The sequence below is a fragment of the Sinohyriopsis cumingii genome, unplaced genomic scaffold, assembly GCF_028554795.1.
Source record: "Sinohyriopsis cumingii isolate HCF-2022 unplaced genomic scaffold, ASM2855479v2 utg002277l, whole genome shotgun sequence".
Taxonomy (NCBI): Eukaryota; Metazoa; Mollusca; class Bivalvia; order Unionida; family Unionidae; genus Sinohyriopsis; species Sinohyriopsis cumingii.
Genome location: NW_028316176.1, coordinates 477,949 through 550,037, shown reverse-complemented (window position 1 = coordinate 550,037; position 72,089 = coordinate 477,949). Strand labels below are relative to the sequence as shown.

The window sequence follows — 72,089 nt, the reverse complement described above, 5'->3', positions numbered from 1 at the left end:
CACGTCTTTGTTCGAGATGAGACTCCAAGCTTCGTCCAGATACTCGTCCAATTTTTCTTCTTGACTTAACATCAGGCATTTATCGTGTTGAATTTGACTGGGATGATCGTTTTGACATCCATAGCAATTTTTCTTGATCAATTCCGTCATTTTGTCGACCAAGTGTTTGGCAAAACAGGAGACTAAATGGGCTTCTTGTTCTGGCCATCTCGACTTCATCATGACAATTTCTTCGTCTTGGGATTCTCCTTCCACGGTCTCCTCACATTCCATGTCCAAAGTTTCTTCACTTTGTAAAGAGGGATAACAGTCTTCCATGGCTTTCTAATAGTCTAGAATGACTTCTCTCAAACTGTTGATTTCTATGGTATTGTCAAATTCTGCATACAGGATGACGTTCACTGTGTGATCTGGAGGTGGATGTGCAAACTGAATTTCCACACGAATCTGGCCTGATTTTATAGGGTGGAAATGTCCCTCGTCGCTGCCTTGGTCTGGAGTGAAATCAAAAGCCCATAAAGCGTAGCCTCCTGCATAATCTTCGTACGTAATGCCGTGACTGGTGTTGGTTCCTAACTGTCCGGTAGCTTCGTACAGGGACAAGTACGACCTCAAATAATTCCCGTCACCAAACTTAGGTTCTAAAGGCCGGGTACACAAGGTCTTGCCGTCGCGACTGACTTCAATCTTGGTCACATTGTAATGTTGAAACTCAAAAGGATTTTGGTCGTAGGCTCCGTTGAAGGCTGAATTCTTCACTAAACCAACAATCAAACGTTTGGGTAACTGTCCTTGGAACAGATGATCTTGGATCATGGATCGATGTCCAGCAGGAATGGTGAACGTTTTCACTTCCACGCGTCGGATCGGATACTTGGCCGTCGTTCTGCTCAACGTCTGACTGATGTCGTTACCTACTTTAGGCAGCACTTCCACACGTCGCACGTAGAGTCTGGCATCTTCGATTTTGGTTTTGTAAGTGGCATCACGAGCAGCCATCAAATGGAAAGCGGCACTGCTGCGATTCAGTCTCAGGCGGACATCCACCCCGTTCAGCAAATACTTTTCTTGCAACCACATGTCCAAATGCAAGCGATCCATCAGTTCTAAACTACGACTTGTAGTAATTTTCGCTCGTCGGTCTACAAATCCCTTTGAATGTGCAGCATCCACAGCAAGTACAATAGCGTTGAACTTATTTACTGGGTCAGGTTTCCATACCACGCAAGCATCTAGATGAGTATTCTTGGCGTTTATTCCATACGTCAAGAGATTTTCCAGGTACGCTCGATAAGGGTAAGTATCCATGCTGCTGCTGACCAGTTTGTTATTCAAGTACAAGTCCACTTCGCTGAACAAGGAATGCATGAAATTGTTGACGGGAGCTACTGCATCAGCATTGTCTATGGCATCGTTGTTCGCTTCGGTTACTTTGACTTTCAAGTACAGGTAACTGCTATTCAGATCGATGTAATCTTCGGGTTGTCCTTTGATTTCAAACTCGATGGGAGCGGAATCGGTCAAAGAGGAGATAGGAAGAAATTCCACCCACTGGGATTCTTGCATCGTCATCATGGTGGGGGGCATGGCAAACAGATCCAGTTCCGTCTTGGAACAAGCGCAAGACTCTCGGTGCATCATTTTGTTTTGTGTTTCAATAATCGAAAACGTCTAAGTCTCGAACGGTTCTTCTTTTCTTGGCCTTTCTAGCTTGAAGTCTGGTGAAAGGGTGTTTTCTTCTTCGTCGTCTCTTTCTGCCTTGTCCTTGCTGAATGCCTGACTCGGTAGCGTGCAGGGCATTTATAGGTGTGTCTCGTCGGCCTAAAATGTCTTTGCCTGTTTGCAGCAAGACATTTTTGCCTGCCCTCATGAAGGCTTCTTTAGGGTTTTGTTTGTCGATGATGACATTTTGGAGAAATTCTTTGCCTTGCGTCAGTGCCGCATCTTTCAGGGCGTGCAATCCTCGTGTCACCATCGGTTTCAAGACTGGAGCCACCGAACGAAAGGCCGATTTTAACATGTCTCCTAAACCGTGTCCTCGCTGTCGAGCCACCCCTCGGTACACTGGATACATGACTGACTTACTTACGAGTCGTGAGAGAACCGTTTTCGAAAATGGAGTTTCACCGTGACTTTTCCTTTGGTGAATGGAATATCTTGTCCCAAATCTCCTTTTATAGTAATGTTGACCGTGTCCAAATACGACTTGCTGACGGGCAAATAGTGAGGATGGACAAATTCGCGGTGGACGTGGTAAGTGTTTCCACCTTCCTCGTCAGCGATTGTGGCAGAATCCACTTTGAAAGGAATGACACGCAGTAACGGCACGGAGGTGTGTCCCACCACGTTGTATTCCACCACATCGGAATACACAAAGATCAAATTCAGTCCTTGGTTCAGTTCTACCGGGGTACGAAAATACTTGACAAAAGTATCGTTGTCGTAAATGACAGTTTTTTGTTTTAGTGTTAGTTCTATTTTCTTCCTCATCTTTATGTCACCACCCAACATGTCAAACAATTCATCATTAAAATAGAAACCTATGATTTTTTCTCCCTCAGGAAATTTCATCAGGAAGCGACGAGCTGTTTTGTGGTATTCCAGGGTGACAGCTTTGGACTTGAAAGTCTTAAAAGCTTCCCCAAACACGCCATTAAACTTGGAGACTATGGCGCTGACCAAATGTTGACCACTAAAATAATAGCCTGAGGGAATGAACAACTCATAGTCCATCCACTTTGGATTGACTTTGTTTTGTTTTTTATGGGGATATTTGTTATTGTCATTCATCCACTTTTGCAATGGTTCGTCATAAACTTCCACCGTAAATTTACTTTGATCGTCAATGACATTGAGGACTTGGGTCGGGTGAATCATTTCTACCAAAGCCACTTCCCAATGGGCTTCGTGATCTAAGGGGATGGCCTGAGGTAATTTGGCCGTGTAACAGCACAACGTGTTGTTGGGAAACACCTCCATGGAACTGTCACTGGGTAAGGTTAAGTAAAATTGGTTTTGGTGACTCATAATTCCAGAGTTCTGTGGCTGTCCGAGGGAATATTAGTGGATGTCAGAGGTGTGTCTCCGCCCAAAATGGGGTTCTGGTTGTGGTTGTTGGAGTGGTGACTGGCACTGGCACTGGACACAACGTTCCCGTTCGAGGAGAATTTCAGGGAGGGGTTGGGAAGCAGGTAACCGATGCAACTGCTCAATAAAATGGTCCACAATTGTTTGTCTCCTTGTTGCAAACTCAAATTGGCGATGGCTGCCCCGATGACACAATACACCACGAAGATTTGGCAGAAAAAGACGATTTGCGTTTTAGGCACACGTTCTCCACACCACACCCACAAGGGTTGTTTTTGTAAATCTTGCACAGAAGAACTAGGGGAAGAAGGAGTGGTCGACGTAGCTGCGTCTGCTGCTGTGTGAAAGGGCATGATGGTCACTTCTTCTTTTTATAGTCGATGACTTGCGAAGCGTCGATCCAAGAATCGAAACTGGGTGGATATCCTTTCCAACGTACTTTGACTTCTTTGACACGTCGTTTGCCCACTTTACGGGTTCTGCGTTCGAGAATGCTTTCGATGTCGTACACGTCGTCTTCTTTTTTGGTGACACGTTGTAACTCGGGTAAATAAAACGTTCCTTTGAGTACTTCTCCGTTCATGTCTTCCAATTTATAGACGGCAGGATGACGGCCATGCACTCGTCCAGTGACGCGAAACAATTCGGTCGTCCAGTTAGGTAAGTAACCTTTGTCGAAAGTGCGTTTGGTTTTGCCAATGCGCACCCAATCTCCTACGGTCAACTCTCCACTTTTCTTGGGGACAGCCCTCGTCGGGGACGTACCGAACAGGCGCTCGAACACCAGCACTTCGTTGTCGGGAGTCACGTCTTGCGGGGCACGTCCGATGCTTCGATGGTAAGATTGGTTGTACGCTTGTACCAGGTGCGGTAAGATGTCGATGTACTTCAGAGTGTGGTGATGCGTAAAATATTTCCACATGCGTTCTTTCAAAGTGCGTTGAAAACGTTCCACGATGCTGGCTTTGGTTTCGGGATTCTCGGTGGTAAAAAAATGAATGTCACGTTTCTTTAATTCTTTTTGGAAAGCTTGGTTCAGAAATTCGGTGCCTTTGTCCGTTTGCCATCGAAGAGGGCGACGACCGCTTTGTTTCAACACCCGTTGCAGGGCTCGCACTAACTCGCTGCTGGATTTGGAAGTCAAGGGCACGACCCAGGCAAATTTGGAAAAGACGTCGATGACACAAAACAAATATTTGTAACCACGATTGTAGCTGGCCAAATGAGAGACATCGGCTAAATCGGCTTGCCATTGATGATCGATGCCTTCCACTCGGGTGCGACTTCTGGCAAACTTGCGTCGAATGGGTTTGTGTAAAGTGTAGGTAGCTTGTTCTTGTAACCATCGTTGCACTTGAGGTAAACGGAGACTTTTCAGTCGCGTTTTGGCAGCACGATACAATTTTTGAACTCCTGCGTAACCTGCAGGATGCGAGGGATCGTAGTAAATGCTGGCTAAGACTTTTTCCATTTTTTATTTTGTGTTGGTGTGTTAATAAGTCACCCACTCTTCGGTGATGCTACTTTGGGTGGGTCGAAAGGGTGGTTTGGAAACGGATTTACGTGTCCGATGGGCTACGGGAGTAGAAGTCGAAGGTAGTGGTGGTGGTGGAGGTGGCAATGGAATGGCTTTGGTTTTCTTTTCTTTTTTCGCTTCTGGTTTCCCTTCTTTCTTTTTCACTTCTGTCGAAGAAGGCGTGGACATCATCTTTTTAACCCAAGCTTTCATTTCTTCTCGTTGGGGTGTGGGGGACGGGGTCAACAAGGATCCTGCAATCTTACTCGAAATGGGAGCTGCTGACGGTGTTTGAAACACTTCGCGCGTCTCTTCTTCCTCAGGTCTTTGTGGGGTAGCATCTCTGGTGACGGTTGGGGATGACAGTAGTGGTGGTGGTGGTGGTAATGATGGTGCTGGACTTTTCATCAAGGTCTTAAAATCTTTTAGAGTGGGTAGAGCTGTTTCGTCTAAAGCTTTCTGGTGAAAGAGTTGCAGTCTTTGCAAGAGTTGACCATACTTTTGCGATTTTTCTGTTTCGGACAAATCTTGACGATCCATCAAGGACTGCAATTCGTGTTGTAACTGGGACATTTCGCTCAAATTGGGATTGGGAGGTAAATGCGGGGTGCGTTGTTCTTGCCACCGATGGTATTCCATCCATCGTTTGTAAGGCACTAAAGCTAGTTTTCGTCCTTCCATGGGGTTGTCAGGGGTGAATTCTGAGATCTTGGGACTTCCGAAGGCCTTTTTATCTTGCTCCCATCAGTCCTCCCAACATGGTTCCCAAGACTCCTTTTAGTATGGGGCCTAACAAGAGAGGTAAAATGCCTCCACGTTGGACCAACATCTTCTTTTTTTGACGAATGGGAATTTTCTTTTGAACCATTTTCCGAAGAACGTGACGATGTTTGCCTAAGCATTGTTTCTGGTGTTTGGACAAAGGGATCGTGCCTTTCAAAACGTTCAAACAACATTCGCACACGGTATCGATGACCTCTTTGGAGGCTGTTTGAATGAGTTTTTTTCGTAGGGGTGGAGAAGCTTTGGACAGGACAGATAACATGTCCCCATGTTTGGCTAAACGTGGTGGCAGTCCTTTCCTTTTTTTTCCTTGGGGTTTTCTGGAGGGTGACATTTTTTTGCTTGTGGGTTCCGGGACATTCACCGAACAGACACTAACGTCGATGACTTAACGCACACCCTTTTATCTTTTTTTTTGGGACTATCGCTTTGTCATAAAGGTGACAATGTTTTTCCGAAAATCGCCAAGGAATCCTCCCCTTTGTTGGCGCCTCTTTTTCTTGGAACGACTGTGTCTTTTTTTAGGGTAACGTCGATGCTTGGCTAAGCGCTTTGTCGGATGACGCGTCTGCCTTTGTCTCTTTCTTTTGTGGCTTTTTGGAGGTGACATCTTTTACAAGTTCACTGATACCCCGACTTGGTCACAGGTCTTTTTATACTGGAACGCGTCGCCACTGATTGTCTTTACGTTTTATCAGTTTGAGGACAGGCATGACACGTCGTGCAGGGGTACGTAACGGACTAAATCGAGCCAGTTCTTGTTTGGACAAATCCAGTAAACTTTGTAACATGCCCGATCTTTCTTGGACTTTGATTTTGGGAGAAGGTACTTTGTGAGCAGCAGCCACTGCCGCTAAATTGGAAGGTCCTGCCACTGGGGAAGTTCTTTTGGGAGTCATCAACGGAGAAGTTCTTGGTGTAATCAACGTCTCCAAGTACTCTTCAGTTCCTGGTGACATCAACGGAGAAGTGGACAAACGTGAGGCTGCCGGAGACGCTGTGGCAGGTCGTGGCTTGCGAGTGTAAGGTTGCGTCCTGGCCGAAGTGCCTCTCTTGCGACTAGTTTTCTTCTTCTTCTGTGGACTTTTCTTTTTCTGGGGACTTTTTCTCTGTTTCTTTTTCTGGGGGCTTCTTTTCTTTTTCCGGGGTGATGGTGGTGGTGTCTGGTAAGAGGAGGGTCCTGCCACTGGAGAAGTTCTTCTTGGGGACTTGGTCTTTTTCTTTTTCTTCTTGGGGCTTCGTTGAACTTTTGTCTTAGGGATAACTTTGGGGGCATTAGGATCCCATCTTAAGAGTGAGCGAATGATGACCCCTCCTAGAGTACCGCTCCCTCCAGGTTTCAAAATGATTTGTTTTTTGGTTTGAGTGTCGATGCGGGGATCGGCCAGTTGGACCAAAGCGACTTTGTTTCTATCGAAAAAGCGTTGGGTTTGATGAGGAATCTGAATGATTCCTTGGAGTAATTGACGTGCCGTCACCGTGAACCATCGTAAGACTTCTTTGAGACTAGCTTCTAAGACACGAGCTCGTGTTTGTGGATCTTTTTCTCGGCTGATGCCATACAAGGCACGAATCAATTTGACGGGAAGATGCGACTGAAGGGACGTCATGTTCACACTGTGTGAGACAGACGAAAAAGGGTCTGAGGTTTTTATAGATTTTTTTCATGGGAGGAGTGAAATGAAGTCGAGGACGGAGACGTGTACAGGACAGGCCCTCCGTCTTGGCACCAGTGGTGAAACAAGTGGGTACGAAATCGCAAATCCTCGGGGGTCGTAGGTTTCAAATCGACGAGTAAATAGGCGTGTGGAGTTTGAGTGGCATCGTCGTACGCCTGAGTCAGCCAAGGCGTTCCTAACTGTTTGGCTAAGACTTGCACTTGCGATTTATCTCGAGGGCTTTTAAACAAGACCACGTAATGCGCATTGAGACTGATGGTGCGATGGGCTTTACTTTGTTGAAACAAATTTTGGGTGATGTAAACGACACTGGCATTACGGTGATGCCCTTTGCGCGTGAACCACAATTTAATTTCTTCTTCGTCTTCTCCTAACATGTCGTCGAAAATGACCAAATGGGTTAGACGGGAGTCAGAGACGATGCCATCGTCTTCTTTAGGAATGCCTTCCACAAACACGATGGAATCGCCTTGACTTTCTCGCAAGAGGTTGTACGCCGATTGCCACTCTTTGTAACACCACACGATCCGTTGAGGGGGCCGATCGATCAAATGATGTTTATGTTCGATCAAACGTTTGACGAATTCGGTTTTGCCAGAACCGCTAGGTCCAGCAATGAGCATGTTAAAGGGATGGCGAAGATACAAAGCCTCCCAACTGGCACGATCTAAGTGTTCGTCGATGACTTTGACAGTAGAGGAAGAGGGAGCAGAGACAGCAGAGGTAGCCATGGTGTGAGAAATGTCACTTGTGACACGAAAAACAAACAAGACAAGAGTTTATATACTTTTTCAGAACACGTTTATTGAATGTTTCAAATATGAACACGAAAGACAAAAATACATACAACCCAAATAGTGATGTACAGGAATATAAAACACAGCAAAGCGATCAAAGTGAAATATAAACAAGTGTCTGTACAACATGTTTTGGGTAACCAAGATGTCCTAGGGACAGTGTGTAATGTTCTTACAGTCTCTACATGAGGTATTGTCACACAAGTGTCCTCCCGGAATGACCTTTCAGGCATGTCCATGACAGTCCTGTCCTGAAGCGAGTGGTTGTTCTCGGTGACGGGTTCTTCTGGCACCGTCACTAACACGGGTTGAAAAGTAACTTTTTTCCTTGAACAACTCTTGTGCATACTGGGCCACTTCTTGGGTCCAAGCCTCAAAACCCCCCTTTTTCCAATCACGAACATCTGTCCAATGAGGGTGTAAGTCACAAGCTACACACACATCGTCATACACGTCTTGGGTCGCTAAAAGTTGACGAATCTTTTTTTCCTGTTGAGGTCGAGAAGTATCCAGATGAAAACGCAAGGCTTTGAACAAAAGGAGTTTTTCGTGACCATTTAAGGCCATGGAGGTGGTAAGTACTGATCGTAAAGAGTCCACAAAGAATCGGCTGGTAAACGAAATCCCAGAAAACAAGTCACTAAGACACACACCACTTGTCGTCCAAAATTGAATGGATACAGTTCTTGTAATAATTGATGGTAATGATCCACGGTTTGAATATGGTCATTGAGTTCCTTCCACGGAATCTGTTGGATGACATGTGACATAAACCGTGGCATGACAACCTCTTTTTATATTCTCTTTTTTTCGGATGCAATACACGTACTTTCTAGCCAGAGATCTTCGTTCTCCAGTAGGGAATCTAAATCTTGCATACTGTAACCGAAACGTCAGAGTTCGTTTCGGTGTTTCCTCTTCCTCTAAGTAGATTCCACGTAAAATATGTTGGTAATCCTTTAACTTGTCTTCCTCAATGTATTGCTGTAGGTGAATCTCGAAGTAACCATAATCATGAACATGTCGATCATTAGCGACCTCAAAGTTTTGAACAATGTCTGACCATTGAAAGAATTTCTGACGAATCAGTTCTTTTATACCATTCAAGTACCAGTGGTTAAAGATCTGGTGACGTATCGGATGCAATTGTTCTTTACGTTTCACTTGTATTTTGACCAGCTCTCGGTAAATGCGTTCTCTCAACTCCACAGGCAAAGCACGAATGTTCTCTTGTAAAGTATCCATGAATAGGTCATACTAAATCCTCTTTGGTCTGACACAAGAAATGTACTCTTTGCACAAACATGGTTTCACTTCAGTGTCGAATTTAAATCGTTGAGTCACTAATCTACACATTACAATTCGTTCAGAAGTTTCCTCTTTCACCAAGTTGACATTGTGTGAAAGATGTTGGTAATTCGTTAACTCTTCCTCTGGAATTCGATGCAATACGTTTACAATGTAGTAGATAGAATCGTCCATACCAAACCATTCCTTTTTATAACCAGGAGGTCGTTGATCAATGTCTGTCCAATGGAACACTTTCAATTGAATCAGTCCTTGTATAGCCTTCAGGTACCAGTGGTTCAAACACCGGTGACGTATCGGATGCAATTGTTCTTTACGTTTCACTTGTATTTTGACCAGCTCTCGGTAAATGCGTTCTCTCAACTCCACAGGCAAAGCACAAATGTTCTCTTGTAAAGTATCCATGAACAGATGATTATGGTAAGAAGTTACTTCAATGTCTCGGTCCCACTAAGGGTAAGTAATGACAATTCGGTGACCATCGAGCATGTTCAACGAAGGCCGAATCTTGCGGTTCCCAGTGGTGAAGTGACACACCGCAACTGAAGCACTTGACTTTATCTCCTTCGCCCAAGTAGAAAAATCCGGCTCTGGCTAATTCTTCGGGGGTCGGTCCTCCCAGATACTTTGGCCATTTTCCTTTGAACGATTGAAGACGATTTTCAAAGTCGCAGTATTCCGACGAACGCACAGGAAACGAATATTCGTTTTTCACAGGTTCGTTTCGATGAGGGTTGAGTGAAATGGGTAGGAGTTTGCTCAGGGCTGGATGACATCCGTAGGGAGGTAAACGTGAAGGTCGACATTCCCCTTTAAAACGAAACCCAGTAAAATGTCCAAGAGGACGAGCAGCATCGCTTTCGCATCCCACAGGTTTGACACGCACAGCATCACTTTCCATGACAGGGGTAGGGGCACTAAAGTTCCCATGATGCTTTACGGCATCGCTCAGGTCACAAGGTACAGCATCGGTCCCATCGCAAGGCTCACAATCGCACTCGTCTGCAAACTCCGTTACGCAATTACAATGGTAACCACATGGACAATCGCAGTTTCCTTCCGGACATTTTCCGTCGCAATGCATGGGTCTTATCCATCCAATATTAGTCACACTAGAGGAAGATACAACTTTTTTACAATCCCCAAACTGGAACGATGTCTTTTTCAAAGTATTCATCTTGTTTGCTCGGTCTTGGTAGTCACAATGAACTATCGATCTTGCCTAGGGTTCCTTTTTTATATACAGACCAATACCGACGTGACCGTACGGTAAGGTGAAATGATTGGGAAGTCGAACTCGCTTCTGGTACACGATTTGATAGACTTTTTCCAAGGGCCGACTGACGATGTGATGAGTGGGTAAACGTACAATCTTGTTCGGTTGGTGAGTGGTCACTTTAAAGTTTCCATCCTCTCCCGATTGCAAGGCTTCTTTCATTACCCCAAAGTTGACCACTCGACTGGTACGATAATTCAGAGTCAGTCCTTTCACTTTGCACGTCGTGTGCACTTCTCCTTGTTTGTCCCGGTATTGGTAGCCGTAATTTTTGGGACCGCCACTGACAAAACTTAGAATCTTGTCGTCGGGATGCTCGTCTGTCCAGGCTCCTAAACGGTCTCCTTCGATGCTAGGGTGATGTTGAATCGGGTGATGGATGTAGATGCAACTGTCCGTGTCAAAGTACAGGACGCGTTCTTCTAACAGTTCTAAAGCTTCGTACAATTTTAAGCGAGCATGGGCTGTCACGTAAGCCGCAATGATGACATTTCCAAAAGGGTCGTCTTGTACAAAGTCCAGATCTTCTTCGTAATTGACCAAGATCAAATTCTCTCGAACGACGTCCACGTGTTTCATGTATTTGGTTTTGTCGTGAATCATCTGGAAGTAGCGGGAAGGTTCTGTCAAATATTCCGTCTTGGGTAAACACGGTCGTTGTGCCATTTTACCCCAAAAGCAATTTAACATCACTTTGGCAAACGATCGCCTGCCTTCGTTTTTCTCGATGTGGTCTAAAGTGATACCTTCTTGTTCGTAATATTTCTCTTTGAATTGTATTTGGTCTTCGGGAGTGTGACACCAGGAAGGATAGCCGCTAGCTTCTTGCTTCAGTTTCAAAAAGGCATCCACGTAGTCTGCGAAAATGCCTTTCTGCGTGGGGTCACCCTTGCGATACTGTTGTGTCTTGGGAAAGTGGCAAATTTCGTACACTTCTAACAGTTGGTATCCCATGTCCAGAGCTTTGAACAATTCCACGCTGACCCAGGTTCCCGTCAAGGCCCGTTCTTCCTGGCTGTGCTGACAAGGCTGGTCTTGGTTGCACGTTTCGGCACAAGTACGGCACAAGGGAAACATCAGTTTGCCTTGACAATGGTGAGGTAAGACGGGATGGTATAGGTTCGTGGGAGGCAAAACTTTGCACTTGATCAAGCCTTCGTATTGTCGAATGTTGACCAGGTCGATGTGTTCCGTCAACAATTGCGGGTGCCCTACAGGAAAGCGACAATATTTGCACACGTAGGGATACAGCGAACACACGTCCAAGTATTTGATTTCTTCTCCTTTCTCTTCGTCGGCTTGGTACAGCAAACAGGTGGCATTGGTCCTTCCTCCGTACAAACTATCCCTCGGGTTCAGCGGGTCCATCAGCTTGTAACTTTCCACGAGACGTTTAAACTCGGGATCGGTTTTCATACGGTGATCGTACTCGTGTTCCCACATTTCCACCACTTGGTATCCTTCCTGTTCCAACTTTAGGCGTCGCTGACAAGTGTCCTGGTACAAGTCTTCCATGGTTCGTTGCAAAAACTGATTTTTAGTACCACGGTCAGGGTAACAGACGGGACATCCGTGAAATAAGCAACCGTTAAACTCGTACACGATCTTGGGCTTTTCTAAGTCCCAGCCATCGACCGAATACGTTCCGATGGTCTTTTCGCCCCCTCCGTTGCGGGCATGCTGAATCCACTTGTCTTCCTTGTCGCACAAGTAATGTAACCAACGTAGGGCTTTGACCGAGTATTGACGTTTGACAAAGTGGGTCGTTTGAGGACTGATGACAGCCACGGTGTTTTCAGGCATGAATCGTTGTCGATACACTAAGGAACACGCTTTGGCAATGGTGCAAGCTTCTTTCAAAGGATCGACCCCTCCGTGTTCCATGAACAGTTCTCGAAATTTTCCACAGCAACGCCGTAAAATGTCCACGTCGGAACGACAATACTTTAGCATTTCTTCCTGAAAGTCGAAAGGGTCCGAGGCGTGAGCCTGGTACCAAGCGTAGAAAGCTTCTCGTTGTTCGGTACGCATGTTGTCGGGGTCGTAATAGTGAGCCTCAGGTAAATGGGGTAGAACGGCATGTTGATTGGCTTCCGTATTGAAAAAGTGTGGAAAGTACCCTTTAGCCATTTCTGTCATTCCAAACGTTTTAGGCATTCGACTCAAAGGCATGGCCAAATAGCTCATCGAATCTTTAAACTGCACTTGTCCCACTTGCATGAAAATGATTTTGGCCCCGTTCAAAGTCACTTTAGGACGTTCGGTGCCTTGTTCCGTATAGTACCTCAAAAGAAACTGTCCATCGTATCCGGAAAAATTGTGAGCCATCACCGTGGCATGACGATGACAATCTCCGTAACGTTCGATGTCCTCTTGGCTCCACGTCTTGTCGACGGGGTCTAAGACCCATTGGGCAAAATCGGCTAACGTATTTGGTCCCCGAAAGATTTTTTCACGCCCTCCAGGAATCTTGCTGCAGTGAGGGCAATGACTGAAGATAGGTTCTTGAATGCACTTCTCGCACGCTCGATGAGCCACGCAGAAATTAGGGATGTGAATGCCAGTCTCTTGCATGCATTCGAAATCGAAAAAGATGAAATTGCCTTTCTTCTTGTGACCGTCCTCTTTCTCTGGTGGGGGTTGGTATTTTTGCACGTAACATTGGTGTTCCAAGTCCACGATGTGGTGACAAATGTGACATTTTTTCTTTCCTGAACATACGTGTGCCTTGGTATTATTGGTACGTATGACTTGTTCACACGTAGAGCACAATCTCAGCAGTTGACAAGCACATTTCTTCTGTGAACCTTGCGTCTTCAAATGTTGTTGGTAACATTTAGGGCTGACAAACGTGCGCAGACAAGTGGAACAAGGCACTGGTTCTTCGCTCAGACAGGGTGGAGAGGCCAAACATCCTGAGCATTTCCATCCACAATGTTTGTGTTGCTCTCGATTATTATAACCATAGTCACATTTCTCACAATAATAAACATATCTCAGGAATCCAGTGATACTGGTAATGGTATCGAAATGGTCATCGTGATGATAAAGGTGAATGTATTTTCCGTCCTTAAAGTCTTGGCCTCGAAACAACAGAGGTCCGCGCACTTCTTGAGGGTGCACTTTCAAGGTGTATCGTGGAGCTAGGGCATCTTGCAATTTTTGCATCTCTGGAATGCCACAGGGTGTGTCTTTGGGCAATCCGGCTTGTTGTAACAGGAGTTCTGCTTCATTTCGTTGTTTGGCTCGGTCGGAACGTTGAATAGTGTCCCAGGTTCTTTTCCATTCTACCGTGTCGTTCTTGTCGGCATAGGTTCGTCCCACCACGATGGCACGGGCTAAACACATCTGGTCATGAGGGTTGTTAATTCGGACGAGACTCGTTTTGGTGTTGCGAAGGTCGTCCACCAATAACATCTTTTTGCGTCCTGTCCCTTGAGGAGGAGAGACGTGGGTCATGTCCAGTGTGGCTTTACCATCGGTGATGTCAAACTGATCATTAGATTGTTGTAAGTGTTGAATCTTGTCCATGACTTTGGAAGCAGTCAATTCTGCAGGGGTGCTAAACTCGATCCAAACAGGGGATTTCAAACCGTCGTGTTGTATGGAAAGTCTCAAGCGATCGTCTTCTTTGGGTTGACATTGCTGCTTGAGTGAAGTGAGCAAAGAATCCCACACCTCGGTGATGAACACTTCTGCTTTCTCTAACGGCACTTCAGCCTTGAAATCTTTAAACTTCACCGTGTATTTGTAAGCCGTGGTTCTAAATTTTCTAGAGGAGCGCTTTTCCGTCTCTCGAATGGAATAGTATTTTTCAGGGTTGACAAAGGGTGGTGAATTTGGTTTAGAGGTTTCAAATTCTGGTTCACTCATGTCCTCTTCAAAATCACTGGCATGAATTTGTGCCAAGATTTCAGCCCTGGTACGAGGCGATAGATCACGTTTCTGCCTCTTACTTTCTTCTTCTTTCTTCTCGAATGAATGGGATCGTTTCATCTTGAAAGCAAAAAGTCAAATGACTCAAGTTCAAACACCATAAACTACTTTATAGTCATAGCAGACCAGCGTATATAAAAGGGTGTGTGTCTTGTCCTTTCACTATTCATTTCACTCTCAAGCCGAGCACAACGATGGAAGAGACTGACCAGATGGAACGTTTCGTCAGAGCTTTGCGAGGGGTCATTAGAAAATTCTCTTCAGACCAGCCTACGGACTACTCTCCTTCCTTTAGAGATAAAAGTCAAGATACTTGCTATATCTGTCAGAACAAAGGGCATTGGTCTTCAGAGTGTCCAGACCGTCAAAAAAGAAAAAAAACAGGGGATAAAAAAGACAAAAGTCAAGATACCTGTTATTATTGTAAAGAAAAAGGACATTGGTCTCCAGATTGCCCAAAAAAGAAACAAGAGGAGTCAGAAGAAAAGAGGAATTCTTCAGAAGAAGAGAGGGATTGTTCAGAGGAAGAGAGGGATTCTTCTGACGAAGAAAGAAGACAGGTGAAGAAAAAGAAACAGGAGAAAAAAAGAAGAAGGGAAGAAAGTGAGGAGGAAGAAGAGGAAAAGAGTGTGACGGTGAAGAAATTCAAAAAACAGAGAGACTAAACAAGGAGAAAAGAAGAAATCAATGAACTTTTAATTAAAGTGTTGTGTTGTGAATTGTGAATTGGATTGTAAAAAATGGAGAAAAGAATAAATGAATGATATAAGGTAAGTGTCTTTGAGTTGTGATTTTAAAATAAGAAGCTACACTCACGCACTCATAGACAGACACGTACAATAAGGGTAAAATGGGTGGGGTTTATTTTTTTTTTTGAGTTATTGGCAAATTGAAATTGTATTTCTTTTCGAGAAATGTGGGTGGCCCTGAAAAGGGCCTTTTTCTTCATGGTGAAAGGGTGAGTTTAAGCAATCAACTTTAACTGCCTTATGCCTTTGCCACGGCCAAGGCCTACTTCTGGACTGCGTAATGTTGATGATGATGATAATGATTGGGTTGAAATCACTAAGGGTGGTACGGTAGGCTTAGTCACAGGGTTGACGTGTTTAGCTCGGGAAGGTCGTATTCTCTTCGGTCGTGATAAAGAAGTCTGATACATTTGTTTCAGACTTCTTAACTCCGCTAAAATGTCCAACAGTACCGTGACCGTTTGATTTTCACCCTCTTGTTTCTTTGCTGCTACTTCTTCTTGCTGTTGTTTTTTTCTTACCTCTTCTTCTTGTTGCTGTTGCTGTAGGAGAAAAGCCTGTTCCGCTTCCTTTTGTCGTTGTATAAATTTCTCCAATTCTTCTTTCTGTCTCTGTCTAAAATTCTCCACTTGCGGTAATGAAGAAGGTAACGAAGGTTCCGGAACAAATTCTTGCGAGGAGAGAAAATCCACAAAATCCCAATTCACCTCTTCTGAAAGTAAGTCCGAGTTCCCTTGGGCAGTCTCCCCTGCTGGTGCACCCCAATGGATCGTTTTCTGAGTTTCCGTCATGTTGAATCACTGTCGCATAGATTGACTGCACACAAGCGCTAGCGAATCTAAATAGACTACGTGACGTCACAGACTGCTCTCTTCGGATTGGATGCGAGCTGACTGAATTCTGTAACGCGTGTTCGGATTGGTAAATGAACTCAATCCGTTTCAATCCTTCCTCCGCCTATAAATAAGCGCCGTTCAATGCATTGATTCACCTGTTCTCGTCGCTTCAAGATGTGGACTACAGTTGAGTCATCCACCCTTGTGTCTTCCATGATGTTTCGGACAGACTTGCTCATGTATGTCCGATCGAAGTGGACCGTTGTCCACAGGACCAACACCAGCCTGTGGATACGTAGGATCTACGTCGAAAGACAAGGATGCCTGAAAAGAGTGCTGATGTACGGACCAACAGTAAGACGCAGCCTAAGGACAAGAAGAAGACCAATGCGGTGCCATTTATGTTAATGAATACATTAACATAAAAATCAAAGGCCCTTTTCAGGGCCAGCCATATTTCTCGAAAAGAGATAGTCTTTGAATTGCCTACCCCTTTTTTAAAAAAAATTTTTAAAAAAAAAAATCCCATGTTAAATTCCCCTTGTCCGTAGAGTGACCCACGATTTATTGCCATGTTAAATTCCCCTTGTCCGTAGAGTGACCCACGATTTTCTCCATGTTAATTCCCCTTGTCCGTAGAGTGACCCACGATTTTTCTCCATGTTAAATTTCCCTTGTCCGTAGAGTGACCCAGGGGTCCCTGTAATGCTAATTCCCATTGTCCGTAGGGTGACCCCTTTCACTACTAATATATCTTATACTTTGTTTTCTGTAATAAAAGATTTATAGCTGCGCCTGACGCAATTCTTGGTTTCCTGAAATAAACCGTTTTATGTAACCTTAATTCGGTTAAAATTTGATTCATATTATGTGTGTTTACCTTCGGCGTTAAGCATCTGTGACTTTCGTGTAGCAGAAAGCCAGCAAGTGCAAGGACACGACTATGAAAAACGCAGATCTATGCGTTAACATAATCGATATACATGTTCACAGAGAAGTAAAAGAAGTCTAACGAGAAAAACAAAAACAAAAAAAAACGCCAATGGTGTATGAACAGTCAAAGCTTATCTAAGACCGTGAGTTTCAAGTGGGTTACTTGGGAAGGAGAAGTAAATATCGTTGCAGAAGCAAACGAAGACTGCGCGGATGAAGTCAGTCTGAGGTTTTGATGAATTTCTATAAAGTGAAAGCTACATACAAGAAAATTGGAAACGCAGCTAAAGCAAAATTTATTTTCACCACGAATAATGAACCTGAGTATTTCTAATTAATATAGAATTAAATAGGTAACTCAGTCTGTTTTCGATTGCTTCAAAGTAACATTTCACATTTTTAAGCAGTGTATATCATAGCGATTACTTCACAGAAAACAACGCTAAATAAAAAGTTATTTATGGACAGTCATTTAAGTTGAACTATATATTCCATGATGTGTCGTTTTGTTTAAGAGTATTATTGTACTGACCAAACACAATGCTAACTAAAAATAAATATGTATAGACATTCATAATCTGAACTCGCTATTCCATTTTATGCCGTTTTATGCAAGACGTATACTCAGAAAATTGAGAAAATGCAGGAGATGGGTCTTAGGTTCAGCTCCATGGACTATACAAATTCATCCGAAGCAATACAAAAAAGATCACGTTTGCCTTCTCTGAAAAACAAAGAAGACCAAGTTCAAAATTGCGCGAAAATTTTTAAGCATAAATATGAAACATCCATGTTATGTACATGATCTTACGTTGTATTACCATATTTCTTTAGATATACCAATACAGTAGAACTACCATGATACAAACGTCAAGGTGTGGTACATATTTTATTTTATATTCTCGTGGAAATAAAAATCATAAACTCAGTCCAGAAGAGTTTCAGAAAAGTAATGCCTGTACATTATTTTCGAAGCTTAACAATTCATTGGAGCAATCATGTTGGCTCTCTACGAGCCAGTAATTACTTGTATATTCGTCTTTAGTCACAGCATGTTTCCTGATTCGAGCACATTTTTGTTATGCTATAACTATATATATATATATATATATATATATATATATATATATATATATATATATATATATATATATATGTGTGTGTGTGTGTGTGTGTGTGTGATAGCATACTTTCTGCTCGTTATAGTGGATTTTTATGTATCAAGGATGATCATTGTAATACGCGTTTAATATTCCTTGTATTGACTATGCTACATCTACCCTATTTAATGATGTTTTCTTTAGATATTAAACGCTTTTTGCCATGGAAACTACCGGATTAGGTGAATTTTAAATATCATCATATGTATGCATGGACTGTTATCTGGTATATGATGCAATGTAATTTGACAATTATTCTGCTCCATTTTTTCAATGTTGTATGAATATAATTTGTCAAAATATTACTGTTGCAAGGGTCGTACAATTGTATCAGTGTAATTTTGTCACTTTTCATTGTGCAGTTGTCGTATTATATGATATCTTTATACTACATATTTCATAATTTGCATTTTAATTACGTGAATGTGTTATTAATGCTTCTTGTAATAACGTCGGCATATAACCTTAATAGGGTTCGTAATAATGATGTGAACTGAGAGTATGACAAAACCTTACTTGATTTTACCAGACTTGAAATATATAGGAAGTCTTCTCAATAATTGTCTCCTGTCCTGTGCAAATATCAAACTGATCACGTGATTCAGTGTCCCACAAAATGCATACAAAATATACAGCGTAATTTACTTCCCGCTTGGGTTGGTTGCTATTGATTTCTTCTTTCTGCAATAGCCAAACAGAGATCGAGTATACGCATATCACTTATTCCGGAATTTATGCCTTCGCAGGGACGTTAAAAGTTTACAAATTGCTTATTTTGTGTCATTTTATTTCCATAAAGCGTACCTGTTTGTGAAAGCTTGAAGAATGGTAAGTATATATTAGTTTTCTCTGTAAGTAAAGTTTGATCGTAAGATTAGGTTTCAGTTAAATGACCTTGAACATAGACCTCAAATAATAACAGCGGATTATACGTTCTAAGAGGCATACATGTAAGTCAGGTGGATTTTTTTTGTTGTTGTAGTGTTTAACGCCATTTTTCAGCACAAGATAGGCTATACATGGCGGCCAGTATAACTGGTGGAGGAAGAACCCTGGGAAACCCTGGGAAGAACCACCGACCCACGAGAAGCTACTGGCAGGCTTTCCCACATACCCACGCTAGCCGAGCCTTGGGCTCGAACCCACGCAGACAGAGGTGAGATGGCAGTGATCCGGAACTGTGAGCGCTTTAGATCACTCGGCCACTCGGGGCCCCTAAGTCAGGTGGAGTTATCGGAATTAAACGGCATATCACATCGGCACTAATACTTATTACATCGGCACATATTACTATGATACAATTAGTGACATGTTAGACAACAGCTCAGAAAAGATCAGTCAGTTTTGTCATACGAAAGCAGATCGATATAATTATATACAATAGGCCAGAGGGAAAGGAATTTACAATTTTGAAATTAGTAAGTCACGAAAGAAGATAGATCACCGCATTGAAGAGTTTAAAGAAAAATATACAGGCTGCTTTAAGCATGAAATTGTTGAAAGTCAGTGAGGAAATGGTCAGTGTTAGATATAAATTTGTTGATGTGAAAATAAGAAACAAACAATTATCTAAGAAGATTGAAACGCTTGAGAAAGACAAAGAAAGAAAGTCATATTACATCCAAAATTTCAATGAGCGAAACATTCGTTGAGGAATATAATGAATGAAATGGAGCAATGCACAATTAAAATAACCGAAACAAAATATTAATAATTTTACACAGACAATGAAGGAACTCAAAGATTCAGCAGAAAGAATCCAGTCCGAATTAATCAGTGCAAACTCCGATCAATTGACAATATCGACCTCTTGATTTGTAAGTGTTTTACACAGACGTACTAAATAGGATGATTGAATAACCCTCTATCGAATGGACACATATAGGTTTACTATCGGCTTTAAGACATCTGTAGCATTTAGTGTGTAGGGTCAACACATACAACACAATATAAAATACAAATAGGGACGAATATGCGTTGTGTCCTTGGACATATTTGATATCAATATTCACAAAGTCCAAATCCCAACAAGAGTCAAATATCGTTGGTGTATTATCCGCGAACGCCATGGACAATGACCGCGAGTTGAAAGTCGTATTCGTCTATTATATACTACACTATGTACTTAACATATAACTGCCGCTGCATAAAACACACCTTTGCAACCTAGTGGAGTTCAAATCTGGATGAACGGCAGAGACAGGAAAATTATAAAATCAACTAAAACTAAAATGATTTCATCAAGAGAGATGATGTGGACTATCTCTATTTAGCATAAACCCGGGGAAAAAACTATATGTTAACAGCAGCTTCTAAAAAACATTTTAAAATCTGGAGATATTTATTATGTTCGCTCTTTTCTTAACAGTTTGAAGGTACTGACTGGGAAGAGCGTTACATGGAATTTTTTATATAGATTTACCTGAATTAGACTCTCTTACATGGTACTGAGGTTTGATGGGAGATTAATATGCAGACAATTTTGGAAATATCGGAGATGTGTTACACTTATGCATGGCCACTGTTCACGTCCAATAACCAATTTATCATTCATAAGAATAAGAAAGTTAAGTTCAATTGGAGTCTAGTTTTTTAATATAACTCACCATGTTTGTTTTAAAGATGTTACACAAGTTAATGATACATCCTTTAGAAACCCCTCCGGTGGCCTTAGTGTCTAAAGCGTCCGCCTCGGATGCTGGAGGTCGCGGGTTTGAACCCTGGCCGAGTCGTACTAAAACGTATCGAAATGGTACTAGCAGTTACCTCGTTTGGCGCTCACCATTAGTGTTATGACCGGTAGGCCTGGTGTCAATACAATGAGACCGGGTGGGACATGATGCTAAAATGTCTGCGGCATGATTCCCCAGTGCTCGATATCACTATAAAATGCATCACTGCACACATCGTAGCGATATCACTGAAACATTGTTAAAGCTACGTTAACATTCTAAAGCACACACACATCCTTTATATGTGAAAATAAAATAGAACTACATGGAGCGAGATATCTTTTCATATATTAAATATATTGCATGCTAATACGTGCTATCTGTTACTCGTAAAACCATTCTACACTTTCTCCAACAACAACTATGCTTTCTTTACATATACAACGCATACCGTATAATCCGTTATATAAGGTAAATTATCAATATCAGCATGCATATGTATACTAGACTAGCACACATTTGAGATATGTTATATATTACGTGTGTCATTTATCCCATCCAACATTATTTACTTAAAATGTATATTCCCACGTATATTTATTTATCCATAAAAGATTTATTATGATTTTATGTATGTAATATAATCCGTCTTTTTTTCTTATGTTGCATGTCTTAATACTGTATGTGTGTAATTTTGCAAGTGTTAATGTTGCACGAGCATATGATGCGTGGTTTAATGTATGTATGGCTCGGTTTGCATATTAACTAATGGTATGTCGTATGAATAAATCATTTTAAAAGCATCGCTATAATATTGTGACGGTTTCTGTTAATGTTGTGATCAACAAATTAATTAGCGAAAACATGAATTGAAATTTACATGCATTATATTTTGACCAGTGTAATCCACTGCATGCCAAGACCAGAATACCCGCGTGACAGTATGACCAAATATAAAGACCGGGTGATTTATTTCCTTGTCGGGCTGGTTGCTATAGTGATTTCTTTGTTAGAATTGTCAAGATCAGGTCATATATACTCATATTAGTTGTTCTGGAAATGAGACCATCTTTGTCACTACTGTATTTACACATTTTAAAGTCAAGAGGTAGATACTTCTCAGCGCAGGAGTCGTTTGTTCATCTCATCTACTGTGGAAGTGCACAAAATGGTAAGTCAATAGTAGCTTTCGTAGTGATCGAGACAGAGTCTAAGGTCTTTTCAAACGCAAGCATGTATTCAGTGATATAACTTTGAGTAAATACCAGATGTAATGTCAACCGAACACTCATATCAAAATGAATGCATGTGACTTAACAATTTGGGATGTAGTACCTTTTATTAATGGCATATCCGATATTCCAAATAACATGTTTATAATAGGGTCAATATCCATGCATCTACTATGTAGATACAAATTATAAAGAAACTGACTGACTTGTGGGACGGACATTCTGATCACATGTGGGAACCCCTTTCAGTCATATACTACACAAGGCAGCTGCTGTCTGTCTGTCTCCTGCAAGTATATATAAAACATGTTGTTCATAAAATAAAAGAAAATCTTAAGTCATCTGGGACAGCGGGTGGCATTTGAACACTGCCATATAAATACTAAAAGTGTGATTGCTCTTATTGGTGTGCATACCTAAGAAATAAATATTAAAATATAGCTAAATTGAAAATATACACCTGAACGTCATCCCATCTTCTGGTACTCTTCGAAACGGACAATGGATTGTGCGTGTAAATTTGTAAAACGGGTACATGTGCGTATAATGATGCAGGCAGTAACGCAGGGCTTCTGGTCAACACTGTTTACGTCAACTAAAAATCGAAGCAAAAGATTACTCATAGTCGCTATGACAACAACTGATAATCGATACTAGATTAACCACGGAGTACAGTTTAATACATTTCACATTCAACTGTATTGAAAATGTTTAGAATTATAGGTCATGTGTGCAAGTTATAGGAGCAAAAAATAAATGATAATAGAAAGCAATAAACACTATAAAGCCACGACGTAATGACTGTAATGTTCAGTACTGGTAATAATCTTCTCAGAAAGCCTCTTACAAATGATGTAACATATGCACAGTTTGCACCTTGACATAGGGAATAAACTATTAAAGATACATGGATTTAATAGAGCATCTTACAAATGATGTAACATATGCACAGTTCGCACCTTGACATAGAGAATAAACTGTTAAAGATAGATGGATTTATAATGTTTATGTAGACTGTTTCTTAAAATAGACCGTATAATGTCTAGGCGTTTATTAGAATTATTTTTCTTCAATCCGAGTACATCTTATGCATTTCAAAAAGGGAATATTTAAATGTTATTGGAGAATAATCTTTGATTTGCACCATTTTATTCGCTCGCAAAAAGATGCGGCAACATGTAAACTATTGTCCAAAAAAATTTGTTTCTAGAGAGGCTAAACAATATGCATCTAATTTAACGTAACAAATCTAATTTTAATTTACATATGCCAATAAACTTCTTACGTTGTAGAAGTTTGTTACACTTTACAGCTTTTGAAATAATTGCGTAAACACGAGCTTGTCTATTATATTTTCCTTTAATGTCCATTATTACATCACCAAAATAATGCGCGCGAGATATATGAAGAGTAAAATAATCATGAAAAAAGTATATTTTATATTTTATGTGCACAAGCTACTATATTTCAGTATGGCAGACAAAGTTAGCAACATCACACGATACACTGTTTATATCATAGTGTTCGTATTATATATAATGAAAATATATTCATCAAACATTTCAAATTATAAGAGATTTCTGGAATAACTTCCTACGATGTACAATATTGGCTTTAAAACTACGCAAACAATGCGTTTTGAAAGCGCTATATAGTCTTAACAGGCTGGTACTTGTTGGCCATTAGGTGGTAACTGCTACCATCAGTGGACGCACTAAGGATGCAATTGGATTAAAGCATCGTTTGAATTATTTATGTATACATACGACGAAGTAATGTAATAGTTTCCTTTTATTTAGGTGGATCTGGTGCCTAGAACTTCGCGTCTTCGTGTGGATGAGAAAGATGATATAAAACAGGGAAGTGACGAATATACAAACAGTACAAACGAGTCAATATGGGTAACCATTTTAGATATTACTACTTGATATTAAACATGCCCTTTAGAAAGTATTTATCTTAATATTCAACATGGTAGCGTGGAAATATTTTACGACCGTGTCTTGAGTCTCAGAGCTCAAATGATTTACTTTTAACTGAATGAATAAACACCGTCCAAACCAAGATAAAGTCAATAATTATATTTGCTTGTCTCTTAGTTATCCAGATGAATTCCAAATTACACATTGGTGCCGACGTGATGTATAGAAGAAAGTTCTTTTGTTGATTCATTCAATTAGTGTATGGCATTACGTATAAAATATTTAAAAAGTAACCATTCAAAACATTTTGCTTGCTGGAAATGGATCCGAACAATTTATGACAGAAGCATGTAGTATGTTTCTAGTGATCGGACGTTCAGTATTCGATTTATTTCCATACCTTAACAGTAGGATAGCTAGATCAAAATAGTTCCATACCTTAACAGTAGGATAGCTAGACGAAAATATTTCCATACCTTAACAGTAGGATAGCTAGATCAAAATTCACGGATTACAACCGTACATTAAGAGGGTCAAACTGTAAACAAAATAATGATGGCTACTGGAAATGCGAGAACAAGCTTAATATTTGATGTGAATTTTTCCAAGTTATCAAAGCAGGCATCCACGGTAGGGTAATGCGGCTTAGTCTAAAGATGTGCATTATTTTTAAATTGATTAGTTAAGCCTGTATAAAACTTGGATCAGACTTAAAAATTAGGTACATTTCGACTTTGCCGTCATACTCCAGATTTAGGGAAGATTTGACTAAGCGTTAACAGCTTTGAGTTAATGGTCCACAACAATAGATATTGTTGGGGTTAGCTTCAATGGTCCACAACAAGTTATTTTATTGGGGTTAGATTCAATGGTCCACAACAGGAGATATTATTGGGGTTAGCTTCAATGGTCCACAACAAGAGATATTATTGGGGTTAGCTTTAATAGTCCACAACAAGAAATATTATTTGGGTTAGCTTCAATAGTCAACAACAAGAACTATTATTGGGGTTAGCTTCAATAGTTCACAACAAGAGATATTATTGGGGTTAGCTTCAATGGTCCACACCAAGAGATATTATTGGGGTTAGCTTCATTGTCCATAACAAGAGCTATTATTGGGGTTAGCTTCAATAGTCCACAACAGTAGATATAATTGGGGTTAGCTTCAATAGTCCACAACAAGATATATTATTGGAGTTAGCTTCAATGGTCCACAACAATAGATACAATTGGGGTTAGCTTCAATAGTCCAGTTAATGAAGACAGCATCACAGCTCGTCTCAGTATTTCGCATATATGTCATCCTCCATTATGCTATGTACAAAATATTTTCTTTATGGTTTTACAAGTATGCCACTTTAAGTATTGCTGAGAATTTGTGATGCATACATGCCTTAGAAATTTCAACACGTGTTTTATGTACAATGCACAAAATATCCTCAGTATTTTGTATTTTTCCATTGGTCCATGACCCGCTACTCTTTTTTCAGATGTACATTCAGGCTGTAAGTAAAAACTCTCCATTGTTATATAGGGATTAAGCACAATTTGGTGTGAGGAGCTGTTTTCCAGAGAATAATCTTTCCCAAATACTTAGACAAACGATTGCATACAACAAAACTAAGTACATGTTTTACATAGTACATATCTGTATAAAATGGTCAATTTCAGCATCATAATTCAGAGCTTACAGGTCCTTGGATTTTAATCTTCTATATTCACAATGGACAAGTTGCATTGTTAAACGGGCGGTAAGGTGAAAGAGCTTAGGGTAATCAATATTTGTCCGATAATTGTTTCCTTCTTTTATTTTTAGTAAGGAAATTGTCAAGTTCATCAATATTCTGCACCAGATGAACCCATGTAATCTGATGAATTTAATCCGTTGTATTGCACTTAATGCGAAATGCCAGTGGTCATACCTCACTGGCGCGTGGAGTAAGTCTTTGGCATACTTTTCATTGTAATCTTATTATTGCACAGGAAAATCTCTTTATGTTATGCATCTAACAGTCCCATGACTACATACACATGTTTACACATTAGTCAACGGTAAGACTCAGTCTATTTTCTCTCTCACATTAGTCAACAGTAAGTCACAGTCTATTCTCTCTCTCTCTCTCCTTATGAACACCACTACCACGCCAGCTTCCCAGTGATCTGTCCCATACGTGCTTCATAGGATCGGGTTAAGTGCGCGGTATCATCATGAAAAAAAAGTGTCAATGAAATATAAAAGACGTACATTTATTTTCACAGTATTCTTTATTTTCCTATTTATGACTAAATTTAGTGTCAAAACCTGTTTGTATTTGAATTTAAATAATCGACATCATTTTTTTTTCTTAATTTTCCCACATATTTACACAGCCACATTGAAATTAAGGACATTACGATAAAGTTTTCGAGCGCTAATGGTCACAGTGTAATGAAGCCCCCTATATGACAGCCTGCTCCATAACAAACTCTTGATCCTCTCCATTGTAGGAAACAACCTCTCACAGCCTGAAATAAATGGATCATGAAATTTGTTATAGGATGTTCAAAATGATACAATATTGTCTAAAGCCAATTACATGCAGCACCAAGGACAAAGTATTTAATAGTCACAGGATGACTTTTCAAATAATCTTGACTGAATAACTAACACAATGAATATTCCTTTCCATGAAGAACAACGTATTGGTGTGTTTATCATAGCTATGTTATTTCTCTAAGAACACGAACAACTACAACAACAGCTACTACTGCTGCTGCTACAATATAAATAAAATTTTTTTAATGTATTAATACCCTATGATTTGTATGTAATCCTCCCCACCACACACACACACACACACACGCATTTCAACCAAGTAGATCAGCACTTTCTATCCCATCCAGCCATTTACACCCAAGGATATGAAATCTTAGAAAAGAACATGTAATTGTGCAACTTTCTGAGGGATATTATTTAAGTATAACTTATAACCGGTTCAACTTAAAGACAGTGTTATTTCGATAGTTGGGACATCAATATGTCTCTGCAAGAACCGCCCATATCTTTCGTTTTAGTGTTCTTTAGAAATGCAGAAGGAAATGTCGATCATAAAGCTGCATGTTTGTTTTTCTGAGGGATAGTGCCAAAGACATTGTCTGACCTTTCGACTCTTTTTTCTGTATGTTTTTCATCATTATTTTACTTTTTTTCATTGCGTGAGTCATATCAATGGAAACAAATAAGCCTTACTTGATATTAAATTTGGTTGTCTGTCTCTGTCCATGAAATCACAGCTTTAATGGTTCTCTGTCTTTATTAAAAGAAAACATAGAGGTCTGAAGAACTCGTGCTAATAGATGATGTTTGAAACTTCCGTATTTGTCAGTGTACACTGCAATGTTTGGTAATTTATGCACATAACAACAACCCGCCTCCCAGGGGTGGATTAAGGCTCACTGGTGCCCTAAGCACTGACAAATCTTGGTGCCCCCTCCTTTCCACGTGCACCTGGGAAGATAACCCTATGTTGCACCATGATCAAGAAACATAAAATTATGATCAATTTGCACTAGTTTTATCCATATATTGTAAAAATCTTCATTCGTTTTTTTTTCTTTTCACCCTTTTCACAACTTTGTGGTGCCCCCTTTTGGCCCTGGTGCCCTAAGCACGTGCTTAGTCTGCTTAATGGTTAACACGCCCCTGCCGCCTCCCCTCCCAGTGATTGCTGATCAAAATGTGCATCACCAGATTCGAATCGCCGATTACAATGTCAAACGAGGTAATCGCACAATCCTTACTACACTACAACACTCGACCCTTTTAACCAAACAAGCATATGACAGTAGTTTCGTACCACTCTACATTAATAATTTACCACATAGCTGCTAACAAAGGTCATTTTTGAAAGGCCGAATTGCGTAGAAAGCTGGAAAAACTCAATCGCCTCCTCACGCCCAGACATGTGCCAAAATGCATGCTTCAGTTGTAAAATCAATGGCGTGGTTTAAAACAATCATGCTTAGTGACAAAAGAACATCACTAATATGACTCAGCCAGAACAGTCTAACCAATAGTACTATACAAGAGTCCACGACCCAGCTCCCAGTGTCATCTTAAATTTACAAATCCATTTCCTCTGCATAAAAAACGTTCATGAGATGTATAAGTTCATAATCATTGTCGAAACAAGTTAAGCATTGCTCAGGTCATGTAACCGTTTCTTGAATGAAGACAAGAATAACATGCCCATGCCCCATCGAATTGAAGTAACCAAACTGCCAGTATTTATCCTATTTACAAATTAGAAATACCCTAATAGTGAAGAAAACAATGGCATAATAATAATAATAATACTGAGAACTTTGTTTAACGCCTAATCTTTAGAAGCTCTAAGCGCTTTACATTAGACAAAACCTATAACCTTAAAAAACATATATAATGATATGATTGCAAAAAGCAAACACCATGAAATTAGAAAACATAAAAACACGCTGAACATATTTAAGGTAGGAAACATTATTAGGTCTTTAATTTTGTTCTTGTAGTCGAAATAGGTAAGGTTTAAGAGCACTCTTAAATTGGATCAATGTGTCGTTGTGCTAGGCCCTAGTAGGTAAAAGAGCTTATCCATACGACTTCGTTTTCATGGTGGAAATAATGAGTATACGATTGTCAGAGGAGGAGCGTAAGAATGTTACTGGTGTATACACTTGGCTGAGATCCGGTAGGTATGTTAGATTGGAGTCCGTCAGTGAAACGTAGCACAGAACAACTTTTGTATTGGATTCTGGATTAAATGGATAGCCAGTGTAGGGTACAGAGCGGTGGGGGGGGGGGGGGAATTGTGCTATGATCGTGTTAATCTAAGGATGACCCAAACAGCCGTGTTATGAACTTTTTGAAGTTTATAGACACCAACAACAACAATGCAATCAATACGTGCTGCATGCAAGCGAAGAATTAAACCTATTCAAAGCAATGCAGCCTATTATCTGATTTCACGGGTTTGGTTTCTAATCCTTCTCAAATACCAAGAGGCCTAATTCAACACGCATCATCTTTTCTGAGTAAAGTTTGATGTTTTATTTAATTTGTAGGAAATTAGTCAGAATAATATATACAATGTTGGACGTGCTAGGTACTCATTACTTAAATTGTAATGTGTTCATATTAGCATTAGCACATGCCGAGACATTTGTGCACTTGTCCCAGTTAATGACACGTAATGAACTGCTAGAACATATGCTATCCATAGAACAGGTTATTAATCAGGCTACTAATCCAGTGAATAGTGAGTGAACTCAACTTACAGTGGATGAAAAATATATACTCATGTATTTATAAAGTATATTGTTTATTCAATGCATTAGACATACAAACTGGAAAACAAAAACCCATCAACATCCCCAAACATAGTATCATTAAACATAATTTATGTAGCCTCTCAACATGTCTCCAACAGCACATGTCTCCAACAGTACATGTCTCCAACAGTACATAAAATTCACCAGAAACTTCGAAAATACACACCTTGTCATAGCCTGATACAACAAAATGGCGCCATAAAAGTATGAAAGAAAAATTGAATTTCATCGAATTTTCTTGAAAAGTAGTTTATATAAAACTATGGTACATATACCCTTCTGTTGTCAAAGTATTCACACAGCTGGAATGAAAAACAGTTCTCTTTTCTCTTGCAAGCGTCCATTATTTATCAGAGCTTGAACAGTCCGTCATCTTGATCTGTCATTTTTCAGCACATGATAGGCTATGCATGGCGGCCAGTACTAATGGTAGAGGAAGAACCCGGGAAAACCCCGAGAAGAACCACGGCCCCAAATGAAGCTACTGGCAAACCTTTCTTACATACCCACATTGGCCGAAACCTAGACTCGAACCCACTCAGACAGAGGTGAGATGGCAGTGATCCGTAATGGAGAGCGCTTTAGACCACTCGGTCACTCGGGTCTCATGTATGTATGTATGTATGCAGAAGAAATTTCATTCAGTTAATTGTTCGTTAATAAAGAAATTATAGGAACATAGCTTGACATTAATGGACTTACAGTACACAATATATATGCCTACATATATATATGCACATATGCACATACATGCATATAAATACATACGCACATATACGCACATATATACACACATACACATATATATACATACATATACATATATTCATACATATATACATACATACACACATATATACACATATACACAAATATAAACATATGCATACATAGACACACACACACATATATATGTATATGCATACATATATATATACATATATATACAGATACACATATCTATAAAAATATGAAGAAACGTAAATAAAACGCAATATCTAAACACATGAGTGAGAAAACTCATTGCAAACGACATAAATGCACAACATAGATTAAGAGAGGAAAATAAAGGAATTTGAATTATTTGCATTCGACTATAACGATTTAAATGTATTATCATGTTCTCTCTCACTTAGAACACATGTAGATAATTTATACGATCGAAACGAAATGTGTCTATTTCCCTAATTTACTAAACAAGCATAGCATCATATATCGTTTTCAAGTTCATTTGTTCTTCTGTACATTGCGTCTATTCCATCAGCCACTACACACATGAATGCCTGCCATGATTACTCATCCATAGAATCAAAGATGTCCACTGTCTTGACTTAAAGGATATGAAGTCATGAGTCATTGTCCTGACCAAAAAAGCCACTGCAAGTCTAGAATGTCTATCGCATCTATTAGTTTTTCAAACATAGTATTACGTTCGTCGTTTAGGGCTTGGCAGTTGAGTAACATATGCTTGGCTCTGTCTGTAGTCAATCTCTTGCAGAGTTTACATTTATAGTCATTCTCTGTTGAAATTGAAAACATAGTTAAATAGACAATGCTAGCGAAATTCCAAGTTTTATTAGGAAAACATTTACCAAATTTATATGTATGTACCTACGTACGGATGGATGGATGGATGGGTGGATGGATGCATGGATGCATGCATTCATGCATGCATGTATGCATGTATGGATGGATAGAAGGGTGGATGTATGGATGGACGTATTATAACAAACTCTTGGGATGGATTTGCCGATTTTTAAATCCGTGGCCAAACCGTCAGCCTTGCTTACTGCCATATGCCAGTCATTCCATTGGGAATACATGTAAGTATGTATATTTGTATTATACATGTGGCCGGTACCATGATATGTTGTTGACATGTTGTTTGCAAGTCAAATTGATAAAATGCTGTACTGTTGATCTCAGGTGGAGAACACTTCAGGGAGTGACTAAAAAATCTGCATCCACAGTCAAATATCTGAAAAGTAAAGTAAAAGGTGAAGTATATTAAATATGCTATATCATCATGCACTTTGGGGAGGGGAGACGAACATGAGCTATTATGATAGATTATGTGTACTGAAAATGACTGATGTAGAAATTGATAGAAAAAGGTATTAACGTACATGTCTTGCAAACTTGTTCAGCTGCAGAAACTTATTTTCCTGCTTTCTGTGTTTGTTTATGCATGAGGACTTCAGCTCCGAATGCTAATTTGAAAATAAAAAGAGTCAAAGAATGCTGATAACGGTATTATTCGTGTACACATTCATGCATTGGCATATATGTTTGATATTCATCCGCGAAATTGATATTTAACCCAAACCAAAACTTGTATTGGTGACATTGCAGTATGATTCATGTGAGCATCATGTGATAATCTATAGTACGAATTGTAGACTTACAGTCAAAAAGAGGCACGATGGACTTTTCTTTGCCACGAAAATATTGGTATACGCGATTATTGTGGTATTCAAGTAAACTGCCGTTATTGAAAGAGTTAAATTTTATTATCGATGCAGATCCTTTTATACCATACGCTCAAACGTCTGAGTTCGTACTGAGTTGGCAAACTTTTCAATATACGTTGAAGTAATGTATGAATGAAGACATTTACAATATTTTGATTTGCAAATTAGTGAGATCATTTAGTGCCAATGCATTTTTAGAGTGACATGCCTTGCCCATGGTTACAACTGGGTAGTCGACTATGACTGATCAGATGACATTATTCGAATCAAAACAAATTTTATTAAGTAATAACTATTTTGCAGAATTTTCCTTTGAGAATTCGTTACAAATACGCGTACGGCGTGTTTATACAAGTTTTGTGTGAAGCCTAATTCGCATTAAGCTAGGAAGGAAGGAACAATATTGGGGGTTAGAGCGGGGCTACGTGCAAAACTCTACTACCCAACTTATAAGAAATTATAAAACGCTCCTTTTTCTTTTGTTTCATGATGACACACATTCTCTTCTTACATTTCACCTTTCCCATCGTTTATTATGACGTGATTTACTTGCAGTTGACTCTTGCAATTATACCACTCAAGCCTGATTACCCAGATAATTGTTGTTGTAGTTATATGTCAATTATATGGGTCTCAAACCCAACAAAAGCATTGATAAATATACTTGTAAACAGTTTTGCAAGGTAATCACGCATGTGATTGTTGAGGCTTGAAAATAAATGTTTATCGCTAAAGCATTAAATGTTCAAATTCCGCCAAAACTTTGACAATATAATCCATTCTCTCATGGAAATACGACAGTCAAATGTAAAGACTTGAATTCGTGTAAAAGCCACCCGTTTGTAAACCGTAATGAGACCTTTTTCAAATAACACATGAACAATGCAATTTACTTCCTTATTGGTTGCTATTAATAACGATCAGAAAATGTATTTTTTAAAGCTGTTACTACACAATCAAAGCTAGGCTTGCTGGTTACTCTATATGCATCTTGAGATTGGCTTGAATGACATAAACTAAGGATTATTTGCTTCACTGTGGTAATGGACATTTACAGGATGCCATATATTCTGTTAGACTGCTCGCGATAATATCTCTGATTGTAAAATAGCGTAAAATGGTAAGGAAACGTTATCCACTGGTTTGTATTCGAGCACTTTCTTTGATCGATTTATCACTATTTGACCAACAATAACACCTTACCATTATATATATATATATATATATATATATATATATATATATATATATATATATATATATATATATATATATATATATATCAAAGTTTAATTTCGTTCATTAATTTTATTATAATATGTATTGCAGGACAGCGATTTGTTATTCAGACTATGGTGAAAGTGTGAAGACTCTCAATGAAATTTCATGCAATTTTCAGCTTTAACACAAGAAAATGTTTTTCAATGTTTTGATATAATCCGGTGTATGCTATAATTATTTCAATGTTTGATCATCGCATTTGTCATAAAAGTAACCAGATATAAACACATTCTTTGTTGTTGTTGATGTTGGTGTTGTTGTAGGGTTTAACGCCATTTGCAGCACACGATAGGCTATACATGGCGGCCAGTATTAATAGTGGAGGAAGAACCTGGGAAAGCCCGCAAAGAACCATTGACCCACGCGAAGCTACTGGCAAGCTTTCTCACATACCGACATTAGCCGAATTCGAGACTCGAACCCACGTTGACAGAGGTGAGATGGCAGTGATCCGTAACGGACCACGGCGCTTTGGACCATTCGGCCACTCAGGGCCCCCACATTCTTTGTAATGTCAACATTGGAGAAACACTTGCATCTAGCATATTTCCAGATCGTAATATTTAAATGATTTAAAAAATAGTTTAGTGACAAATATGTGTTCTTAACAGGCCAAGTCGGATGACTATATTGTTGTTGCCGCCATTGATTTGGGTACAACATACTCGAGTTGGGCTTGCTCGTTCAGACATGAGTACAAGAAGGATCCAAAGAATATGAAAGCAATAATAAGACCGAATTGGAATGATGGGAACAATATATCTGCGAAGGCCTGTACAGCCATTCTAGTCAAAGAAGACGGGAAAACTCTAGACTCGTTTGGATATGATGCGGAAAACAAGTATGCCCAATTTGCCGAAGAAGAGGCAGAAGAACTTCATACTTGGTACTACTTCTGGCGATTCAAGATGCTTCTTTACAATAGGGTAAGCTTTGTTTGATGTCATTGTAATATTATTTTTTTATCGCCCAATAATTGATACCTTATTGGGGCAGTTCGATCATCTTTTTTGCATAAACATCTAAAGACGGTTAATACATTCTTCAACATTTTAAATCAATATTTTGCAATTGTCAACATTCAAGTCATTATTATTGTCATCGTCTGTTTAGAGTTGCAGATCAAACAGGCTATTACCAATAACGAAGTACTGACAACGTATTTACGTATCATTTTAGAAAATAAGCAGCAATATGACACTGGAAAGCGTGAATGGGAAGGTTTTGCCTGCATTAAAAGTTTTTGCATTTGCCATTGGTTATTTGAAGAATGATCTTCTGGAGGGTGTGGGCAAGACAATGATAGATGTTATTGAAGCTGATCGTATTCGCTGGGTTCTAACCGTCCCTGCCATTTGGGACGAATCAGCCAAGCAGTTTATGAGAGAAGCAGCCGTTGAGGTAAAATGTATTGCAAACAGTAAATATTTATCTGGAAATATTTGGATACTGTACTGGATAGTACCTAATACAAATGAAAAAATAATATAAAAGTTTGACCCCTATTCACCAAGAAAGACAAATATCGGGTATGCGTAATATCTTTAATAACGGAAACTGGTCATATTTAATAAAGCATGTGTGAAAAACCAGTTGTAAATGATTGCGAAACCGATGCAAATGATAGTAGGAATACCATATTCCGAGCACTATCAAATAAAATACCAAGTATCTGGTATATAAAAACACACAGATTGAGAGCAAAGTTATATGAGCTTCGTAACAGATTTGTTAAGAACAAAATTGGTCTTCAGTGGCTTAGCATTAACATGGTTCGTGCAGACATTGAATAAGTCCTTTTCAAAGATTATAGACAGCCGATATCACGTTATGCAAATATTTTGTTTTATTTATATGGACGTTGTGCTGGTACGGTATTAATGTGATAATTTGACTGTCACAATTTTTATTCTATGTTAGAAAAAGTTGTACACACATATGCTCATTTATCAAAACACATAGAAACATGATGGAAAAATTATGTGTGATAATATCATTGCGATTTTAGGTTCTTGCAACGACAAAAGAACACTCATACCAGGCCAACTTCAAGCAAATCATTAAATACATAATCTTCATAGTTCTCCGTTTTGATCCTACCTTGTCTCGCGTCTCAAATTATTTGAAACAATTCTCCACAGATTGGAAGCATCTTGCTCTGGTGTCTCTCCTGGTATATCTAAAAGTTCTTTTGTCTACATCTTCTTGATCTATCTAAAGACATCGCCTTTTCACATGGCATACGCATTTGTTTTTATGGGATCATCGGCCTCTGCAGTAACCTCTACATTTCTTCTAGTATATATTTCATATGCGCTATTTATAGAAATTAAAAGTGACATAGTCACGTAGCCAAATCTGAAATATTTACTTTCATTATCTAATTGAACCTAAGTTTTACATGTACTTTATGCATGTACTTAAGTCAGATTTGTAAAGGACATTAATTTCCTAGATTACATGCGTTCATGGTATGAGGCGGTGCTCTTTAATCTATAGCATCTGTATAGCCTGAGATGGATGAAAATGAATTGCCACGCGTCGATATTATGACTCGGTCAAATAAATATTGTTTACATCATATTGATTTTATCAGTATCAAATATATATGTTATGTCTCATTGTGCAGGCTGGTATCAAAACTGAGCAGTTGACTCTCGCTCTGGAGCCTGAGGTAGCTTCATTGTACTGCAATATTGTCCCTGTTGAAATAACGGAAGGGGGAGATGTCTTACCTTTCCAAGGAGGAACTAAATATATCATCATCGATGCAGGAGGTAAGTACCTATCATCTAAACAGAAATAGAGATTATAGTCCTTATTTGATTTCGTATAAATGCACCATGCAATTTAGAGTTTTGGAATTATAGCCATGCTTTGAATTAGAACAAGTACTTGTTATCCAGTGCATACTTTTTGTATATCTCGGTAAATATGTCACTTATGAAAAAGTGCGTTTGACCAACCATTCATCAGCCCCTTGTTGTTTTCGTGAAATATATAAAATCGCTTGATAAATATCGGTATTTTCCAGAATTACTTACATAAAACGAACATATGTTTGATTGAAACCTTTACAACTAGTTTCCTGTAACATAATGTTTCATATTTTCCATAAGTAGCTTTGTCCAAAAGAATACTTCCAGTAAATCATGACTGCACGTTGAATAAATTAACAATTATATATATATATATATATATATATATATATATATATATATATATATATATATATATATATATATATATATATACTGTTACGAATCTATGCTCTTAAAATAAGTAGCAGAAAAGAGTGAAATCAACAAGCTTTATAAAATTTAACAAATAAGTTATTTCCCTAGAATACAAAGTAAAACATGAGAAAAAAAGAACTTACGCTATAGCGAATTAAATCCAAAAATAAACCAAGAATTAAAGACACAAGTCCTAGTAATAAAAAGTCGTGAATAAAACTTAGTTCGAGTCATGAAGAGATCCAAAATTGAAGTTTGTAATAACTTACGAAGTGCAGATGTGTCCGAAGTCTTTTGTTGAATCAAATAAATAGTATTCCAGTTTTGAGTTCAGTATATATTTCAGTGAATGTCTTTGTCCAAAAATTATATCAGAGCACTTTTACATTTCAAGGGAAAATAATCACTTGAATTCAGTAACTTGAAGAAGAAAAAAAATAAGCCCAAACTGTACAACTTAACGGGTCAACATAATACAACTTAACGGGTCAAGTGTTTTAAGCCCCACTGACAAACTGTTATAAAAACAAAAATCAGTTGTACGACTATTTAAGACGCAAAACAGATTCCCGGATGAGGGTCTAAAATTCATTCTTCTGAAGTAAAAAATAGAAGTTTGTTACCAATTAGCATATGATAAATATCACGTAGGCCAGGAATGACCTTCAATCAACCTAATGAGTCTTCCTATGAGAAAAATAAAAAAGAATTTTAAAAGTTGCTTACCAAAACTGTCATTGGTTTTGGAACGACGTCAGCAACTAAATACAATGTTTAATTACAGTAGCATAAAATGAATATAAAAAATAAAAGTAAAAATTAAAAACTAACAAACAAGTTAAAATGAAATTAAATATTCATATATATATATATATATATATATATATATATATATATATATATATATATATATATATTTGCTTTAATATAGTTTTGATTTAGTTTGATTGGTAGTTTTAAATTTTTTAATTCCATTTCATTTTATAGTAATGTAATTTTGTTTACTGGAATTTGACATTTTCCAGAAATTAGTTTGACTTAACTGTTTTCTCGTAAACGCCTAATAATAGAACTTTGTATTTAAAAGCTGACCTAGTTCCTAACCTTGATTCAGGTTCAGTAGTGTTGAAGTAAGCAACTTCTTTTTTATTCATTCTTAGTGTGGATTTGTTTGGTGGAATCGATGCTATACTGAGTGAACGTGACTCTACACATGTGAATAGCCCCTATTTCGAAATTCTGGTTTTACCGGAATAGCGCAGCAGTCAGATATAATAGCGATGTATTAAGAAATAATTTTAGTCGGGGTTTTAAATACTTAGAAGCAATGTGGGTTTTTTGGTCCTGTTTTGGCCAGTTGGAGTTATATTTAAATTTTTGTTTAAATTATTTGGATTCTAATAGAATTTTTCTTTTCCCTGTGAATATTTAAGTGCTCGTTCAGAATTATCGGCCAAAGACATTTATTGAAATTTTATTCGGAATTCAAACACCGGAATATTATTTTCCGTGGTACAACAACGAACTGTTGACACGTCAGTGCTATACTGGTTACAGTATACGTCATTGCCTCCATTTTTGATTTTCGTCGGGACTCGAACTCAAACTCATTGGAACATTATATTACTGGGACATTAATTTTTAATTCTTGGATTATTCTTTGATTTTTATAGGATATGATTCTTAAAGAGTAAGTTCTTTTCTTCATTTTTACCTTGTTTTTTCCTGGGAAATAAATTATTTGTAAAATTTTACAAAGCTTGTCTTTACTCTTTCCTTTTTACTGTCTATGCGAGCCTGAACACGTAACTATATGTAGTTGAACCTGATATACATTTCTTTACGATTGGCTAGCTGGCACAATTGACATAACTGTTCACGAAGTAATTGGTGACGGAACATTAAAGGAGATATTCCGACCAAATGGGGGTAACTGGGGTGGAACTGCGGTGGACAAGGCTTTTGAACAGTTTTTGATAGGACTGGTTGGAAGTTCTGTTTATGATGAATTTAAGAAAACTGATTTAGAGGACTATCTGTCCCTTCTTCGTGATTTCGAACGGAAAAAGAGAATTATTGAGCCGGAAGACACTAAAACTGTCACAATGCGTCTGCCTCAGCGCCTAAATGAACTCTTTAGCGAACGCACTCACACAAATTTAGCAGAAACTATCCGGTTTAAAGGTATCACAGTAACGTCTGATAAACTGAGAATGCAACATGATACTATGAAAGAGTTTTTCCAAGAGGCTTTGGAACAATTGGGTGAGCATCTAAAGTCCTTATTTGGAGACAGTACCTTGGATGGTATAGACACAATAATCCTGGTTGGCGGATTTTCAGAATCTAAAATGCTGCAAACAAAGGTAAAGAGTATTTTGCCAAATAAAAGATTCATCGTTCCACATGACGCAGGTCTAGCTGTCCTGAAAGGCGCTGTTTTATTTGGCCATAACCCCTCTGCCATCGGACACAGAATATGTCGGTTTACCTATGGTGTGAAGACTTCCGTAAGATTCAAGAAGGATAAACACAGACAGGACAAGAGAAAAACAGTTGGAAAAGAAGATCTATGTGTGGACATATTTGATATCCATGTTTACAAAGGTCAAATCGTAAAGCTTAACGAGAAACAAGCACCGGTAGTGTATAAGCCACAAAATCCTAAGAATAAGGCCGTAAGCTTCGAGTTGTACTCGTCTACTGATAGCAGTCCCATGTATGTAACGGATGACGGTTGCAGTAAATTGGGAAAGATCACAGTAAATGTCCTTGGAAATACACAGGACGACAATGCAGTGGAGGTCAGTGTGATTTTTGGAGGAACGGAAATTCAGGTAGAAGCTAGAGACAAGAAAACTGGAAAAGCAACTAACACAAAGATTGATTTTATCGAGAAGAATTAATTGCAATATCTGGAACAGATAAAAAGACGAAAATATAACCGAGTGTTAACTTTGTTGACAAATGATTCTAAGTATGCTGTCAACATTGTCAATGTTCGAGCCTAACATAACAACGGTAAAGTATTGACCAAGGATAGCATTAAATGGAAAACATTGTTTATGTAGAATTGTCTGATCTACACATGTTGTTCTTTGGGATGATGACTAATGAATGTACTTAGTATGCCCTATGAATAAACAATCATCGACATTTGGTACCCGGGTTTTGTAATATTGTTTATGAACATGTGTACCAGCAGTCAGTCGTAGTTAGCAAACATTGTCATTTTTTCCCGTATACCTGCCTGTTTGTTATCTGCGAGTCTAGATAGACATACTTGCATATTGTCAATATAATACAGAATGATAAGGATGGCAAATGTAAGGTATATAGTGCATACCTTTGAATACAACGTTGACAAATATTACCTTAAATAGTGATTTCTATGAAAGAATTTTCCAAAAATATCACTTTTTATTGCGGAACTAGTACTTGGTGGTCATTATGAAGAAATGACCATTTTCTCACTTATTTCGGATAATTGTTATGATATTTAATTTGGGGTCTCATTGTATTCTTAAATTCTCCACTAGAAAAGCCCATTTTAGTGTTCTTCGGCCAGATACGATTTGTTTCAACATATTACTCCAGAGCAGAAGTCTATTCCAGGGGATATTCATGAATGAAACTATTGCAAAATGATTTGAAAAGACCAAAGTGAAATGGGAAGAAACTTTTACTGGATATCAGTGAAAAGACCAAAGTGGAATGGGAAGAAACTTTTACTGGATATAAGTGAAACTTGTAAGTTGAGAACGGCTGGCCTGTTGAATTGATAAATGATATTTTACTGATCTGGCAATGTACAAATACAAAAAATAGATTAATGATATTTTACTGATCTGGCAATGTACAAATACAAGAACTAGACAAATGATAATTGACAGATCTGCCGATATAAAAATACAAGAAATAGATGTATGATATTTGACTGATTTGGCGATGTACAAATACATGAAATATATGAATGACAATTGACCGATCTGGCAATGTACAAATAAATGAAATAGATGAAATGATAATTGACCAATCTGGCAATGTACAGATACAAGAAATACATGAATGATAATTGATCTGACGATGTACAAAAAAAGAAAAAGAAATAGACGAACGATATTTGACTGATCTGGCAATGTACAAAGACAAGAAATATATAAATGATTTTGACTGATCTGACAATGTACACAAAACAAGAAATAGATGAATGACTTTTGACTGATCTGGCAATGTACAAAGACAAGAAATAGATAAATTACATTTGACTGATCTGGCGATGTACACATACAAGAAACAGATGAATGATATTTGATTGATCTGGCAATGTACAAATACAAGAAAGAGATTAATGATATTTGACAGATCTGGCAATTTACAAATACAAAAAACAGATGAATGATAATTGATTGATCTGGCAATGTACAAATATAAGAAATGGATGAATGATAATTGATTGATCTGGCAATGTACAAATATGAATAATGGACTAGTCCTCTGTTTTCTTAACGCTATGAATTATGCCTGTTTCGCAATGTTGTTGTAAACCGCTATCATATCATATTTCAGTTCGCAGACCTTCAAGAATGTTAATTTGTAATGATTTCATTTTTAGATTTGCTAGATGTGTGAATACATTATGTTATAGCACTAGAGACACTTTCTCTGTCTTGATAACACATGCTTTGAATCATATTTTTATTTTTATGATTGGAATATTCAAAATTATTAATAAGAGTGAGTGTGATAAATTGTAATCCATTTTCCTTTCCTGTGTCTCATAAATAAGTGGATAATCAATGTACAGACAAATAATTGTTTTTATTTACAATCTCTTTACTATTCTTTTTCTTTTTCTTAATTTGTTCTTCTCCTCCTGTTCCTGCGCCTCCTCGTTTGTTTATTTTTCTCTCTGTGCAGTGTTCATTTCACTACTTAGTCAATCCACTCCCCCTGAAAAATTGGGGATAGACGTGGGAAATAAATCATTTCACTGAAAGCCGGAAATATGACATAAATCGATTGATAATTTCATAACGGCATACCCTATACAACTGAAGAAATAAAAAAGCAGATGTTTTTGCTGCGAACAGGCCTTGTTGTCACGGAATTGTATAAATCCTTTAATTTATTAAATACATGTACTCGGATTTCGTTTTTCTGTAAAATGATAGCCGAAGGTGATTTATGTACATTGTACAATATTTCAAAATAGTGAGTTCGATTCGTTCTATGCCGCACGTGCAAAGTGCTTTCGATGGGAAAAAACCGAATGCTTCCAGCCACAGACAATGCATGACGATTTAGTCTGTGTATAAATGCCTCACCGTAAGACTAAATGACGTGTTTTTAGTGAGCGGTCTGATTCACTTTGATCTTCACTGGACTAGGAGTAATGTCAGGAAGAAGCAAGGGAGGAAATCGCCTGTATAAGCCCAAGCACGAGGCGAGAGGGAATTAACTGCTACATCTTAGGAAGTATAACCCATAAAACAAATTTACAATACCATGGCAACAAAACAGGAACGGATATAGACTGATTCATGAATAGGGATTAAATCAAGGAGCTCAAACAAAGAATTAGTCTGGACCTCGGATTGATTCATTAATACCCCAAAGGGGTATAAACAACAAAATAAATATTTATTCTACGGAGCAGGAATGAAAAAAAAAACCCAAGAATTTCGACTTTGAAAAGTGATTTAAGAAACGGGAAATCAATGGATTAAGCTGTGTATATCATATAAGACAGAATGTCTGGTTTTTCAGAGGGGCCAGACACGTCAGCAAAGTGGACCTCAGATCGATTCTTTAATACCTCTAAGGAGTATAAAACGCAAAACAAACAAACAGCTTAACCATATGGAAAAATCGAAATGAATAAGGACTCTGATATAGAATACTGATTCAAGACACGGAATATTCTGGACCAACACAAATGAACCTGGACAAGACATTCTAAAATAACGAAATTAGAAAGAGAATACTATGGTACATCGTCTGAACTATACCCTGATTACCTCTGACTCTGTAACGGAGCCACCCCCAGAAAATTCAAAGGAAAAAATCTTGGTACCCAGCAAAACGAACCAAAGGAAAGAACCTTTTGGATGACGATCTTGATGGATTACTTTCAAAATTGACATATGATTAACTTATTCTTATTCAAACACATGAATTAGATTATTAATATTGATTAGGACAACCTAAATTGTTACTACCAACCTGTGATTATTCACATTTCAGATCGATTTAATTACTTTCAATTTGCCGAAGGAAGACTTACTAAATACTATTATCGGCATTTAACACATAACCAAGAATTTATGATAAATATTAATTAAAACGACTTCAATTTTTTTTTACTCGTGACGTTCACAATTCAGCTTGATTTAATAACTTTTATTTGCCGAAGCAAGACTTACTATTTACTATTATTAACAATACTTACTATTTTGTGTTATATTATTTTGATAAAGGACTTAAATAATCTGAATACTTTAAAATCTTCGAATAACTCTCTATTTCGGATTTTTGGCTTTTTATCATGCAACTAAGTACTACCGATTGATAATATAAAACGACCTAACAACAGTCACAATATGCTAAGGAATACCAGTAATAACATGCACCACATGCATTCACCAAACAAACTCATGCCCGTAAACACTTTATTATTTTTCCAACACTAAATATTTTATCTTCGGCTTTAAATACTTATTCAAAATTTCCATTCTATGAGTAAGAACGTACAGCAAATACAGGACAACGCACATCACTGCACAACACAAGACAAAACGACTTTGGAAATGTCACTTTAAAGCAAGTAACCATCAAAAACAAAGAAAAAGGAAAGGAACCCCTCCCTTGGACTTAATAGTCTTAAGGGAAGTTAGTACTAAAAGTTCAAGCGAGGGTGGTTAGAAACCAGGCCCATTGCCAGCCCAGGCACATGGAAGAAAGTATAACTACCTAAGTAATACTGGGTTAACGTAAAACTATATTATTTGACGAACAAAACAGAACAACGCTAATTAAAGTGCACTTATTTTATTATGACTTTTCTTCGTATGACACATACACTTATAATATCAAAAGGGTGGACATGGAGACACTCACCCCATAACGCTTTTGGAAAACCAGGGTGTCACTTCTTCTAAGTCCTAACCAGCTATATATGCTGAGGCGGGGCTAAGAGGTGTCAATAACTATATAAGGATTAGCACATCTTCAGCTGTAGAGGTATGTGAATTATTAATTTGTGTATAAGTTACAACTATTGTACTACAACGTTTAATTTTGTTTGTTTGCTAGGTAACTCCGGCTTACGTAGTATAATGCAAATAGTTTCTATTCTTGTTTGTGACTTAGCAAGGGATTTATATTAGCAATATAAGGCTGCATTTTTAAGAAACGTTTAGTACCGTAGGATTCTTCTCGGTCACTGTTAGGTTTTCCTTCTGAACTTGTTTGTTGGTTTGTAATTATTGTGCCGATAATGTAATCTGTACAACTTACCGTATATAACATCATTACGTTTTATCTATATGCCCGTGTCATGCATAATATACGATGTTAGATGTATTTTCAGCTGATCCGAATAACAGGAGTGGTCGGACTGATCCGAATGATCAGAGTGATCAGCTGTAGAGCTTACCAGAGCAATCAGTTATGAGTGATTGGAGTCGACCCTAGAAGTGGACCATAGCAGCTGCGAAGCTGAACCATTGCAGCCGTAGAGCTGAATAATGTGTTGCTGGTCGAGTGGCAGTGTGTTGTGTGATGTGATTTGGATTTTTAACGTAGCTTTAACAATTTTTCGTTCATATCACTACGATGTCTGAAATGTGGCAGTTTATAGTGATGTAGCATGATGTCCCACCCAGACACGTTATCCCGACACCAGGCCGACCAGTCCTAACACTAACCTCTTAATGCTGAACGCCCAGCGAGGCAGCCGTTAGTATCATTTTTGTAAGTCTTTGGTATGACTTGGCATGTGATCGAACCCACATCCTCTCGCATCCGAGGCGGACGCTATAACCACCAGGCCACCGGAGTGGTGGTCGAGTGGCAGGTGATCGGACGCTGCTGACCGAGATTGGCAGGTGCTGACTGCTTGAGTGAGCAGCCTGGAATACTGACGGCTTGATTGGCCAGTATTTTCATTAAGTCTGGGGCCCCGAGTGGCCGAGTGGTCTAAAGCGCTCTACGTTACGGATCATTGCCATCTCACCTCTGTCTGCGTGGGTTCGAGTCTCGGATTCGGCCAATGTGGGTATGTCAGAAAGCTTGCCAGTAGCGTCTCGAGGGTCGGTGGTTCTTTCCGGGGATTTCCCGGGTTCTTCCTCCACCATTAATACTGGCCGCCATGTATAGCCTATCGTGCGCTGAAAAATTGCGTTAAACCCTACAACAACAACAATTCATTAAGTCTGTGCGTTTTATGTTAATTGATCCAATATTTGGATCATATACTCGCACATATTAATCATAATTAATTGCTCATTCAAGTCGTACGTTACTAAATATTATATTTGTATCACCGTCAAAAGCGTTCTGTTGTATATCCGAAATCCCACCCGGTTATCTTGTTACACTTGTCTCTAATAATTTCATAACGGCAAACCCTATACAAATGAAGTAGAAATAAAAAAGCACATGTTTTTTTCCTTCAAACAGGCCTTCTATTTTATTCTCGACCTCGTTTCATTTGTAATTATTGGCTAATTTTTTCTATAAAATGTCATGCTCAGACACACATTATTGATATTTAATCTTAAACGGTCTTTGTTGAAATTATCTTTTATTCCTCCACTGGTGTGATTTTTTTTTTGTTCCGTTTAGTAACTTCCTGAGTGCTACCTGTCTGCTCATTCGATGTAACAACCGAACAAAACTGAATACAAAAGGACAGTCTGCATTACTTACCGGTTGGATTGGTCGTTATTGAGATTACCTCATTAGAATTGCCACAGTGAGTTTGAATATATATGAGTTTATCTAACATATATATGTTCTTTGCCAAGAATATAACCTATAATGAAATTTGTTTAACGTCAGAAGAAGACCTTATCTATCGTGTGCAGAGTGTACAATGGTAAGTTAATAATATTCGGTGAATTAACCTTCAGCAAATACCTAAAAATATAACAGTAGAATATGAATGATATAGAAGGCATCCGTTTGACTAAATATTTCGAAGTTTTTTAAGCTTTCCATGTATGTTTACTTTTATTTGATATAAAATATACATTGATTCCTATTTGGTATTCGTGTAATATCGTGTGCAAATACCATATTGCCCATGTGTTACTGTGGTCAAATACTGTATAAATGGTATAACGCTGTTTTATATTTCTTATCAGATGTTCTTGAATTTATACCCTCATATAATTGGTATAACGAGGTTATATATTTCTTATCAGATGTTCTGGAATTTTACCCTCCTTGTCACCAATGTAATTGAACTTTGCAAACTTTAGAAATAGCTTCGTAACACGTGTCATTTGTCATCCCGTTACAAAAAAGGCCGTATCTGCTATATGAAGAGTGCCCAATGGTAAATAAATAAGGGCTTTCAGTATAATCAAAATACTTAGATAATTCGAATCGTTTGGAAGCTTCGTACTGAATCAAATGACTTTGAGCAAAGACCACAATAAAAATATGTAAGGATCGCTGATTATATAGCAACTATCGATATCGTCATTCAATGCACAAAACGGTAAATTGTAAAGCAGTTGACACTGGATCGCACTGAACGTGTGCACGATCTGTTGCACACCGGTTTTAGGAACTAATAATTTGGCACGCAATATTGATTTATAAGACACTTCAACGACAATTTTAATATTCTTTATGCAACGTGTAATGATATTATTGGTTACACAATCCCAACAGAGAACCTCGTTCAACGACAGCTGCAGTGAAGACATACAGGCATAATGAGCGAGAAGACAACACATTAATTAGAGAAGAGCAAGTCCCAATGAGTGTCAGACACTGAGAAGTTTTCATATCTCTTCTACAAACATCTATCGTATGATCTGCAAACCAAACGTTTGAAAATTTGATAAATAAAGATTACTCTGACCAAAAGGAGACATATAGCGTTGTAGGAATGTTTGAATCTCTTGTCATCAAAAATTCGAGAAAAAGGTTTCAGGAGAATATATTTAATCTATATCGAATCGGTAGTGACTAAGATTAGAGTGGACGCAGAACTGGAAAGACTAAAGAAAGAAATAAAAGATGAGTCAGATCGTGTAATAATCAAATATCAAGGAAGAGCTAGCCGGTGTAAGAGATAAAGTGAGAATATTATCTAGAGTAAAAGATGAATACAATTAAGAAAGAATAATAAAAGACCTATTACATCCAAGACGTTCATCAAATGACGACAAAGTTGTAGGACAGAATGTATGAAATGGAGCAATAACATAAAAACAGATTGCAAGATGTACAATATTTTCCCAGCATGTGCATCTCTACCTTATCTTATCCTGGAAATTTAAACTGATGCTTGCTAAAAGGGAAATTACCGAACAATACAACAAAAATAATACATACGTCAGTGGTTCTTGAGGGACAAATTACAGACAAATGTACATCAGTTTTGTATACTAATACGTCTTTTACACTTTAAAAGCGGATTGTATTCCTTAACCGCAGTCTAAACAAAACACAAGTATGCAAAACACGTGCGAACACCATGTAAAGGAAATAACACCCACCCACCCCTTTGGCCAGAAATGTAAAATGTGTGACAAGTAAAACTTATAGTAGTCATGTGTGTGTGTGATTGTGTGTGTGTGTGTGTATGTGTGTGCGTGTTCGGATTTTTAACGTAGCTGTAACAGTTGTTCAGTCATATCGGTACCTTGTCTGCAGTGTGGCAGTTAATAGTGATGTCTAGCACTGGAGCATCATGCTGCAGACATGTAGCATGATGTCCCACCAAGTCACATTATCCTGACATCAGGGCTGCCATTCCTACATCTAACCTCTCATGCTGATCGCCAAGCGAGGCAGCTGCTAGTACCATTTTTATACGTATTTGGTATGACTCGGCCGAGATTCGAATGATGTTGTTTTTGTTGTTGATAGTGATAACGACAACGGTAGCGATTATGATAATGTCCGTTATAGTATCACAGGAAAACTTCGATTATCCAAGCAGCTGGATACTTTACTCCTCCGGGATCACCGTGGACACCAATTGGTCGAAACTCTATTTTCCATCATAACATGAACATTATTTGATAATAATCAAGATAAGCATTAATTGCAACATAATTACATCCTAAATCGCGAAGCAGCTGAAGTTAATGGCCACGCGAATACACTATTTAGCACTAACTGACCTAGCTACAGGTAAATTTTCTGTAGTCCAATTTCGAGACCAATAAGACATTATTGTTATAGCAATGTGTATTGTATAAAGTTATCGATAGGGGTTGACTTTATTTTGTTACCTTAAACATCGATATATCGTACTTAAGGAAAATAGCATGCTGCATGTTGTTTATGAACTATAATGAGTAGCTAACCCGCACACCAGTATGGGCAATGTTTTGTATTTCTATGAGATACATCGATTGAAAGTAACGCACCATCACTGTCAAAGTGCGCCGTCATTAGAGACTGTGGTACCAATGTGTCGGTTACATGTACAGGTACTATGAAGTTGAAACTCATAACTGTTTTCCTTCACGCCAAAAGATATCAAACACTATTTACTTATTTATCAGACAGTCCGGACGATGGACTTTAAACACACAACTCATGTTTTTTAATTTTCGGCCAAGATAAGGCACAATTTATCTGTGTTCAAGTGACAGTTAAATCGAACACGGCGTCATCTATGTACCTTATTCATGTAGGAAATCGCCAAAAATAAGTCTCCTTTGGAACGAAAGGCGCAGTTGACATAAAAACAAACACCACGAGAGTTTCAAGAGAGCTTATGTTTTTTATTTGACAAACACGACCCCTACCCCAACCCGCAAAAGAAATAAAAACACCCCCAAAAATAAATCCCCTCAAAAAATATGTTCCTCCAAGATTCTCAGCTGTGGTGTAATAAACATTGCAGTGAACACCGTTCGAACTCGTTACGTCATGAACCATTCGGAGAGCATCTGATGTTTTCAAAACATTTTGAAATCTAGCGCATGCAATGTAGCAATCTCAAACCACGCGGAATTTACTACTTACGTAAAATATTTCCATCGGTATGGGTTTTTCCCAGCTTTCCTTATATTTTATGCATTTATACATTTATTTTGCATCAAATGTCAATGTTGTAAAATCGCATCAGTATTTACATACGTAATTGTGACTTGGATCCTTTTTCTCTTTTCCAAGGAGTGTCAGGGAAAAAATAGGAAATGTCCACTCTTGCAATCAGAATGATATACCAGTCAATCGTTAAAACGATTAAATGTGTTAAGGATTCGAAGAGTCTTTAGATTAGTCATTATTATTATTATTATTATTATTATTACTATAGGCAAAGGTGGATTACGTTGTTGTTGTCTCCATTGATTTGGGTACAGCTTAGTCTAGTTGGGAACCGCTCCGGTGGCCTAGTAGTTAGAGCGTCCGCCTCAGATACGGTAGGTCGTGGGTTTGATCCCCGGTCGAGTCATACCATAGACTTACAAAAATGGCACTAACAGCTGCCTGGCTTTGTTACGTGTTCAGGCTCAAATAAACAGCAACACAGAAAGACTGAAAAGAGCAAGCTTTTTAAAATTAAACAAATTTACTTTCCCGGAAAATTCTGTAAAAATGAAAGAAGGAGAAGAACGTAAGGTTTCAAGAAGCGAATGTAAAAATAACCTAAAAATAATCAACGAATCAAATTTCAACTTTCCTAGTAAAATAAATGTTCTAATAACTTAAAGTTCGAATTCTGATGGAAAATCCAAGATCGATGACGATGACGTATGATGGAGTCAGTACAGTTCCTTGTAGAAATACAAATAATGCCGCTCCGGTATTGGAAATCCAAATTAAACTTGTAAACAATGTATTTCCAAATCTGTGTGAGCACTCTTCAAATATTTCTAGCGAAAAAAGAATTAATCCTTTTGAAATCCAAATGAAGATAATTAACTCAAAATCTGGCTACAACAAATTAACTTGACATCAGTGTGAAAAATCCAAAACTGAGATAGATCTCTCTAAAACAAAAGTTATATTATATCATAAGACGCAATTTCAAAATTCCCCCAAGTTGAGAAATCAGAAGGGGGGTCACGTGATCGTGTTGATATCACGTACACAGAATATGGCCATGATTAGTCCAACGATTTTATTCCTAAACAAAAAATGGTGTTTACTAACTTAACATACGTAGTCCCATAGTCCTATCATCACCTTCACAACAACCAATCATTTTAAAATTAAATAGAAGTTTGTTTACTAATTTTGAATCAAGGTCAGCTTCCAGGCCAACACCAACATATACATTAAATCAGATATACATAACAGCTTGGCGTTCAGCATTAAGAGGTTAGTGTTATGACTGGTCGGCCTGGTGTCAGGATAATGTGACTATGTGGGGCATGATGTCCCATTGCTAGACTTCACTATAAACTGTCACGCTGCAGACACTGTAACGATATGACTGACAAATTATTAAAGCTGCATTAATACAATCCAAATCACGGACACACTCGAGCTGGGTCTGTTCCTTCAGACACGAATACAAAAAGAACCCAAACAACTCGGAGAAGATAATGTGCCGTACTTGGAAAGATTAAAGGACATCTCTCAAGGCTCCGACAGCTATACTTGTCCAGGTATGATGGGAAAATTTTGGCGAAGTGGCAGAGGACAAGTATGCAGAGTTTCCCGAAGCTGAAGCAGACGAATTACATACATGATACTACTTCAAGCAATTCAAGATGGTCTTACACGAGCAGGTCAGACTCATTAAATGCTAAAGTTTCATATATACAAAAGTTGGTGTTTTGTCAGCAGTATATACTTTGGTAATCAGAACTACTGTTTTCATTATGATCGTCATCAGCAATACCATCTGCAGCATTATTATCTGTTTGGAGGTTCAAGAAGATAAAATTAAATGTACTCAAATAAACTGAATTATCTGCTTCAAATTTTCATTTGGTTTGAAATCTGATGTCTTTGTGTTACCAACATTCATATGAATACGATCTTTTTAGCATGGAAGAGCATATAGAACATAATAAAAACCACATATATTGTCGCTATGTGAAATTTTGTACACGTGTATATTTATCGTAAGTTGTGATCTGCACTTTTCCATAAAAACAACATTACCTCCTATTTCCTCAGCTGTTATAGTAAATAATGTGTTAAAGTTGCCTTTAAAAGCCCCTCCCTTCGCTTTTTAGTAGTTATATCTTTGTATACATATACTTAGTCTCAAACGCATCTAAGCAGAAAAGCTGCTCAAAATATTTACTAGCTGCGAAACACAGCAATTTAAAGACTAATATGCGGAAATACATGAGGGAAAGTCAGTGTGCAAATGGGTGTTTGAGACCGGGGTTACTGATTAAGGTTTCCTGCTTCGATATCTCGTGATTTTTTTCACCACTAAAAACCCTCATATGTCTACTAAAAATCCTAGCGGGTGATAAACACTAGTCTGCGTACGCATTTTATCAGGGTTGCAGCGAGGAAACCCCACCGGCGCCTCTCTCTGGAACGGAAGGTTTTACTCCTTTATTCTATTTTCTAAAACGACGTTTTGGATACGTCTTAATTCTGATGCACCGACTAAGTATATGTGCACGAAGTCGTCGGATGTTTTCGTTTCCATCAAGCCAACACGATATCGGACTCGGTCCTGGTGATCGCTTTGTCTTCGATGGATACGGGCTAAAGCTTGTTAATTGTTCAGAAGTTGGTTTGTTTTGGCCACAATAATTTCCGAATGGACGCTTAATTATTATGCAGACGTGGAGAAATTATTTTCTAGCAGGACCATTCACACCAGCCATACCAGTTGCTATCGATAAAGCCCTGATGCCAAATCCGACTGATGAACATATCCTAGTTACCGTAGTCCCATTTCCAACAACTCCGAGGCCAATGTTTGTTGCCGAAGTGAGCCCACACTCGCATCGTCGACAGCATACAAACGTTTGTATTTCGCGAGTTAAACGGTTGAAAATTCCTTTGTGATGTATCTTACTTTATTTTTGTCAGATTAGAGACGCCATATAGATGGATATCGATGACACTTTATACATTGTGTTCAGCGAAAGCGTATTGGATCCAGTTAGAACATCCACAAAGGTTCCATTATTAAATACGGCAGAAGAAAGTGGCTTTCCACTTGTTCAATATTCATGTTATGAAATGATTAGTGGATGAGGGTATTGTACTAAATCTAGACTAAAGATGTTGCAGCATAGAACAGTTCCAGATTTATGATATTTGTTACTGGATATTTGCATTATTTCATTAGGAATAATGCTGAGCTTTCACAACTTTCTGTCAGTTGCGAGATCGGCATTTGTCGGCATTCTTTACAATAGTGCGGTGAATGTACTTCCTCATACTGTATTTAACTTTCCAACCACGCTTAGCCTTGGCTAAGGTTCAGGTAACACGTCTGAACACCCCCAACCTCTATCCATTACCATTTACTCTTAATTTCATTTGTAACGAGCCCCTGTGAGGTCATTTGGTAATAGTCCAAACCTTTCGACCCAATGCCCCAGAGGAAAATCAGTTTGTGAAGTTGTACATAATATTGTTGATAGTAATAGTGAAAAAGAAAAAAGGTTACAGAGGTGGGTAAGAAACATTTCCACAGTCGAATTCAGCCAGTTAGGAGAATGTTGTGCAAGAATGCTATGGTCTTATTTGGACCAACCAAATTCATATAAAGCGCTGTCTTCACTCGTAGACGTATCAAAAGTATAAAACTACACGTTTTATATTTAAAGAATATCAACTATGAGATACTACTACTACTAGACACAGGAAAATATATGCGATCATTCCAGCTGATAAATAGAACATTCTAAAAGATCCCTTTCTTAAATTCAGAGTGCTTAATTAGCATACTTGTTAAATAAGATCTGCACAACAAAGCAGTTTAAGATAATTTTGCTAACTGCATGCAAATTATGTGTCTGTAGTAATTTCAACATAGAGATAATGCAATGAAACCTATTATATTTTGGGGTTTATTTCATTTCTTGCTTCATGCTTTAGCAGTGCAATTAAAAGAAGTTAGGCGTTTTCATGGTCTATCGCTTTCCATGTCAAATATGGTATTAATAGCTTAGCACTCTGTTGTACAGCCTGGAATCCCCAGTAATCAGCTTAATCTTGCTCTGGAGCCAGAGCTCGTTTCCTTGTATTGTAACATAGTTCCTTGAGCGTTGGTGATGCAATTCATAATTATATTATCTACTTGATTCCCGGTGAAACAAGCAAAACAAACTGAATATTAATATTATTTTATGCAAATAAGTCAATTTTTTATCATTGTCCCTTGTATTACCTGCACCATTACAAACAAAATAATCCGCAAACCCGCTGGCTTTGCTCTTAGCGCATTGGAATACGTATTCTCCAGTCAATGACAGTTCTCTCCGACCAAATGGAGCAATGATGTGAATGAAATAATCATGTTGCACGCTGCATATCGAAAGTCTTGACCCGACCCAGGACGTCAAAATTTCCCTAAAGCGTCAGTGCTTAACAAGTTTTGCATTATTGGTAAGAGGAAGATATTTTTCATAATGACAGAAATATGCGACTTCAACATCTAAATATTTTTTTCTTCTTTATTGTGCGAGCCATTTCATAAATGCGGTTTGTGAACAACATCTTCAACTGGATTATCACTGAAATGGCATTCAGTTGTCCTCGTCATTACGAGATATTTCTACTAAATTCGTGATCAAGACATCTTTATGTTCCTGCAGTATAACAACATAAGGGTGTGAATTAGTCGTTAACTCTGCTTAATTATGTAGATTCAATTTAAATCGAAGCGAGCTTTGTTGACATGATGATTACTTACTTAATTACTGAAACAAAATGAATTACAGCTTAATACTTACACCATATGGGGCAGAATGTACATACACGATATGACATTTGTCTTTTTTCAGGTTGGTGGAAAGATGTATTGTTACGTGTTGGCCTGAAGAACTTTATATATTTATACAAAGTTGTGTAGTGTTGAATAAGAAGTGACACAACGCAATAAAGAAGCGAGAGAACACGTGTTACTCAGATATGAGGGGCAATGGCTGGCAGAAAAAGTAACTCCTGCTAATGCACAGTACCAACCAAGTTCTTTCCTCATTAGATACAAATGTAGCATTTTTATTTGCATGTAAGCCTCTCTTTTAATCTAGAAGTTAAGCGCCGATATCGATTGTATCGTCGGTATCGTAACAATAGCGATAGTGTTGTTGGTTCTCTTAATCATTCTAATGAATATTCATGACATTAAATGAATGCACAGCAGGTGAGTTATGTATTCGATTCATGTTTGAATATTGACAGCCAATTATGGGACAATGCTACAACTTGACACGGGACATTGAAGACATTATTTAGCTGATTTTTTATGTTATTAAACAGGGCGTTTTTCTGTTGATTTGTTGTATGTTGCCTAAATGTTTATGTCTGAATATAGTGGACTGGTGCCTATGCAACTAGATATTGTCCAAAATATGTGTTTGTATGACACAGACCTGGGACAAGTGGTCTAAATATTACTTGCCCTGAATTATAATCAACTTGCCCGACAAGGCCATATTTTATTGCTATTAAATAATCGGCCCCTTTTGCTTGTAATATTCTTTATGAAACCGGATCCTCCTTCACTTTCTGTTATCGAGGGCAACCAGCTACCATGATGACCAATGATTTCAACGTTTCTACATGTGAGGTGAAAGTTTAAACCCAAAATGAAGTCATATAAGCACTGATATTTACTATACATTCATAGGTAAAACATTAGCTTCATGTTTCGCATAGTACAGCGAATGTGTCACAGTTACCGAAAACACACAGTGTCTGTAAAACAGCGACTTCATAGCCTTTCAGCTAATTGGATTGATCTCAGTTCTTTCAGATGATGGCAAAGATTGATACTTTTATTAGTCACTAATACCTCAAGCTTAGCTTTTTTTTACAAACAATCTCACACATGTCGCTTGATTATAAATTTGGCTAGCGATGGATTGCATAGTCAGGGTGGAAACATTACAGCTTATTTTATGCAGGCAGTATAAGTGCTAAATACTTATTGCAACTTGTTGTTGTTGTTGTAGGGTTTAACGCCATTTTCAGCGCACGATAGGCTACATATGGCGGTTAGTATTAATGATGGAGGAAGAACCCGAGAAAACCCCGAAAAGAACCACCGACACACGAGAAGCTACTGGCAAGCTTTCTCACATACCCACATTGGCAGAATCTGAGACTCGAACCAACACAGACAGAGATGAGATGGCAGTGATCCGTAACGGCGAGCGCCTTAGATTACTCGGCCACTCGGGACCCCTTATTGGTAACTAATGAAATGTGGAGATAATTACTAGTAATGTTCCCTTTTTTCGTTGCTTTTTGTATATGTTGTTAGCGTCCTTTTAGGCGTTAGATACAATATTGCAGACGATTTTCATAAATTGGAGGAAATATAAATAAAGCCCCACCAAGGGGCTTAGCATTAATAATTCACCAGTGTATTTCAAGAATACCAAATTGATACTGCCGCATTTCGTCTGCGTATTCTTTCAGGCAAAATATATAACAGCTTTTCATACTGGTTCGACTGTGAACTCAAAATACTGAAAGGGCACAATCTAGATTTAGAAAGGTCACGGGCGTATTGCTATCAGATTGTTTGTGCTCTGATTCCTCCATGCATTGGGTCAGTATAATGCTCCTTAAAGCCATAAAGATCGGTTATAACGCTTCATGTTAGTCCCATATAGCTTGTGCATAAACCCTATGACAACCATGCTTTGATTTGGTATGGTCTGCATTCGTTTCAGTGTACACTGTTTCATTTACTTAATTCTGTTCATACATCCCATAGAAGTGACATAATTTATAATTGGGAGCCTACGTTACAAACGAGGACCTATATTCAAAGAGAAGACCTGCTTTACTAGTGAAGGCCCACGCTATCAGTGAGAGAGAGGAGCCTTAACTCCAAATATGGCTATGTGATAAAATTACATGAAAAAGAAAAGAGTGTATTTGTTGACGCAAAATTTTATTTTAATTTGTTCTCATAATCCATGGGCTACGATGATAATAATATTTGATTGGATCCATATCCATACGCACGTTATAAATGTTGCAACGATATTCTGTAGAGTGAAAACCCACTGTATTACAATTACCCAATTATGACTAAAAAGTTTATTATCATACTGATCTTCCTAAATTACATTGCCCTTAGCACGAAACGCATTAAGAGTAATTATTACCCAATACAAACACATATCTGAACTCCTTGGGAACACCAAGAAAATTCGGATAAATACAAAATTGGACGAAATAATTGATAAGCACCAGATCTACGCATTGTCTGGACTTGCACCCATGCAGTTTGACCATGCATCATAAATTTGAATACATGTTAAGTTCTGAACTCTCAGAAGTGGTACGTTTGATATAACATGTTGATATATCGAAGACAGAGGTTATCACCTCCATGTATTCATATGCTATATTAGATGAGTTCTTTCTTCCGACTCCTGAACCGCGTGTGCGTGTTTATATTTATTTTATGGATCCTTTTTAAAAATTTGTATTCGAAAAAAAATCTTCATTTGAATGAATCTGAGAACATCGATGTGAGGACTTCAGTAAGACATTAACATTTTTCCATTCTTCTGGTCGTGAGACAGAAAAATTCAAACTGATCATTCGTATGGAGCACAAGCTGTCTTGCAAAAAAGATCCACACGTACACATACACACACACACACACATGCACACACACACACACACACACACACACACACACACACACAAAGAAACACTATGAATGAAAGTGGATAAATTAAGTTAACCTGTATCAAACAACAAAGTAAGGTGTTAAGAGTTTACCAATTTGATAAGTGGAAAACAAAAGACTGTAATTGATAACGGTATACAGAAAGATATCAGAACTTTGTCTGTAAAAGTCTCTGTCCACTGATATATAAGAAAATACCTTAGTATATAGTTTCATCTGATACCTTATGATTCATCCTTTTATGTTGAATCGCGATGTATCTAAAGAATTGTAAAACTATATATGCATGCACGACTACAATCCAGAAACTAATTCCCAAACGTACATTAATTTAATTAACTTTTCAGCACATTTATTAAATGCTTCCCAATTATTGTCAATACGAAATAAATTACGCACCCAAGAAGTGACTATTGGGCTAGTGTTTATACGTCATTTCCAGCAGGAAAAAGTAAACGCATACATCATAAATATATGCATAATATATACAATATCTATAATAAAGATGTACATATTATATTTCATATGTATGATAACGATCTGTATAATATATGTATGTATGTATGTATGTATGTATATATATATATATATATATATATATATATATATATATATATATATATATATATATATATATATATATATATAATGCGAATAATACAGGTATGAATACCATATACACAATTGTATGATTGTATGATAAAGTTATACATAACAAATACCATGTGAACAATAAAGATATGCATACTATATACCACACGTATAATTATCTTGGCATCCGTCCATCTACGGGAGACGATGGCGTACTCCAAAGGAAGGTTTTGTTTATCCTTCTTTCTAGCTATCTTTTCAGCTTGCGTTATTTTTCTCTCTTCCTCTGCGTTTAGAACTCCCTGCCTGACAGCTAGACCAGCGGGAACGGTTGTTTGCACAGCTCTCCCAGTCGTTGACATTGATGTTTGCCGTCTTCATATCCTTCTTGCAGACATCTTTGAAGCGCAGATGTGGTCGTCCAGTTGGTCGTGCACCTTCTGCTAACTCCGCATATAACAGGTCCTTGGGAATGCGGCCTGGGTCCATCCTCTTGACATGGCCAAGCCAGCGAAGGCGCCTCTGGCTGAGAATGGAGAACCTGCTGTTCATGTTGGCGGGTTATAGAACTTCTGTGTTGGGTACTTTGTCCTGCCACTGGATGTGCAGAATGCGCCGCAGACATCACATGTGGAAACTGTTGAGTTTCCTCTCGTGTCATGCATAGGTGGTCCATATTTCGCCGCTATAGACAAGTAAGCTGAACACGCAGGCTTGGTAGACACGCAGTGTGGTCTTCTCTGTGAGGTTGGGGTTGTTCCAGACTCTCTGGTTAGGTCTGGCCATCTCTACTGCTGCCTTGGCAATCTTGCCGTCCACCTCAGAATCAATGGAGAGTGAGCTGGAGATGTTAGACCCGAGGTATGTGAAGTTCGCGACAACTTTCAAGTTGTACCCATCGATGGTGACAGAGGGAGGGGAGTCTGCGTCCTGCGCATAAGGTTCGTTTTCTTCAAACTGATGGTCAGTCCAAATTCCTTACAAGCATGGGAGAGGCGGCACACCAGCTGCTGCAGTCCATCTTCCGTGTGTGATGTCAACGCTGTATCGTCGGCGAAGAGCAATTCACGGATGAGTACCTCTGTGACTTTAGTCTTAGCACAGAGACGGGCGATGTTGAACAGCTTGCCGTCAGCCATGATATGGATGTACACTCCATCGCTGCAGTCTTTGAATGCGTACTGGAGAAGCATGGAGAAGAAGATGACAAAGAGCGTCTGCGCAAGAACACAGCCTTGTTTGACTCCGGTGATGACTGAGAATGCTTCAGTTGTTGAGCCATTGAAGCACACTGTGCTGTGTATGTTCCCGTGGAACGACATGATGACAGCAAGCAGAAGTGGGGGGCAGCCAATCTTCTTCAGGAGTCTGAAGAGTTCACTCCGACTAACTAGGTCAGACGCCTTCGTCTGGCCTATGAAGGCAATGTAGAGGGGCATATCCTGCTCGCGACACTTCTCCTGCAGCTAACGTAGTGTGAAGATCATGTCTACAGTTGACCTACCGGCTCGAAATAACCACTGGGACTCTGGGTAGACGCGGGAGGCTAGGATCTGCAAGCGCGCCAAGGCAACACGGGCGAAAGCCTTTCCGACAATGCTGAGGAGGGAGATGCCCCGATAGTTGTTGCAGTCGCTACAGTCTCCTTTGTTTTTGTAAAAAGTGACGATGTTGGCATCATGCATGTCATGTGGGATGTATTCCTGTTCCCAGCAAAGGCAGATCAGTATGTGTAGGGGCTAGTTTCCCGCTCTTGAGGACTTCAGGCGGAATGCCGTCGCTTCCAGAAGCCTTCCCACAATCAAGACAATCGATGGCTTTTCTGAGCTCTTCCAGGGTGGGCTGTGTGTCTAGCTCCTCCATGACAGTGACATTGTTTTGGGTTGCATATAGCTCGAGATAGTGCTCAACCCATCGCTGCAGTTGTTTCCCCTGGTCTGTGATGACTTCGCTCGTCCTGGACATGAGGGGGCGGTCCTGTATCTGCGGGGACCTGACGCCTTTTTGATACCCTCATACATTCCTCTTGTATCCCCGGTGTTGGAAGCTGTCTGTATACTGTTGGAAAGGTTCAGCCAGTAGGTGTTGGTACACCGGCGGGCGGTCTTATGGGCGTTGTTCCTTGCCATCCCGAGGGCTTGTAGCGTTCTGTTGCTAGGTGCAGCATTGTATGCCAGGAGGCCTTTCCTCTTTGTCTCAGTCACGGGCTCCATCTCCTCAAAGTTTCCCTCAAACCAGTCGACATTCTTTCGCTCCCTCTTCCCGTAAGCTGTAATGACTGAATTGTATACATAGTCACGGATATGAGACCACTTGGAGTCAATGGGTTCATCAGGTGTCACTTTGGTGAGGGCTTCCTTCAGTTTCCTGATGAACTGCTGTGTTTTCTCTGGGTTGCGTGCACATCTTGTTTGATGCGTGGGTGACCCTTCTTCTTGGTATGGTGCAGCTTCTTGAGTAATATTCGCACTTTGCTGGTAAATCGTATCATTATACTTCTTTTATGCGATAGCGACTTTGTCAGATACGTGACATGTTTAAAAAAGTAATCAATAGGTGTCCTTGTTTTCGTTTTGTAGAAATCTTGTTCGTTTAAGTCTCGGTGACAATGATCATTCACCTAATGACTGCAAAATCAATAGACGTCTTCTGTCTCAAACGCAATGCATTCACAAAGTTTGGACATGGTTTGTGGCACTGAACGTGATTTCGTTTATGGAAACATACGTCTTTTTTGGAGCTTCTAAGCAATTAGCCACTGGGCTTTAAACCCCGAACGAATATAGTGTTATTCTAGTCTGACATGCAAGCAATATGAAAAGATCTGACTAGACGTATGATACAGTTTTGTCGAAACGTGCTTTCATTTGTTATTCCAGTGATCTCAATGTCTGACATTACTAGCTCAAGTTAAATAGGAGTATTTATTTCTCGAATGCAAGCAAAATCATGTGGTGGAAACAATTTAATCATTCCGCCTCTGTAAAGTTGGCCATTGACTTTTACAATGTTTCATTGCTTCAAATGAAATGAAAGCTATTTACACTGTTTGGTTAGGGTGGTTGACCAATGAACACGTCTTAGTATGCAAAAGTGAAATAGGGAACAGACGGATTGACGGACTTTAACCATAAGTGTTCACTAAGGCTATCTCCTCATTATAATTCCTGATTCCATTGTTCCAAGCAGGGAATATCACTCAGTCAGTTGTAATATTTGGTAGCGGGAGCATATGCCGATTTTTTATTATTATGAAGTGCATTCGTGAAGGGGTTTAAAAATTATAAGCTGCAAAACCATTTAGAGAAAAGATGGGCCGATAATATTTCCCCATTATAATTCTTGATCCCATGGCGACATGGTCAAACTGAAATGTTTCCTCATTAAAATTATTGACCCCATTTAGGGGGTGCGTCCACACAAAAATAAATCCTGACAATGTGGTTTAACCAAGGGACAAAAGTGGTACTGAGAGAAGCGAATCAGACTATGTGGTACTATTATATTCCTTAATATAAACATAATGCAGTAAAGCGGTTAGTGAGCTACAAGTCTCAGAAGAACTTAAACCGAAGCTTTTTACGGACTCATCCAAACACCCATACATACATAATCCAAAATCGACTCGTACAAACGTACACCATCTCTAAGACACAACAATAAGGTGTATGCATTCATGCGCAAAATTTTGACCGCATTGATACCGTTTTGCGTAGGCATGAATTATCCAAATCTAAACGATACAATCGTATCATGAGGATGCTCATAACGAGATTAAATAAATCAATTTTAAAACATGAAAAAGATACCCCTTACGCAGAGCGACAATATTTTCATTTTTTAAGCCAGACATTTTTCATATATATATATATATATATATATATATATATATATATATATATATATATATATATATATATCATAGTCCGTGCACTTCACCTATAGTGTGTGCAGTTCAATAGTTATGATATTGCAACATATTCACATATAATTTCATTTGATTCTAATCGGTCCAAGTAAGCTCATTAAATTCGTGCGCAGTATTTTCTTTGCTGATTGGCTGCGCTCGTTGTAAAATTGTATTTCCACGCCTACTGGAACACTTTGTTTTTATTATTACTTCTAATATTTTGGCGGCCATGTTTTCGAATCAATTGGCCCTAGGAAACGTCATCTCTGTCTGAATACGGCCCATTTACCCCTACATGCGCTGGTTACGCCATATATAAATTATCATGCGCTGAAATATGGCGTTAAACCCCAAACATAAACAACAACAAACACAAATAAAACTAAGGGAACTGGTCAACATATAGCATATGAGTGGAAAGGGGTCTGCTGTTCTAAAGCTAATAATGTAAATACCCCGTAAAAGTGTACTGCGATTCTGGAATATCTGCATCCATAATCATACGTTCACATTATCAAACAATTTGAATGATTAGAAGTAGATGTGATGTGATGTGATCTTGATTTTTAACGTAGCTTTAACAATTTTTCAGTCATATGTCAATGTGGCAGTTTATAGTGATGTCTAGCACTGTGGCATCATGCCGCAGACATGTAGCATGATGTCCCACCCAGTCACATTATCCTGACACCGGGCCGACCAGTCCTAACACTAGCCTCTTAATGCTGAGCGCCAAACGAGGCAGCTGTTAGTACCATTTTTGTAAGTCTTTCTATGACTCGGCCGGGGATCGAACCCACGACCTCCCGTATCCGAGGCGGACGCTCTAACCACTAGGCCACCGGAGCGGTATTAGAAGTAAAACCGATAGTGGTGCACTATAGATGTTAACCATTTCTCTATTTGACATCATACTGACCATGCTTATAAAGTCTGTGTTAAAAAATCACCTTGATTGATTCCAATATTATATTTATTCGGAAGTACATTTGCACTTTCAATAATTAGAAAAAATTTAATGAAAACATTTGACTAGTTATAGAACAACGTAAATATTACATAGACTATTTTTTATACTTACAACACATGAAAGATGGAGAGTTCGAGTCATAATAAATGTACTTATTGTTTCCTCTTTCACTCATATTGCCATCAAAACTAATATGTGAAAACAGAATCTCAAAAAGGTAATAATCTAATATTGAATTTATGAAATACCCAAGGCTCGAAAAACTTAAACATTACTTAATAAATTCGGTATTAAATCATTACCATGTTGAGATCATCCATCCCACCCTCTCTCTTTCTATCTCAGTAGACACATGAAATTGTAGCTGTATATATATATATATATATATATATATATATATATATATATATATACCAGCGTTATTTCTGTCGAATCTAGTTAAATTCACTTGAGTGAGTTTGATAGGAAATATAGTTTTTTTTTTATTTCCAGTGACAACTGACATGACTGCTAAGGGATAGATTTACTGGCACTAAAATGAAAGCCTCATCATAGTAACTTATGTGAAATGACCAAATTTTAAATCACCTTAGTCTCTTGCAAATGGTCATATAATAATGGTAATCGTTATTGTCGTGAAAAGGGCTTCATAAGTAGGAATGGTTGAAGGCCCTCTTAAACAGGTAAGGAAGTCAAGTGACCGATGTGGCCAACCAAATGTAAGCGCAAGGATACGGGGAGGGGACGATCAATCCGAGTAAGTAGGTTCTCAAATTATCCCAGCGTTCGACTGCTGCCCTCCACCATTAACCCCCTCACCCCACGGCAGTTATACGTGTTTATCTTTGCGTTAATTCAAATTGAAATTTTGAGTTTTATTAGAACTGTTGTGTTATTGTTATTAATGGATACCAAGGACGGTGTGCATGCCTCTTGTATGTCGGCTTTACCATTTTCGATCCCTCCCAAGTCCGCTGGCTGTGCACAAAAAAAGTCGTTTCTTTCTGAAAGAGGCCATCAAAAGTAAGCACTGACTCCACATGATGTTTACAACTTTCCTGTTTGCTGTAATAGGTGCAGTTGTTGCTGTCGTTGTTTCCACCAGTTAGTCGCCCTGCTGTTAAATAGGAATACAATGAACTTACTGTAATGAATTTATTAGTTATGTTTTCGTTCTTTATTCTCAGGTTTAAAAGAAAGTCTCAATCAGTACTATCATAAATGACTAGAACGTAATTATACACAGTGAAGACACCAATAACTCAATACATACAAGCATAATTTTCTAGATTTTAAGGCAATGCTGTGAATCGCATGTTTAATGCTCACCCATCCATGACGCTTTTAAACCTGTGTCCTAGTCCTTAGCTGCAAGGAAGTTATAGTAAAACAAGTGTGAGCTCTTGGCCACAAGCAATTAAACAAATACAAAAAAGAAACGAATAAAGGAAAAACAGTCAAGCATTGCTAGATACTTAGTGTGCAGGGCAGACTCTTGAAAGACTAGAAAATTAGTTGTTTTACAACAATACTTTGGACTTTCCTTATGATTTCCTTTAGCTAAAATGTGCATTGTCTCATATATTTTATTGACGTCTTCCTGTATTTGGTTACTTTGACACTGGCAGAGTCGGTTGTGGTTGGATTTGGTAAAAGTATTTCAAAGCCGTTCCACCGGACGACAAAATACTAACAAGAGTACTTGTAGAAAACGACTTTCTACTTTGAACATGCAGGTCATATATATAATCGAGTGAGGCAGCTAGCGTGCCATTTCATTTGTCCCCTCTGCCCTCCCAATAACAAATAATCATGTTAAGGAAGGCCCCTTGGCATATCATTTTTTGGCTAGGTTATTGCAAAGGAAAGCTAGCGACCATTATTGCAATAGTGCGAGGCGATATCATCTATGTAGCCAACATAAACTACTCTTCAGGCGGGATCCTGTGCTAAGATACGAACCGTATCGTGTGATATTGTTAGGTAGTGAGGCCGCCGTGGTTCTGCTAGTAGTGCTAGAACAATATGATGGAGGAAAATAAGTTTTCTGTGTCAGCCGTATCTTGTATGGAGGCAAATAAATCGACGGTTTATTCAACATTGAGGCGAGTGACCTGAATGTGGGCAGCCCATTTCTGGAATGTATGCGCCACCTTATGCTGGCCCATTAAGGCGCTTTTGGTGACGCAAATATGTCTTTCTGCATGTCGAGGATTGCGACAATACTCAAATGATTGATTGGCAACGTCTGTGAGGAGCGAAACTTGTTTTTAGGTGCTCTCAAAACGACAGTTAAACGCATATATATTGGCACTTGGAAATATTCGGCGCGATGCTGACAGGCGAGTTATGGTGGACATAATGTATCATTCGGTAGTGGATAAGCTGACGATATCCTTCGGGTAAGAAAGGTGTTTTAACAGCCGCCTGACCCTGTTAGTCGATTCCGCGAGTTCCGTTGCTGACATTAAGGTTATCGTGACTTTTCAGCTAGACTTTTCTGAATCCTTCTGAGAGCTAAAACTCGCCCCGAGCTATCGGTTTGGTTTCTGGCTGTTATGGTAAATAGTGAAATGTACTCTTTCTGTTTGTTAGCGTGTATTTTATTCCTGTGCGCCAAGTGTTTGTCATGTTGGGCGAGATTAAGTTTAAATTTATAACTCGGTATGCATTATCTTCCATCGTCCTGTATACCCGATTCTCTATTGTATTCAGCTTGTGTATTTGTCCCTGTGGTGGCAATACGATAGCGAATGAAATTGCATGTGATGTCAACTAGACCACAGTTCAAAGTGCATCTTATGGACAATAACAAGGGTAGTGTCTGTCTTGCTCGACTTGATTTTAATGCCTCATTCACCAATGCCTAGAGACATGACCGTAAGAGCAGAGTCAGCTACATTCATCACGTGGACTGCGTACCGTTATAATTTGTACAGAGTTTTCATCTGTTAAACTATGTGCACAGATATTTTCAAACTCCAAGATATTCTCTGGCGCAAATAGTGAGGAATTTGGACATTTGACTGTAGGTACAAAGTAATACTTGCATAAACAGCATAATTTAACATTTTATTTGATCGGGGAACTGTGGATGATAGCTGTTTTCATGGTGTACTTCTATGACAGCGAGGATGTCCAAAAATGTCAGTTTCGATGTCAATATGGATCCGGAAATGATACTGTTACCACTCTATAGTTATAAACTAAGTAAGAGCAAAAGTTAACATGTTTTGGAATTTCATTCACACCATAACGAAAATTCAACATCAGGGATTGTTTTGTGGAGCATGTAGTCTCTATCGTGCTTATGTACAAATGGCGATGTGCTAATAATCGTTTGATGTATCGCAATACTATAGTCCAAAATCGTCCTTTTCTGGGTTATTTGTGATAGTACGTACTGGGTTTGTTTTTATTTTTCCTTCCCTCTGTGACGTGTGTGTATGTGTGTGTTTGTATGCATGCGCGCACGTTTGTGTGGATAAGAGATATTTGGTTTTTGATAGTAAATATTGGGGTGTTGTTGACAGTAGGTCATGGGTATATTTTCCGATTCACTACCTTGTGAACAGTATATTTTTGCTTTGTTTCTTTATTTTTTCTTTTGTGGTGTGTGTTAAATTGAGTATTTGTTTGCATGCGCGTACGTTTGTGTGGATAGAGTATTTGGGGTTTGCATGAATGAGTATACGTTTATGTGGATTGTATAGTATGTGTTTGTAGGCGTGAGCATACATTTGTGTGAATAGCATATATTGGGATTTTTGATAGTAATTATTGGGGTATTTTTGATGGCTTATACTGGTTTTGTTACCTTCCCCTTCTATGTGGCTAGTATATTTTGGCTTGTTTTTTTTCCCTCTTCCCTCTGTGGTGCGTGTGTATTTGAATGTTTGTATGCATTCGCGTACGATTTTGTGGCTAGTAAATTTGGGGTTTGTATGCATGAACGTAAGTTTGTGTGGATTGTAGAGTCTGTATTACTATGCATACGCCTCCTATGTGTCAATTATAGATATTTATGTTTTTGATAATAAATATTAGGATATTTTTGATAATACATATTCGGTTTATTATCCACTTCCCTTCTGCGTGGATAGTAAATTATGGCTTAATTCTTGCTTCTTCCGTGTGTCGTGTGTGTGTGCGTGTGTGTGTGTGTGTATTTTTGATGTTTGTATGCATGCGCATACGTTTCTGTGGATAGTATATTTGGTTTTGTATGCATGCGTTTACGTTTGTGTGGACAGTATAGTGTTGGTTTGCATGCGTGCGCCTACGTTTGTGTGGATAATATGTATTGGGGCTTTTGATAGTAAATATTGGACAATTTTTGTTAGAACATATTGGGTTTTATTATCCTCATCCATTCTGTGTGGATGATATATTTTGGCTTTATTCTTTCTTCTTCCCTCTGTGTCGTGTGTGTGTCTGTGTATGTATTTGTGTTTGTATGTATGCGCGTACGTTTGTGTGAATAGTTTATTTGTGTTTGTATGCATGCGTGTACATTTGTTTTGATAGTAGAGTGTGTGTTTGTATGCGTGCGCCTACGATTGTGCGGATAGTAAATAATTGCGGTTCTTATAGTAAATAGAGGGGTATTTACGATAGAACATATTGGTTTATTTTCCACTTCCTTTCTGTGTGGATAGAATATTTGACTTTGTTTCTTTATTTTTCCTTATGTGATGTGTGTTTGAGTATTTGTGTGCTTGAATGCATGTGCATACGTCTGAGTGGATAGGATATTTTTGGTCTGAATGCGTTTGCGTACCTTTGTGTGGATAGTAGTAATTGGGGTCCTCGTTAGTAAATAATTAATTATTTTTACTAGTAGATAATGGGTTTATTTTCCCCTTCCCTTCTGTGGGGATAGTAATTTTTGGCTTTGTTCCATTCTTCTTCCCTAGGTGGCGTGTGTATTTATGTGTTTGTATGCATGCGCGAAAGCTGGTGTGGATATTATATGTGTGGTTTGTATGCGTTCGCGAACGTTTGTATGGAAAGAGGAGTGTGTGGTTTTATGCGTGCGCTTACGTTTGTGCTGATAATATATATTGAGGTTTTTGATAGTAGATATTTTGATTTTTTACCCTTCCCTTCTTTGTGGATAGTATATTTTGGCTTGCTTTTCTGTTCTTCACTCTAGGGTGTGTGTGTATGTGTATTTGTGTGTTTGTATGCATGCGCATACGTTTGTTTCGATATTATATTTTGGGTTTGTATGCGGTCGTGTAGGTCTGTGTGGCTAGTAGAGGGTATGTTTGTATGCGTTCTCGTATGTTTGTATGAATAGTATATATCTGTGTATTTGATGGTAAATATTGGGGTATTTTTAATAGTACATATTTGGTTTATTTTCCCCTTCTCTTCTGTGTGGAGAGTACATTTTGGCTTTGTGTTTCTTTCTTCTTTCCTCTGTGAAGTGTGTGTGTGTATGTGTGTGTGTGTGTGTGTGAGTTTATTTGTTTGTTTATATGCCTGCTCGTACGTTTGTGTGGATAGTATATTTGGGGATTGTATAAGTACGCGTACGTTTATGATTTATGTTAAAATATGCCGAATTTTACTGACCGGTGTTCTGAAATATATTTGTTTAAATATTATTCAATATTTTTAACAACACAGCCAGTATATGTCATGGTGATTTTTTGTTTAGCAATGGTGATCAACAAGCTGTTTATATTCTATGTTGAATAGGTGTTACATGCGCAAATATGAAAGCACCTCATGCCAGTGTCCAATCTGCCGAATGTGTTGAAATTCCCTTGGATGGATATGAGGCAAAAATTTTGTGTATTATTAGTAACAACAATCACTTGTGATGAAAGTCTTACATTATTTACACTAATTTAAAGCACTTGTTGTGATCACAATGTTTGTGAAATTTAAAAAAATCTAAAGTTCTCTTATGCGAGAAAGTCTTTTGGCAAATCGGGTAGAATCCAGTTGAGCGATTCTCGAAAAGAGGTTGATTTTGGGTTTGCTAATCTTAAGAATGGTATCCTTATTTTTTAGCCGATCTGCATCAATTGTATACACTTGACAGACCTACGTAGTAGTAGTATTAGTAAAAGTAAGCTTTGACACTAGCATGCATGCCTTTTTGCTAAATAAACCGACAGTTGATTTCAGATCATGGGGGGAATACAATCTGTAGTCTGGGGAGGAACAAACACATGTCAATGGATACTTTGGGGGCCAGAAAAGCCCTGTAAATAAAAACGCTTCAACCATCACGTGATAATTCACTGCGAGGCAGCACCAGATACCTGTCACTGCAAATGCAACCAATATGTAGATGGTCATCAGACCGCCAAGCTGCGATGCAGAAACAAGATGTCATACGAGAATTAGGAGGGTCCTAAGCAAGCTGCACAATAAAGACCACCCAAGAGCCTGATCATGCAAAGCGACAAATGTCACAATTACAGCAGAGAAATTTTAGGTAACATAACAGGTAGCAGAACATCAGCGTTATCGTAACCGAATAGCTCCATTCAACAACCACCAAAATGTCAATACCCATTTACACTCTACATTTTAAGATTCTGATGGAAGTTGTGGCATTACCAAGCTTGAAAAAAAATCAAGCCCTCGATCACCCCTATCATTTTTGGTGCGGACCATGGTCTTTATCTCATTCACATTTCTGATTTAACTTGAATAAAACCGTCAAGATGCTGCTCTCTGATGAAGACAAACAATAGCAATGGATCAAAGAGTTTTCCTGAAAGATATATGTCTGCTCCTAAAAATGACCATGCCTAGCGTGTATATTACCTTTTCTCAACCTAACCTTCTAGAAAGCCACGTCAACGACTGTTTGGTTTTATACTCAGAGCAACATATGAACTTTAAGGAATAGGTTTGCTTTAAGCATATCTAACAGCAGAAGTTAATACCCTGAACGATTATTAAACTCTTAAGCAAGCACGTGAGAAGGAACAAGAGTGACAAGACGCACATGCATTCTTATATGACCGCCATAGAGTCTCCTTGCAACTCGGCTACATCATCAAACAATGTGACAACAATCTTAAACATTCGTGCTTTACTATAGAAAATCCTCCGTAGTCTGATCAACTACCATCTCCTTTTCAGAAACCAACATCTACTTTGCATAGTGGAGTCATAACTAAGCAACGGGCCCGTTGAATGCTGGCCTTATCACACTTTGCCAAAACATAGCCCATGAACACCCACCCGAGTTCGGCTTGTAGCAGATTAGGCTACTTGAGATGAAACCCCTTGCAGATCCGCGTTAACCCGGTCACAATTTCAGTAGCCTGCTTGCTGGCTAATGACTCGGGTACCCTGTAGCGATTGGCGACATCCAACTTGGTCAGAGCGTACTTGCACATACGCCGTTTGACCTACAGTAATAGGTCGGGGTATTGCACCTCTGGTGATGTCGAAACGCTAACATTCAGGTGGACGATTTTTTGCGCGGCGGAATGAGGTAGACCTGTCACACACTATATCCGCATCCACTTCCTTCCAGTGTATATCGGGACCCGGGCGGCCCAGACGTGTTTATCAATAATCATGTGGGCTCTAGTGGACTGATTCAAGACGGGTCTCCATTTGTCTAAAGTATTGGACCTGTCATCAGATAAATGAGCAACTAATGACAGCGAGCTTGGCCGAGATCCAGCTATTAACCGACACGACCTTTCCATCGTTGATGAGGTCCAAAATCGATTGTGTGCCATTGAATGCTTGGAATCATAATACGGGGAAAACATTAACTCTTTCAATTGCAATTGTCAAAAAGACGCTATGGAATATAATATTTTTCATTTTGAGTGCATTAAGGAGGATGTTATTGCACTTAGAATGTTGTCGAAATTTTAATACAAATTCGAAATATGTAATTATGCGTTGCAACCCATGACATGGCGTATGTAATTCGGATTTGCAGAACTAAGAATGTACCGTTACATTGTTTAGGAAAGGTAGGATTTTATATATGTTTTTATATTCTTAATATCATCTGAAGACACGTTTCTGCATTGTCACTCGCACGCTATTTTTCTGGAACCCATCAATTTTATGACCTGTATGGCATCTATCGCTAGCCTAAATCCATCACATTGTGTCACAAAGGTTAAAGCGGATAATCGCAAAGCAGCTGGTATGCGACAGTCCACGAAACAGCTGTTTTAGTTCATTCAAAACAAATTTAATCAACCGAAACGGAAAGCGTCTACTACATGAGTGTACATGATTTGTTTACAAAGTACTTCCTTACACACCATTTGGCACAAGTGTCGTCCACGTGAGTGTAATATGATGGTGCACTAACGTAAAATGTTGCACGATTCTGACAATGTAAAGATAAAGAAGAGACCAATAAGCATATAATAAGACAGATCAGAGATGCATTTCGCCTGGTATGTGCAGATATTTTTTTTATTATTGCTGCTTTTCACTCTGCTAAATTAGGACGGGTTTAGACATAAACAATAGACTGATGCACTTTCTAAAACTACGAGAAGGCAATTAATAGCAAGCTAGCGGCATATCAACTATTAACAGCAATGTTACTAGAATGATATGGCAACTATTAATATTCCAACAGAGGCCGCCAAAGTGTCGGAGAATTTTGCCAGGGCGTACTTCAAGAGGCACCTTGAAATGAAAAGCGTTGTGTCCCATGTTTTGGCCAAGAACATCGTAACTAATGTACACCTTGCTCGGAACATTGTGGTGAGGTTCAACTGTAGTCTATCCGAGTTGCTCTTTGGGCACCAGTACTCAAAATATTGGTTTCTGCTAGCGCGACTGAGTGTACGAAATGAAACATGTGACTGCACCTGTGTTGAGTGACATGTTGATGGCATGATGGCATTTGTTGCAAATGCCACGCCTACGTCATCTGTGACGCGTGACTCGTTTGGAAGAAAACCTACATCACTTCAAATACATGTCTGCGTTGCTTATATGCGCCTGGAGAACTAGACTCGGTGAACTACATAAAGGTCTACAGGCTAGAGCGTGGGGCACGAACTATTTATCTCCTTAGCACTAATGGTGCAGGGACTAATAAGGCTTTTGAGTTGAAGGTTATACCCCCGTGCTAATACATACCGGGACCTTAATAAACATACATGTTGCTATGATCAGAATTCCTATATTGCTTGCCGTCCGGATCCGCGAGACAGCTTTATCTTTAGAGAATACAATCCTGACAGGTCAACATCGGGTGTCTCTTGGTGATGTCCATTCGACCCACACTGAAATGTTGCTTCTCCTCTATTTTACTCGTAAGCCCATATCATTTTGACATTGCGGCTGGCACAGTGAATAATTTCCTGTTAATTGAGATGGAGCACGTCATGGACTTTCACTAGTCGTGCGTGGATTGCAACGTAACCAATGTATTTATCCACCTGCTCAATGGTTGATTAAGTTTTTTTCTTCTACTTGATTAACGTTGGTTCTCTTAACGGGTGTCGCATCGACGCGATCGAGTTAAGACGTATATTTTAAACGGGGCAAACCCTGATGTATACGATTCATTCACTGCAAGGAGTTATCTATAATCCATACATCAATTTGAACTCCCATTGGACGATCTCGGCGTAGCAAAGGTTTGATTAAGAACCCTATACCAGATTACCTTGATATTGGCATTGAGAACGTGTGTGCGGTATTCCTCGAGCACGTTCGATTGTGGTACCAAGAAAGCTGAACCCGTTTGAAATGCGTTCGGTAGAGGAGAGTTAATGGCAACTCTGGAAAGTGGTTCCTGTAGCGCTCAAACAGCAGCTGCTAGGTCCTGACCCGTACGGCGGCGTGATTGACAAGCATATGAACAGGAGTCCACCATTTATATCAAATGGTTCAGCCGCTGCAGACGATGAGAACATTAAACTGACACTTGGCCCCCACACAATTCAGGCTTCTTTCTTTTATGTTTGGTTTTCAATTGCCTCCTCCATGGTATGGTAGACATTCTTCACTTGTACGGCGTAGCCCTTACATTCGGCTGTCTCACGTAGCCAGTCATCCGGAGCTAATACCACGATGGGGCATGGCTTATACCTCTGACTGGTATATGGAAGAAATAACAAAGTTACGTCTTGGTGTGTTCTTGGGACTTAATCAGATGTGGTGGTGAAGAAGACAAAGAATCACCAGAAGACATACAATGTATACATATGAAATATATGAATAACTACAAGTAAACCAATCTCTTGCATACGGACAACTCACAAAATGATAAGTCGTGGAATTATTATAAAACCATTACAATACAGTTCTTAAAGATTTACGAGCGCCGTTTAGGATTATGATGTACAATAGTATTTTTCTTCGATACCATTTAGAAAGTATTGACTAACTCGTTGCACCCGGAAATGTTGAAGTTGACTCCTGT

The 72,089-nt window shown here is 38.6% G+C and overlaps 1 protein-coding gene and 1 long non-coding RNA gene across 2 annotated transcripts; both read left to right on the top strand.

Moving 5' to 3' along the window:
• Positions 1-18,755: 18,755 nt before the first annotated feature.
• On the top strand, positions 18,756-45,488 carry LOC149770822 (heat shock 70 kDa protein 12A-like). Its single transcript, XM_089949076.1, has 6 exons — positions 18,756-18,888; positions 23,764-23,865; positions 33,599-33,913; positions 34,167-34,388; positions 35,617-35,764; positions 38,078-45,488. Exons 1-6 carry the CDS (start codon positions 18,886-18,888, stop codon positions 39,127-39,129), a joined length of 1,842 nt encoding a protein of 613 aa, XP_089805202.1. The 5' UTR covers positions 18,756-18,885; the 3' UTR covers positions 39,130-45,488.
• Positions 45,489-49,852: 4,364 nt separating this feature from the next.
• On the top strand, positions 49,853-53,849 carry LOC149770821 (uncharacterized). The gene is made up of 2 exons (XR_016418459.1): positions 49,853-50,157; positions 53,356-53,849. It is a non-coding gene; the product is annotated as an uncharacterized LOC149770821 (long non-coding RNA).
• The last annotated feature ends 18,240 nt before the right edge of the window (positions 53,850-72,089 follow it).

What these genes read in the sequence shown, in the direction of transcription:
- LOC149770822 (XM_089949076.1), top strand. An exon ending in AGATGCTTCTTTACAATAGG is followed by an intron (nt 33,914 to 34,166) that starts GTAAGCTTTGTT and finishes GTATCATTTTAG; the next exon opens with AAAATAAGCAGCAATATGAC. An exon ending in TATCATCATCGATGCAGGAG is followed by an intron (nt 35,765 to 38,077) that starts GTAAGTACCTAT and finishes ACGATTGGCTAG; the next exon opens with CTGGCACAATTGACATAACT.